The 60,948-nt window shown below is 31.2% G+C and overlaps 6 protein-coding genes across 7 annotated transcripts; 4 read left to right on the top strand and 2 right to left on the bottom strand.

Moving 5' to 3' along the window:
* Positions 1-3,093: 3,093 nt before the first annotated feature.
* Positions 3,094-6,596, bottom strand: LOC112756097 (uncharacterized). The gene is made up of 7 exons (XM_025804525.3): positions 6,282-6,596; positions 6,066-6,119; positions 5,794-5,919; positions 5,550-5,658; positions 5,362-5,403; positions 5,163-5,219; positions 3,094-4,305 (listed from the first exon to the last, which is right to left on the bottom strand). The coding sequence occupies exons 1-7, from the start codon at positions 6,443-6,445 to the stop codon at positions 3,688-3,690; spliced, it is 1,170 nt and encodes a 389-aa protein (XP_025660310.1). The 5' UTR covers positions 6,446-6,596; the 3' UTR covers positions 3,094-3,687.
* Positions 6,597-9,939: 3,343 nt separating this feature from the next.
* On the top strand, positions 9,940-13,676 carry LOC112756096 (mannose-P-dolichol utilization defect 1 protein homolog 2-like). The gene is made up of 8 exons (XM_025804524.2): positions 9,940-10,424; positions 11,230-11,383; positions 11,904-11,976; positions 12,071-12,137; positions 12,299-12,358; positions 12,793-12,853; positions 12,971-13,012; positions 13,273-13,676. The coding sequence occupies exons 1-8, from the start codon at positions 10,155-10,157 to the stop codon at positions 13,377-13,379; spliced, it is 834 nt and encodes a 277-aa protein (XP_025660309.1). The 5' UTR covers positions 9,940-10,154; the 3' UTR covers positions 13,380-13,676.
* A 782-nt stretch (positions 13,677-14,458) lies between these two features.
* Positions 14,459-20,786, top strand: LOC112756094 (transcriptional repressor ILP1-like). 2 transcript variants are annotated; one of them, XR_003179155.3, is made up of 7 exons: positions 14,459-16,223; positions 16,981-17,148; positions 17,923-18,593; positions 19,316-19,604; positions 19,836-20,125; positions 20,249-20,485; positions 20,583-20,786. XR_003179155.3 is itself a non-coding variant. In XM_025804522.3 (6 exons), exons 1-6 carry the CDS (start codon positions 15,039-15,041, stop codon positions 20,430-20,432), a joined length of 2,787 nt encoding a protein of 928 aa, XP_025660307.1. In that variant the 5' UTR covers positions 14,459-15,038; the 3' UTR covers positions 20,433-20,786. The 2 variants fall into 2 exon arrangements, 1 of the variants encoding a protein (XP_025660307.1); XM_025804522.3 differs by having other exon boundaries at positions 20,249-20,786.
* A 1,807-nt stretch (positions 20,787-22,593) lies between these two features.
* LOC112756095 (F-box protein At1g47056-like) lies at positions 22,594-25,150 on the bottom strand. The gene has a single exon (XM_025804523.3). It carries the CDS (start codon positions 24,518-24,520, stop codon positions 22,832-22,834), a length of 1,689 nt encoding a protein of 562 aa, XP_025660308.1. The 5' UTR covers positions 24,521-25,150; the 3' UTR covers positions 22,594-22,831.
* A 3,407-nt stretch (positions 25,151-28,557) lies between these two features.
* Positions 28,558-31,868, top strand: LOC112756093 (protein DCL, chloroplastic-like). Its single transcript, XM_025804521.2, has 3 exons — positions 28,558-28,897; positions 30,012-30,126; positions 31,440-31,868. Exons 1-3 carry the CDS (start codon positions 28,686-28,688, stop codon positions 31,614-31,616), a joined length of 504 nt encoding a protein of 167 aa, XP_025660306.1. The 5' UTR covers positions 28,558-28,685; the 3' UTR covers positions 31,617-31,868.
* A 24,004-nt stretch (positions 31,869-55,872) lies between these two features.
* On the top strand, positions 55,873-58,537 carry LOC112756092 (cyclin-D3-1-like). Its single transcript, XM_025804520.3, has 4 exons — positions 55,873-56,484; positions 56,703-56,889; positions 56,978-57,111; positions 57,988-58,537. Exons 1-4 carry the CDS (start codon positions 56,068-56,070, stop codon positions 58,267-58,269), a joined length of 1,020 nt encoding a protein of 339 aa, XP_025660305.1. The 5' UTR covers positions 55,873-56,067; the 3' UTR covers positions 58,270-58,537.
* Positions 58,538-60,948: the final 2,411 nt, after the last annotated feature.

Here is a 60,948-nt window from a genome sequence, read left to right as displayed (position 1 = left end):
AAAGGACCCTCTTACCGGTACTTTCGGTTACTTTTTACCCGAAAACCGGCAAGAGGGTCCTTCCGGTCACACTAGAGAATGAATAAGGACTATGTTATTATTTTTTAATGGTCAGAGGACACCAGGTCCTTTTCTAGATAGTTAGGGACTAAATATTTTAATAGTAGGGTTACACGTAGAGACTAAATATTCTTTTTAGATTTTTAGAAGTGATATTTGTTTCATTCAAATGTTCGTAATATGACAAATTAATTTTAATTTAATTTTACGTATTTTAATTTTGTTTATTTAGTTACTAATTGGAATTTTATGTGAGAAGATTTAGAATTTTCTTTATTTAAACTAAAGTTGAGTGAGTTTCTTCGATTTAATTTTTAAACCAGTGAACAAATTAGATTGAGGTATTTCTTTCTTGTTGCATCAAGAAATTGAATAAAAAATCAACTGATTCTCTTTGTATTCAATTTCTTGATGCAACAAGAAAGAAATACCTCAATATAATTTGTTCATTGGTTTAAAAATTAAATCGAAGAAACTTACTCAACTTTAGGTTAAATAAAGAAAACTCTAAATTCTCTGACATAAAATTTAAATTAGTAATTAAATAAACAAAATTAAAATACGTAAAATTAAATTAAATTAATTCGTCATATCACGAACATTTGGATAAAATAAATATCACTTCTAAAAATCTAAAAAGAATATTTAGTCTCTACGTGTAACCCTACTATTAAAATTATGGTTGATGAATTTAATTCCACTAATAAAAAAAGTAGTTTAGTTTTTTTAGAAAAAGGTGTATAAAATAATACTCTTGAACTAACTTTTTTAATACTCTTAAAACCCTAAATCCAAGACATAATAATGCTTAATCAACCCAAATAATTATCACTTTTGTGTTAAGTTTCGTTGTTAATGATTTCGTACTATCTATTAAATTTAACGTTGTTTGCTCTACGTCCACATGTAAAATATGGTAGAATGCATTAGATGCAAAACTTAAAACAATGCTTTTTTTTAATTTATTTTCCAATTTTAAGTAAAATCCCTCCCCGATTCCCTCACCATTGGAAAATAACAACACGGTTCTTATCCATTTTTTTCGTGTGATCGAAAGGACTTTTTTAACCGGAAGTACCGGAGGTAAGAGGGTCCTTTTAGTCACACGGAGAGAATGGTTAAGGACCGCGTTATTAATTTCTAATGGTAAGGGAGCGCTAGGTCAATTTTGTAAATGGTTACGGACCGGGAAGGGGTTTTACTCAATTAAAAAGAGCAACCGAACATATTGTACAAAAAGAAACAATGTTGTGTACGGGAGCAAGGGCCAAATACCAATTGTCTCTTACAGCAACTTGATGGAGACTTCAATTATATATCATCCTCTTTCATTTCATATTTCATTTTCAACATTATTAGCCCTTAAAAATGGAACACCCCATCTCAATAAGGGATAGGCCTACCCACAATGTATGTCCAGCCCCACTTACTATTCATTCATTCACCTATCTATGGTTACTTTATTTTTATTATTTTTCATTGAGGCCTTGATTGTTTGTTTAAAGTGATTCAGTAAATTTTAGCCCATGTTTAACTTGCATTTTTTTATTTTTAAAATTTTGTGAAATAGAAAAAATTAGTCAAAACCATAAAATTTTGTTTTTTTTTTCACTTTTTATATCCTAATTTTCTTTTTTTCTTTTATAAAATTTTAAAAAATAAAATATATAGACGCAAATCAAACGTACTTTTATTTTCTCTTGTAAAATTAATTAGCACTTATTTTTCTTAAAAAGCTAGTGTTTAGAACACTCTCAAATTGAACTCAGTTCTTTGATTTGGTATCAAAGAATAGCATAAGAGTTTGATTTTTGCTTCGTATATAATTCAAAATATATAATTTAACTTTTTCTTACAAATATCAAAAATCAATTCTATATCTCTGTTTTCAATTTCAAACACTTTGCTATGTACGTAAAATCTTGTGATTTGATTAAATAATAAATCAATTTTAAGGTGTTAACTCAAAATAAATTAGTTGAGGTTGAACTTGCAAGTTTTGAATTCTAATAATTTAGATGAAAAAAAAAAAGAAAAGAAAATGATATCTCAGTGGTCACAGGTTTGACAAGGACTATAAATATTGTGATCATCAATTCTTTAATAAGGATGAACTTAATTTGTAAAAAAATGGCCCTTTTTAATTTGTTATTTTATTCAATTATTGCCTGAGAGAAAATATCATCAACAGTGTGAAGACCACAATTTGAGTGCAAGTTGTTATGATAGCATCAATGTGTATGTCACACAACATAAATATGTGATGGATTGTGTTTAAAGGAAGAAGCCGCAGCAGATACCATCTGCAATTGCATTTATCTTTATCATTAATGCTCTAAAAAAAGAAAAGAAAACATAAAAGAAAGTAGTAGCGGTTTCAGTAATAGTACATAAGCTATGAGTCTATGACTAATTTAATAATGTTGCCACCAATAAACATAAACCGTTGTGTAGTGGCTGATTTTTTTAGAAACGAGTAACAGTATATCTAATCCACTAACGAAAGAATTTTAAGTGTTTTTAGAACACTGGTGTTTCATTAATTTTAACCCTTTAATAGTTTAACTCAATTATAAAATATATCAATTATATTATATGTATATTAAAATTAGTCACTAAAATCAGTTATTAGTGTAATATCTATATTAAAATATAAATATATATTAAAAATAAAATAAATTATATATATATATATTATACACAAATATATTAACGACTGATTTTAATAATTAATTTTAGTGTAAATATTTTAAAAATATACATAATATATTAATTAAAATTAATAGTTAAAATTATTAAAAGGTCTATATTAAAATTTAAGGTAACATACAATTTGAAAGTTAGATCTGTATATTTAAAAACACAATTGTTGCCCAATATTAAAATTAAAAAGTGTTGTTTAGTGACCTAATGTTGTTGTCCAAGTAACCAACCATATACTAACAAGATAGCTGTTAAACTTAAAGAGTGATCACATGAATCATGATCAAATAATTCAAGGACATTTAAGAGCTACTTCAATATCCAAAATACATGATTAACAATAATTCAATTTCGATGGGTAATCATCTCATGTCAGAAATATACACAAATTTATTTATAAAAAAAAAAAACAAAAGATCTCTATCTTGAGACAAAATTTATCTAATTTTTATCGACCAAAAAATTAAAATAGTATCAATAATGATAAAGACATAATTAACTTTTCTGTCTCCTTTACATCGTTTTAGGTACGTGTTTAGTTTTTATTCTATTTTTTATTTTTATTTTCAATATTTTTGCTATAATTTTGTGAAGTAAAAACTATAAAAAACTAAAATAAAAGAAATATAAACATAATAAAATCATATTCTCTGTTTCTACATTCACAAAATCTTACCAAAAAATAAAAAAATAATCAAAATAAAAAACAAAAACAGAAGAATTTAAATTTGATGCACTGTCACTTTAAAATAATTTTACATGCGCATCTAATTACATAATATCATATCCGTAAAATAATTACGTTTCACATTAACTGCGTGAATAGTAATCTAAAAGAACAATTACACAATTGTATAAAACGTTTTATATTGTCAGTGCATCAAAATTAAACTCAACAGAAAAAGTAAACCCGCATTTATTTGTTTACGACCTGGCGTTTTCTTTATGATCAGCATCACCACCAAGATGAAATCCACAATCTTCAATCTTGACCCTTTGGCTTGTGGTGTTGATGATCATCCTATTATTGGTTTCAAGAACTTGAGAGTTGGGATTAAAGCATGATGGAACTTCATTAGGGAGCCTTGATAGCAATGCACCAAGACTACAAGACATGTTTGGCAAAGTAGAAGGACCTGACCAAAGACTTTGTTGTTGCATTGGCCCTTGTTGTGTTCCATCTTGTAGGCTATTATTATTATTATTATTATTATTATTATTATTATTATTATTATTATTATTATTATTCCTTCCCATCATGTTGATTGCTACCATGGAAAAATAGTTTGATTTTTCTTCAAGTATTCTGCTACTACTATTATTATTATTAATTGATCCAATTTGGTTGATCACCATGTTGTAGTTTGAGAGAGGCATGTCATTATTGGAGTCCATGATTTGGAAATTGGATTTTGCAAGGTATGGATTTTGTTGTTGGATAGGTAAGTATGATGGTCTTTGAATTGCAAACACACCTGGTATGCTTTGAAGGTAGCTGAATTTTCTTTGTATGCTCATCACTATGTTCAGATCTTCAGCAATCTGAAACAACAAACCTTGGATTTAATATCATTAATCAAGATTTTGCAATTTACCCCATGTAAAAGACTTGAATATCAAAACATAACTTGGTCTTTGAAAGACATTTTATATATTCTTAATTCAATTTACTGACAGCTTAAACTTAAAAAAAGTATACAAAAAAATTAAGTGAAAATTCAGGTGCAATTGATAGTTGACAGATGTTGATTGATTTGATTAAATTTTCATCTAACGACTATCAACTATCAACTATCAATTTGACTTCTTATGCAGCACAGGCGATGAAAGTACACAACAAAAAAATCCAATTCAACGGATTACTTTTGAAGAATGTTTTGATTCTGTATATATTGTTTACTTGTTTATTAGTTTATGTTTATTGTCTAATCTGCTTTTTTGTGGTTGATTTTGGTCCTTGATGGCAATGTCGAAGGGGATTAAATTTAATCACTTGACATTAGTACTCTGTACTCCCTAAAAAGGTCGAGTTGTTCACTACCGATTTAAAAAAAAATCAACTTCACGTGAAGTTGATTGAAGTTGATTGCATCTGAGTTTTTACCTAAAAATTATAGAGCGTTTAGTTTGTGTTTTTATTCTTATTTTTGATATTTTTTATTTTAAAAATTTTATAAAAAAAATTATTGTTTTCACTGATAAAAAAAATAAAAAAATACAAACTAATCATAAGTCTTAAAATATTTTATTCTTATGATACTAAATATAACGTTATAAATAACTTATGAAAGCATAATTTCAAATCATTATTGGAGTATGATTAACTAAAAAAACCCCATATTTTCAGGACTTATTTATAAATATTTCAATCTTTTAGAGAAGGGGAAAAGGTGTAAAACCTTGTTAAATGAACCAAGTTGCACTAAGCCTTCTCTAACACCAATGACAGCAACAGTCTACAAAAAATGGTTACAAATTTTGGTCAGATCAAATCCAAGTTGAAAATAGTTTTCTGACAAATATGTTATTTACATAATAACATGATTCTAAAGCCTTTTTTTTGGACTTTTTATATTTTTGGGAAAAAAGTTTACCAACCTGAATCCCTGAATTGAACTGAAACTCCCAAGCTCTTGGTTGCTGCCAATATTAGAAGTATAAATTATAGAATATTAGATTTTAGCTTTAAATAATAGACACAGGAAAAAAAAGTGAGGTAAAAAAAAAAAAAAAAAAACTTTTTTTAGCACTTTTTTGTGTTTTGTTTTAAACAATTAACTCCTTACATGATCACTTGAAGAATTCCATGTACCAACGTAGTCAGATTCACACCCATTTTGAGTGTCACCATAAACCCATTTGTGACTATTATCTGCAGCCACTTTCCCTAATAATCTAAAAAAAAAAAAAGAAAAAAAAATATATAAAAAAAAATCATACTTTAATCCTTCTTCCTTTATATGTGAATTGTGAATTTTCTTTTCTTATGGAAAGAAAAAAATGTAGCAATTTGAGTCATTCTGTTCTTACCCTTCTCCAAAATTGTAAACTTCATGAGACATTTTGAAGAATACTTCAGCTCCAAACCTTTCATTCAAGCTCCTTCCATGTTGGCATTCATTGAAATCACAGAATCCATCTTCCCAAACAAGGATCCTAATTAACCAAAGTGACAAAAAAAAAAAACTACTATAATTAAAAATTACTATCATATCATATATAATTTATAATGTACAATAATTGTCATCATTGATTTTTGCTAAATAAAATGATACATATTTTTTGTGTTCCATTAAACTTGCCAGTTTCTTTTGTTCCCTTTGGAACGATCAAGAGCACTTCCACCAAATTCCCACCTACAACAACAAAGCAAATCAATGATCCATCCACAAGAATCTAACATTCGAGCCCGATTCAGAAATTTGACTAATCTAACTCGAATAACTATGAATTTACTCACCACTGGACCGATCTGAGTTGGTAAATTCGGCTTACATTTATAGAATTGACTTAATTACCTTGGAGGAGGAAAGTTTCTTGGTACAATTCTCCAAAAAACAGCATAAACCCATTTGGAAGAAGAAGAAGAAGAAGAATCTGAAGTAGAAGAAGTTGAAGAAGAGCATAGGTTTCTAAGAGTATGTTGCAAGAGACAATGAAGCAAGGGTAATCCACTTTCCATTGTTGGTTATTGTGAGTGAGTGAATGAGTGTGGATGGAGACTTGGAGAGTGTGAAAGAAAAAAGGAACTGCCAAAGATTAATTATAAAGACAAAAATGCTAATGACACAATAATAATAATAATAATGAGGGTGTCAATGGTGCCCACTTTGTTGTGGCTTGCAGGCACCACAAGAAGTGAAGTCATCAATGATGATCATATGTACATGATCACTCCAATATTGAAAAGAGTTGTTGTAAGTTGTAATTTTCTTTTTGGTGGGACCTCAACTACTCTCACATTTCCCTTTCTTCTTGGTCCCTTTGGTGAGAGGCATTTATGACTCTTAAAGAGAAAAAAAAAAAATTTTTTTTTCTCTTGTTACCTAGTCTTTATCGGGATGAGAACTAATCTATCATGAATTGGAGCTTTATTTAAGAATTTATTGATGTATAATGAATTGTTGTTTATGCAAGGCGAGATTTAAACCATTAACACTTACTTAAACAAACAAGTAAACTAACTACACAACTAGTTTAAATTGGTTTTTTAAAAAGATTCATTATAATTCAATGGTAATGTAGAGTTTAGGAATATATGATATTTTTATTTTTCATTCACTAAACTAACAAGAACAGCATATAGAATGTTTTCTTCTTCTTTCTATTATTCTCTATCACTTGATCCTATATATCCTATGATATACAATGTCAACAAGTTATAGTTTAGTTTGGATTTTTTTTTTCATCTGCCTGAATTATGGTTTGAAACTAACAATTATGCTATTAAAATATTTAGCTTATATTAGGATATATTAGTCTCTACTTTTACAAATAGGGGAATATTATACACAAATTCACCTGATTTTTACAAAAAAAAAAGTGTTGTTCTTATCCTGTTAGTGTTTGAACTTGCTTTCCTTGGGAGTGAGAGGAAGGAACATCGTCTTCTTGTAAGGACGGCGGCGTTGGGTACCTGCAAAAGGGACTCCAACGCTCAAGTTAGTAAGAGTGTGAATAATAGATATGATATTCAAAGTGAATAATGTACCTCTTTCATGTCAGTGAATATATTTATAGAATTGCTGTGCTACAGGCGGTTACTTAGTCGGCCTAATTATGTAATAACTGCTCTTTAGTGAGCTTCTTTAGAGAGATTTACGGAGAGATTCCTTGTGTCCATTTAGGTTGATACGTAGTTACTTGATTTTATGGATAAGTCCGTTAGGAGAGTAAAACACTTATTCTCCACATACTCCTTATATAACACGTGTGTATTTAGTTTTAACTAGATTCCGATTTATAGTTTTATCTGAGTCGAAGTATATCCAACGGACGGAACAAGTGTAATTTATTCTTAAAATTATGATTTAGATGTTTAAAATTCAGACATATATATACCCAAATAACAAGAAGGAGTATTATTAAATATTAATTAAATAATTAATAATAATGATAGATGATGATAGATGAATGAATTGAAAATGAAAAAATTATTGGTTCCTTATTGGCAGTGTCCTATATACCTGTTGTCTCTAAAGTGTGGTCTTGTTCATCAACAATTGATTTCAGCACTTTCATTTGCTTTATGTGACCTCAAAACACCATGCAATCATTTGTTGCTGTCACAACCTATTAATATCTTTTCTGGTTTGTATCATGTTATTATTTTACATTAGTACAAGCTTAAAAGCTAACTTTAATTTTTGGTTGCAACCTCTACCAATAATGTTCATTGTATTTCAAGGACCATCTCACTTCACCTCACTCATTAACAAAAGTAGATAAGATTTTATTTGTACAATGAAAAATTAAGATCACCAACCCAATCAGAGTTATTTAAGTGAAGTTGGTTCAAGTTCTAAGCAATTAAGTGCAAGATTAAAAATTTGAATATGGAAAAACTCATTTTTGAAAAAGTCTATAAAAAAAATAATTATTTTATTAGTTTTTATAATTTTACTAAATTTTAAATTACACCGTTACAGTTTAAAAATTTATAATTAAATTCTTATATTAGATAAAAATTTATGATTACATCTTTACTAGTTGTTATTTTTCGAAAAATATGTAATAATCTTAGAATATTTATATTTAATCTATTTGAGAATTCATTCTACATCAAACATAAAAATGAATATTCTAAAAAATTTATTTTTTTAACAAAAAATAATTAGAAAATATCTAATTTAAACATTTCTATTTAATACAAAGATTCAACTGCAAATTTTAAACTATAAAAAGATACATAGTGATTAAAATTTTAGATTCTTTTACCATTTTTTTGTGTGCAAAAAAAAAACAAATAATAGTAATAACATGTCTGTGGAAACAAACAAAGACTACATGGTCCATGCATTTTGTTTTTGTTGTCTACAGTATCTTCCAGTCCGACAGATCAAAAACTAATTCGTCGCATATTTGAGTTTCATTTAAAGATCTGCCACTTATCAATAAATTACTGCATATGTAAAGCGTGATTCAAACCCCAAATATTTATTTAAATAAACGAATCAACTGACCACTTGATTAATCCAAATTAGTTTGGTCCATGCAGTTTTAATGTTAGGTCAACAAGCTGGACCTTTTTTATCAACAATGGAGTGAATGATGCACCCTGTTGGATGGGCAAGTAAATGGAGTGATAGATAATACTTCAAATATGGGCCCAAAGAGTATACCCCAGTTTTCAGGCAGCTTGCCCATTCAATCCTCTAATTAACTTCCATTATTTCTAAATTGGTGGATGCAATGTACCAAACTACCAATAAAGGCTTCACCAAATGCCAAAAAAAAAAAAAAAAGAGAGAGAGAGAGAAAGGAATTCATCATTGAAATGATTTCTGATTAATTAGCTTATTATATTATCATAAAACAAATAGATATGGTTCTTATTTGAACTATAATTTATATTTAATTTTATAACAATAAGATGTTAAATTTAAAATGAGTATAAAAAATAGTCACATAATTCATAATATAAATTATCTTATAGCTAATTTGATCACACTTCACATTCAAAAATATTATGCTATTCTTAATGGGACAACTAAAAAGAAATATATACTTCTACTTCTTTTTAGTGGTCTAAAGCTAAACATGCATGTTTATAACATATTCAATATTGTTCAATAATGGAATTCAACTAACATTAAAGAAGAAAGGGTTTAAGTGAGGATTTTTCAGGGTTCAATTTAATCCTTTTTTATATTTTTATGAATTTAATAAAAAACTAAATATTTTTTAATTAATATCAACTAATTTTTTAATTTTTTATCCTAAATTTTAAACTTAAACTCTAAATTCTAAATTTTAACTCTAAACACTAATTTTTCTAAAAAAAAAAGTAAAAAAAAATCATAATTAAAAATTAGATAGTGCTTTTTTTTATTAAAGATAGAGAAATTCGAACACGCAACCTCTTAAGTGAATATGGAAAGATTATTTCATTTAAGTTATAATTTATTGACAAATTTAGATAATATTAACTAATTAAATATTAGTTTTTTATACTTATTTTTTTTAGACGAAAGAATTTCGCCAAGAACATGAAAAAAATATTAACTTCAATGTTTTTTTATCTTGAAAAATTGAAAATATTAGTTTTTGACTCTTATTTAAAATTATTTAGGGTATTAGTTAATTTAGTTTTTTCTAATTATGATTTTGTTTAAAAAAAATAATAACAACAAGCAAAATTTAAAAAATAAAAGTTAAAAAAGAAGAATTGAATGGAAAATGGATCCCTGAAACTCTTCAAGTGGATTGAGATCGGAGAGATTCAGAGCGAGAGAGATACGAATCGGAAGAAACCGAAGAAGAAGACTGAGTCAGTTGTGAAAATGGAAAAATATCTGTCCGCCATTGGTATTGACGTCAGCTGCGCGCTCAATTCTCTCCGCCATGGAACCATCCCTCACAAAGACTGCCTCCTCCCTCTCATCTCCAAGCTCCTCGGCTACGCCATCGTCGCCGCTTCCACCACCGTTAAGCTCCCTCAGGTCAATTAATCCTGAATCTTAGGGATTTCTTCCATAATCGTTCTTTGATTACTTTAAGCTTAGGTTTCCTTAATTATCTGAGCTAGAAATGAGACGAATCAGGAAATGTTGTGACGAAGTGAGGAACAGATGGAGATCGAGTTTTTTTTTTTTTTTTTTTTTGTAACGGAGTTCTAACTGTTTTTGTTTGTAACTGCATGCTTGCTGCTGAGTTGGCATAACTGTCATAGAGTTCATAACTAACCTGTTGTATTTGATTCGAGTGTTTTGTTAAATATGTGTTTTCTTCGGTTTGAACTTGCCTTATCTGTCTAATTGTGTTCAGAGTTAAGCTAGGTTTCTTGATTTTGCTGAGTGTGGTAAATGATGTTGGTCTATGATTGTCAGTAATTGCTTTGTGCAAGCTTCGGGTGGTGATGGCGAGTATAGAAAAGATAGTAGAATATCATCTTAGGTGGGTTGCAATTGTTCAGAGATGGTTTGTTGAGGCTCTAGATAGGAGAGTGGATCAAATGGAGAGTAGTTTTATAGCTAGAGGTTGAGGGGCACTTAAGAAAACTCTAGAGGAAATCATTAAAACAGAATTAAATATACATAGTTTTAACACTAGAATAAATATAGAGCACTCTGGCATTGTTTGATCTATATAACTGACTTCACTTAGTGGAACAAGGCTTAGTTGCTATTGCTGTTGTTGAAGATATGATGATGATGATGATGATGCACGTTGCTAAGCTAAACTTATTTATTATGTTTTTGTTGTAAACGGAGTTGTTTTGTTTGTGCGATTCCTGTGTTCATGCAGATTATGAAGATCCTGAAGCACCAGAGTGTGAGAGGTCTTAGCATGATATCCTTCGAGCTTGAGGTTGTTGGTTATACCATAGCACTGGCTTACTGTCTCCACAAGGGGCTTCCCTTCTCTGCTTATGGGGAACTGTTGTTTCTGTTGATCCAAGGTGAACCAACGTTTTGTATATTTTTACTTATTTTTATGCTTTATATATATTTATCATCATTCTTCCATTCAACTTTAGATTATGCCATATAACTATTAGCATTGTGTTATCAGAAATGATTATTTGGTTGCTGATTAAAATCTGCATCAAGCTTTTGGGCTCATTTCCCCCACACAATGAACTTGTTTTACATGTTTATGTGGTTGATTATCCTTGTATCTCAGATTTTGTATGAAACTGTCCCTCTATGTTTCAAATGTTGGGATACCTATTTTCTTAATTTGGGGCAATGAGATTATCCCTCGTTGTTTCCAAAATATGTAATTTCACCCCATTTTGCTCATTATTTCGATTAATCTTACACCAGAAATCGATATTCTGAAATTAGTACTTGCACAAGTGTCACATGCTCTATTGATCATGCAACTTGTACAGCTCTATTTCTAGTCGGGAATAGCTGTGCTGCACTTCTGTTTCTTGAAATGATCTAACAGGCTTCCTTTGTTTATCTCTGATGCAGCTTTAATTTTGGTTGCCATAATCTACTACTATTCTCGACCTTTGCGTACCACAACATGGATCCGAGCATTAATGTATCCTACTTGCTTGCAGAAACAGAGTTTTTATACTTACATTCTGCAATACATTAGTTATAGTCAACCAATTCCTTGATTCATTGGTTTACAGATATTGTGCTGTAGCACCGACTATCTTAGCTGGTCAAATTGATCCTTTTCTCTTTGAGGCTTTGTATGTGAGTGTTCAACATGCATTTACTGATGTTACTGAAAATTTTCACCAATTAAATCTTTGATAAACTGTTCCATGGCTGTTGACATCATGGCCTTTTTCTTAATTATGAAATTATGATGACTCCATGTCCAATATTCCTGATGTGGGTATGGTCTTTTGTAGGCATCCCAGCATGCGATCTTTCTCTTTGCCAGAATCCCTCAAATATTGAAAAACTTTTCTGTAAGTGAAAACATAAGGCTCGCCTTATATGCCTCCAATACTAGAGAATGTACCTAGTTGCATTACTTACATTCATGCATATATGATTGTGATGTTTGGTTCCCCAACTTCTTTCCTATGCGGCATTGAGTAAATGGTTTCCTTCATTGTGCACTTTGCACTGCACGATGAATTGATGATTCACTTGAAGCTTTCATAAAAGGGTTTTTGGTTTGACTAATCTATATTCCCGTTCTTCCTGCATGTTGAAGAAAACTGCGTGCTTTTACTATTCCTAGGCTAGGATGTTTTCATCTCTGATGATATGATTTTCATTTTACACTTCTGCGTTTGTCATAGTATTGTTTAATCTATAATGCTTGTCAATTATCTAAGTTGAGACTTGTTTCTACATTCTTATTCCTCATATTTGTTATTTTCTTTGCTCTGAGCAGAACAGGAGTACAGGGGAGCTCAGCTTCTTAACTTCTTTGATGAATTCTGCAGGTTCAATGGGTAAGCCAGTATGTCATTTTGGAAATTTTCTTTATAGTTTGTTTATGTCATTTTGGAAATTTTCTTTATAGTTTGTTTTTGTTTGCAAATTAATGTTTATGTTTATATATGTTGCAGTTAGAGTATTCACAAGCCTCCAAGAAAATGCACCAAAAAGTGGTATCCTTGCTTCCTTTATCCCCCCCCCCCCCCCAACTAATAAATTTTTCTGTCATTATTATTGTTACTTCCATCAAAGCGATTTTTATACTGTTCGTGTTATTTTATCAAACGAACATATGAAGGTTTTTACGGTGTTACATTAGAACAAATTCATTTCAATATTTATGTTTTTGGTGGTCTTTTAATTTAACTCTTTAGCAGTACTGCATTCGTATCTTAATTATGTATTTGTGACTGTTTCCTTAATTCTTTTGAAGTTGTAATGGGTTCCGCAATTGGTGTTGCTACAAATTTCACCATCCTAAGCCAGATATTGTTCTACCAAAAGCCAAGGGTCACTGAGAAAGAGAAGAAAACGAAATAGAAGAACTATACAAAGTCATGTATACTGCTACTTCAGAGTTCCTCGTGTTCATCTTTCAACAGGTGCTACGTCCTTGAAGCCATACTCAGAATTTTATCACTGTTGAATTGACCCTTTTGAACATTTACCTTTTTTCAACTGCTGATTCTTAAGGTAGCCAACTTAGAATGGGTAACTGGGGGACTTAAATGGGTAATTTCGGAGAGTAATGTAATATTTTTTTTTGGGTATTTCAATTGATTTCATGTAATCTTTTTGTTTTGGTATTAACTTAATGCAATTTTAACATTTCAACAAGTTTTTATAAGGTATTGTATAATTAGGATCAAACAAGTGAACAACACTGATATAACTTTAAAATAATATTTCATATAATATAATATTATATGAAATATACATCTAAGCAGCATTGAAGACCCAGAACCCTAAAATTTTAAACATGGACTATTGTAAGGCATTCATGAAAGATAAAAACACAAATCACCAACTACCAGCTCAGCTGGCTGGCAACCAAAAACCTTTGATTATTAATTTTCTTCTCAATGAGTAAACTTCTCTCTTTGATAAATAAATTAAAAAAAAAAAAACTGAACCAAACACTGGTGTTACTGGCTAGTATAGCTTTGCATTTTTTTAAAAGTTTAATTATTTTTTTAGGTACATTGTTAATTAAGATTTAAGCTCTCTTTGTAAATCTATGTCAAAAAATGAAATTATGTTTATTCCATAGATTAATAAGTTATAATCTAAAGTATTTAGTTTCTAAAAAATATATGTAATGTCAGTTTAATTCTCGAAAAAATTGTAATATCAACTCAATCCATCAAATATTATAAGTAACATTACCCTGTTTTCCAAACACATTTATGGCATGAAATCAGTTCATAAAAAATGTGATACCTCTAATCTATTTGACCATTTTTTTTATGACATCAAATAACTTTGAAAACAATTTTTTATTCTTTACACTAAACAAAATAGAGTTAACTACCAAAAACAAATTCTAAAAAGAAATTTTAAAATGATAAATAACCTTTGTCAAAAATAGTCCAATCATAAATAAATTTGGAAAATGTTGTTTCATAACATTTATTTATGAATTATACCACTTTTTAATTTTTCGGACTTGATGAATTATACCACTCTATATTTGTTACGGATCCGCCCCAACGGATCCCATGACTCAGGATAGTCCCCGAATCCGGCTATCCGGGTCCGATCCACCAAATCCTTCTAGAAGGTCAGGAACCGACTTACTAAGGTTACTAACCAACTTTCGAATTTAAACGTCACCCTTATCTTAGTCAAATAAGATAAGATAAGACAGCTACCATCTTCTATAAATAGAGGATTCAGGTCTTTCCAGGTATTCATTCATTCCACACACTTTATATCTCTCAGATCTATTCTGACTTGACCGTACCCCATTGCTCCACTCAGGTGATTCGGCATCCGCCTCGACCCGCAAATTTCCGACCCATCTCTCAACCCGTACCGAGACACCTTGTATAATATTTTATATATTTTTTAAGGATTTTTATTTCAGCTCCAAAATTGTTTTGGAGTTCGATTTGGTAGTCAGTTGTGTGTATACTCATACCATATTCCCACACCGCCATTCAACCCTTTCGCCATACTTCCTCCGCCGCAACCCTCGCTATGTCCTCCGCCAGATCACGGAACTTCCGCCGCCGCGCCACCGAGCCCAACGATGACGATGCCAACGACGGCACACCTTCAACCACCGCCATGACGACCACCACCAAGCCTAAAAAGCCCCCAAAGCTCCTCAGCTTCGCCGACGACGAAGGCGACGACGCTGACGCTCCCCCCTCACGTGCCTCCTCCAAAACCCACCGCTCCGCCGCCGAAAAACCCTCCTCCCGAATCGCCAAGCCCTCCTCCTCCTCCTCCTCCCATAAAATCACCAATTTCAAGGACCGAATCGCTCACTCTTCTTCTCCGTCCGTACCCTCCAATGTCCAACCCTTAGCCGGAACTTACACCAAAGAAGCCCTTCGTGAGCTCCAGAAGAACACAAGAACCTTAGTCACTAGCAGCAGCAGTGCCTCTCGTGCTTCCGCTTCGGGTTCGGGTTCGGATCCGAAGCCTTCTTCCGAGCCTGTTATTGTCCTCAAGGGACTCGTCAAGCCGTTAGGTTCGGATGCCGATGCTGCTAGGGATTCGGATTCCGGAGGGGAGCAGGAGGACATGGAGGCAAAATTGGCCGCCGTAGGGATTGCGGCGAATGGGAAGGATTCTGTTATTCCGGATGAGAAGACAATTAGGGCGAAGAGGGAGCGCCTCCGGCAGGCTCGTCCCGCGGCGCCGGATTATATCTCGTTGGATGGGGGGAGTAATCACGGTGAGGCAGAGGGGCTGAGCGACGAGGAGCCGGAGTTTCGTGGCCGGATTGCGATGTTTGGAGAGAAGAAGAAGGATGCTGGGAAGAAGGGTGTGTTTGAGGATGCGGATGTGGATGAGAGGTTGAAAGTTAAGAAGGGTGATGACGATGTTGGTTATGGTTATGGTTATGATGAGGAGGATGAGGAGGAGAAGATGTGGGAAGAGGAGCAGGTTCGGAAAGGGTTGGGGAAGAGAATCGACGAAGGGTCAGGTAGGGTTGCCACTAATGTTCCTGTTGTGCAAGTTCAGCACCAGCAACAGCAGCACAAGTTTATTGGTCCCTCGGTTGGAACCGTGTATGGCACGGTTCCTGGGGTTTCAGTGAGCCCAAGCATTGGGGGAGCCATTGAAGCTACGCCGGCTTTGGATGTTGGGTCCATATCTCAGCAAGCTGAGAGAACGAAAAAGGCTTTGCAGGATAATGTGAAGAGGCTTAGGGTATGTATGTACTGCTTTTAACATGGCTATGCTTGGATTGATTTACTACAATATTTATGATTGGATGAATCAGATCAATATTTATGAAAGTTAGTCATGTTTCATTGTTTATATCTATTGTCTGATTAGCTTGATATGGGGAAATTTTGGATTTAGGGTATATAATCTAATTAGAAGCACGACAAGCTTAGAATATTGGATAGTGGTTCATTGAATTTCTTTATGTAGGAAATTTTTGTTACTTCTTTGTACACAATTGATGACGTGGAAGCTGCCCAAGGTGTTTTTCTAAGAGTTGAGGCATGAGCATGAATGGAGGCCCCAATCTAAGACAAGAATGTGAATTTTATCATAAACGCGAGCTAATTGACTGAATCATATTCTCTTTAATCTATTCAATCATATAATGTGCGTGAATAATGTTAAGCTCTTGGTGATGCATCCTTTTAAGCTAACATTTTGTTTTGCACTTTTGTTATTCACCACGAACGATGAAGCATACACACCAATTTGACGGTGTGTTTGCATTTCTGACATGTATTGGACACTGATGTGAGGTGCACATCACTTTAACATTTACTCTTTGAAGCATGATTGTGTTGATGTGTTTATATGGGACTAATGTCTATATGGATAAATTATAAATTATTGCATACTTTTATAGCCTTTGGATATAATCTGTTAATTGCCTTGTATATGGGAGTTGGTCTAGTATGAAATTTGCCAAACTTTCTCTTATAATGGATTTTGATGGCAGGAGTCTCATGCAAGAACAGTGTCATCACTGAATAAAACTGATGAAAATCTGTCTGCCTCCCTTTTGAATATTACTACTCTTGAAAACTCTTTGGCGCTAGCTGATGAGAAGTACAGGTATATGCAAAGGCTCCGAAATTATGTCACCAATATATGTGATTTTTTACAGGTAATCACATTTCTGTCTCCTAATTTCTTTTTTGGTTCATCCTTCACAATCAAATGTAGATGATATATATATGTATCGCAGAAAGAGATTGGTCACTGTTGGTCGTAGAGTTTTGTTTTTTTCCTTAATTTCATTTCACTAGTTCTGCCTCGTTTGCTTCTTCACTATGCCCATCTTGGTTGTATTCATGAGTACATTTGGCACATTTTTTAATTCTTTACAGGATATATTTTATGTTGGGCTCATATGATTAATTGATTATCATGTATGTCAACGAATATCTCTATCCTAACTATTATGGGCTCAGAGCAGAGTGCTTGTTTCTAATATTTGCCTCCAAATCAGCTGGTCAACCATAAAATAGTTTTTTTAGTAGTCTAGAATGTTTTTGGATATAGTTTTTTAGGGAATATTTGACTGACCTTGTTATTTTTATGTTGTGTGCATAAATATCAAATTCACCCACCTAATGTGCTTCATCTTTCTGTACAGAACCTAGCTTGAGCCAGAGTTTTTCTGGTTCTCTACCCTCTTTATTTTAGTGGGTATTTTATCATGACCTTTGTTTTATATAAGATTAAGTACTGAAATAAGTTCATGAGTTAAAAATTTACATTGCATTGATACTTCTTATAAACTTAATGAATATGTATTTTCTTTCTGCTGGATATTAAATACGTGAAACTGAATTGTCTGCTTGTTATTTATAAATGCCTTTTTGAGGGTATCACTTCTTGGGCTTTAACTAAGATTATTTGCTGCTGTTGTTTTCAGCATAAAGCATTTTACATTGAAGAACTTGAAGAGCAAATGAAGAAAATTCATGAAGATCGTGCGTCAGCTGTTTTTGAAAGAAGAGCCGCTAATAATGATGATGAAATGATGGAGATAGAAGCAGCTGTGAAGGCTGCAATGTCAGTTTTAAGCAGGAAAGGTAACAATGTTGAAGCTGCCAAAAGTGCAGCTCAGGATGCATTTGCGGCTATAAGAAAACAAAAAGATCTTCCAGTGGAGTTAGATGAATTTGGTAGAGACTTAAATCTTGAGAAACGGATGAAATTGAAAGTGAGGGCTGAGGCTCGTCAACAACGCAAGAGGTCTCGTGCATTTGATTCTAAAAAACTGTCATCCATGGAATTGGATGATAATAAAGTAGAGGGTGAATCAAGCACTGATGAGAGTGGTGACGAAAGCCAAGCATATCAGTCACAACAGGATCTGGTACTGCAGGCTGCCGATGAGATTTTCAGTGATGCCTCTGAGGAATATGGTCAACTGTCTTTGGTCAAAAGAAGATTTGAAGAATGGAAAAAAGAGTATTCCTCAAGCTATGCTGATGCTTATATTTCATTGAGTCTTCCATTGATCTTTTCTCCATATGTAAGATTGGAACTGCTGAGGTGGGACCCACTTCGTAAGGGACTAGACTTCCAAAATATGAAATGGTATTGACTTCTTTTATTACTTATCTGATTGAATGGTCAAATTCATCTCACTCGTTCTCAAAATTGGTTCTCGAAAATTTTTTTAATCAAATTTGTCCTTACAAAGGTTTTAAGTTAGTCACATTAGTTTTTCTGCTATTTCTGTTGCTAATGGTGTCAAAATTTGCTGATGTGGCATGTTAAGTGATACCACACTAATCACAACGTACCCATGGCAGTTCTAATTAACTGTTAACATGACAAGTTTATACAATTAGGTCAAATCAACCCCAAATTGAAGGGGACCTTGAGGCATTAAAATCCCTCAATTTGAGATGGATTTGATCTAATTTTATAAACTTATCATGTTAGCACCCAACTAGGATGGTTAGGTGTGTGTTGTGGCGTCACTTAACGTATTATATTAGTAAACTCTGACTCCATGAGCAAAGGAAGTGACAGAAGAATTAATGTGACCAACTTAAAATATTTAAGCACGAATTTGATTAAAAAAAAATCTTTTGGGAACTAATTTGAAGAACAAGCAATTTTTCAGGGACAAAGTTGACCATTTACTCTTATATTTTTCTTGAAGTTTTTCGGGGGTATTCTGGAGTCCCCTTTGACTTATTTCCTTAGTCACTTAATTTTGATCCCTAACTTGATTGTATTAGGATGCTATGCATCTTTTTCCTTCCATCAATCTCTAATATGTTTTCTCTCTTCCCCTTCTCTATCTACAGGTATAAATTGTTGTTCAGTTATGGCTTGTCTGGCGATGGAAAAGATTTTGTTCATGATGAAAATGATGCTGATCTTGAACTTGTCCCAAATCTAGTGGAAAAGGTTGCACTGCCTATTCTGCATTATGAAATTTCCCATTGCTGGGACATGTTTAGTCAGCAGCAAACCATAAATGCTATTGCTGCCACAAAATTAGTCGTGCAACATGTGTCACATGAAAGTGAAGCCCTTGCAGATTTGCTGGTTTCCATTCGTACACGTCTGGCCGATGCTGTTGCTAATCATATGGTATGTTCAGAAAGCTCATATTGACAAAGTAGTTAGAAAGTACATTTTCATGTATCTCATTTTCCTCAAAACTGAACTCTCTGCATATGTTCCTTGTTTACTTTCTGCCAGTCTGCATTATATATTTTTTGGGGTTAGTCTGAATGATCATTTCTTTTTAACTATTTTGGCCTTGGAGGATATATAAGATAAGCATTGGATAAATTAATTTTCATCTTGTATGCTGTGTAGGTCCCAACTTGGAGTCCATTAGTACTAGCTGCTGTTCCAGATGCTGCAGGAGTTGCAGCATATCGGTTTGGAGTGTCTGTTAGATTATTGAGAAATATTTGCTTGTGGAAGGATATATTTTCAATGTCAGTATTAGAGAAGCTTGCCCTTGACGAGCTTTTGTATGGAAAAGTTCTACCTCACTTTAGAAGCATATCGGAAAATGTTCATGACGCAATAACAAGAACAGAACGTGTCGTTGCTTCCCTATCTGGGGTCTGGGCTGGCCCAAGTGTTGTTGGAGACAGCAGGTATGTTGATATCATACGTTGTATCTAACTTTGTCACACATGCAATTGGTGTATTGTCTGTCATTGATTTTTTCTCGTCAACAATCTAAAGGTGTGTGTTTTCTCTTTTTCTACCTATTGTAGCCACAAATTGCAGCCCATGGTGGCTTATGTGCTGTCACTTGCAAGGATTTTAGAGAGAAGAAATGCAGCCGAGACTGACACAAGTCATCTAGCCCGCCGGTTAAAGAAAATACTTGTCGACCTCAACGAATATGACCACGCTAGGAACATAGCTAGAACCTTCCATCTCAAGGAGGCATTGTGAGTGAACACAGCTTGAATTCAATGTGTCTTTATACACCACTCTTGGTATACAAGGTAATCTGACCCTTAGTTGAGCCTTTCTGAAGTGAGTTTAGATAGCTTTCTGACTCTCATAGCTTGATATATGATTTTCCTATGGACCTTCTTCAAGCCTGAGGAGACATTTTTCTTTCCCTTGTACACGGAGAACCACTGTAAGATTTTCCATCATCTCCTGTGATTTACATAACATGATACTGAAATGAATTACTGTTCTATGTAAAGTATTCTTCCTTGTTCAGTTTTGGTAGATTTGGGTCATTGGGTGGAATGTTTTTAGCAAGATGTATCTATATATATCAGCATTTTCTAGTCATTGAAGTTTGTGTTCGTGCTCCATATGCTCATGGTGCTCCATATGGTGCCTCTTGGAAGTTGGAATCGTAAATTGCCTTTTTGACTAGCCATGGATGATCCTACACTTGCCCCTCACGTTCAGCTTCGATTTCCACAACTAGAAATCGATATAATAGCGGATCAATTTTTCAAACGTATACAGAAGATCGAAAACGTACCTTTGAAGAAATTTGATTTGAGGGAACGCGGGTACGATTCAAGAAATGAGAATGATTTGAATGAGACGATATGCTAAATAGGAAACTTGGGTCCCCTCAATTAGGAACGTGAATTTCGATTATATATTCAATACGTTGAAAATATGCTCTTAGAGTATATGTTAAACACTTAAAACTCTAAATAGAAGAATGAAACTTCACTCTGAATTTCTCACCCTTGATCACAAATGTAAGAGAAAATAATTCTTGATATTGAATAGAGATGACTTTGTCTCTTTACTATTAGTTAATATTTTACATTATGAAAACTGTTAATGAAATGACAAAGGTGATTAATTTATAATTTTTAAATGATTAATGTAATTGATAAAATTTTTTAGAGCCAAATTTAGAAAACTTTATTTTTCAAAAACTAATTCGATCATTGCCAAATTTATTCCTCAACAGTAATATACATGTGTATGTGTGTGACAATAAATATGACCCGGTAGACTTCTGTAATTCTGTTTATACTAAATTTATTCCGTTATAAACTACCCCCAAAATCTAATCCCGAAATCCATGGTACCGACTACCAACCACAACTTCACAATTAAATAATGTTTTGATCAGTAAGTTTCAAAAAAGAAAAAAGAAAAAGGGGGGGGGGGGGTATTCCATTATTTGGGAAGTTGGAAAATAAAGTAAAAAGAAAGCAGATACTAGATAAAGAAATAAAATGCACAAGGCAAAAATATAGTTGAATAAATCAACAGAAACTTTTATTGACCCCGCAAAAAGGAAAATCAACAAACAGTTCATGTGATTGCCGCAGTGTAGTCACCATGAAGGACCAAAACAGCCCTCGAAATAAAATAGAATTGCTGCAATATGCATGTGCACGAAGTATCCCTTTTTCCCTGTTTGGCCTTAGATTACAATATCTTATCAAGGACCTAATAAAGCTTCGGGGTAAGAAGGGGTGAATCAAAACAATAATTGAAGATTGAAGTTAGGTTGTCTCTTTGACTAACCACTAAACAGATACGGGTGCATCATTGGCTCATATCTACCCAACCACTGGATTCTAATAAAAAATGTAACCCATTTTATAACATCCGCAAGGCAAATCAACCGCATTCAATGGTGATGCAATTGTGAATCGATTTGGTGCATGATTTCTCAAATTTTTTGTCCCCAAGAAGGCAAATCAAAGCCAAATCACACGCTTATAACCATATCACAAAGGAGCATCAAAATTCAAAAACACTCTTAAAAAGTTAAAACTATGGGTAACATCAAACTGCAATTGTAATAGAACATTCTTTTTTAGCATTGCTAATGTTTTCCTATACAAACTCATCCATTGAGATAACCAACAAAAATAATTTCTTTTGCCATTCACTATGAAGCATCTGAACTATCAAACTCCGTCTCCCTAAACTAGCATGAACTATAAATGATTAAATGCTGCAGTTTTCAATCTAAAATAGAGAAAAGACTGTTTAACGATATGAACAACCCAGCAATGTATCAGTATGTGATCAATTTATCATACCATGTTTTAGCATGCAGTATTAACCTAAGAACGTGTATATGAGATGGATGATGAATATGGGGACAAGTCAATGAGTTTATCAAATCAAGTAAAGCATCAACTAGTACACCAACAGAAAGAAATCAAAAGCAATGTGATTGTCACTTCCGACTATGAAGATTCAATTCAGAAGGAGGCAGTTAACATCACACAGCATAAATTTCAGGTTTTTTAAATACAAGAAAATAAGAGAATCAAGTGATGCAAACACAAAACAATGAAAGATGGTCAGAGACTAGGGTTCTTGCTTATGCCTTTTTTATTCTGTCTCTAACCATGCCGGGCACTGGTGTTACCACCAGTCCACTTTCTCAAAGTGCAAGCTACTAAACTCCTCCCGGACAAAAGCCCTAACCTCGACTTAAATGAAGTAGATCGACCGGTACTACTCGAAGCAACACCGGCTGATGCACCTCCTCCGGCTCCTCCGGCATTATGGGCAGCCATTGGAGGAAACTCCAATCCATTGTCCTGTGCTCCACCATCACTAGCACTTGCATCTTGATGATCCGTATCGCCAGTATCCAAATTCACTGCAAGTGACACCCTAATCTGCCTCAACCAATCCCCACCCTCAGATGTAACACCCTTACACTTCTTCACCTTCACCTTCACCAAATTTGGACATCCACTAGCCAATGCCTCCATCCCATGATCCGAAACAGGGCAACCCTTGATGCAAAGTTTCTTCAAAGCCACACATTTCGCAGCAATGCAAGATATCTCAGGGTCACCAACTGTATCGCTCCCACACAAAGCCAACCTCTCTAGATTCAAGCAATTCGAAGCCAACATCTCCAAACTCAATTTCGTAGGGTTAACACCAATAAGCACCAATTCCTGCAAATTAGGGCAACCCTTAGCAACACCAATTAAACCTTCATCACCAATTCGATTAGCCTTCCAACCATCTATATGAAGCTTCCTTAGAAGCTTACATCTCTCAGAAATAGCAATTAAGCCTACATCGGTGCACTCAGGGGTTTTAACAAGGTGCAAAATCTCCAAATTCGAACAATTAGAAATTGCTTGCAAGCCAACATCACTAATCTGAAGCCTCTCGAGGTGAATTTCTACGATGCTAGGAGCACCGCTGCCGCCCGCGGAGCGCTCCGCGATGAGCTGGAATAGCTTGTCCCAATCACCAGAGCACCGGAAAAGCTTCAAGGTTCGCAGATTCTTTGCGCCGAGAATCAGCGAACTAAAGCACTGTCCGTTGTAGAGCTCCTTCAGGCAGATCGTACGAAGTGATTGCGCAGCTGTGCCTGGACCGATAGGCTCAGCCGCCGCGGCGTCCGTAATACCACGAAGGCGCTTGACGGAGAGCTCCTCGAGCGAACCGCAGTTCTCAAGGACCGCGTTCATGGCTCTGGATCCGAACATGCAAGATCCGCACGAAAGCTTCTTCAAACCCTTGCAGTTCTTCGCGAACGCCTCCATGCCTGCGTCAGTGAGCTCACGGCACGCGCGAAGCTTGAGGCGCGTGAGATTAGGGCACCGCCGCGAGATTAAGACGAGAGCATCGTCGCCGATGCTCGCGGATCTGCGGTCGCACTTCAACGCCAGCTTCGTAACGGAGTCGAACCTCGAGAACAGCGACGGTATTGCCGGCAAAAGCTCTGATTGCGCGTTCAGCGAGACGCGGTGACGGCTCTGGCCTTCGATCTGGAGCCACCGCCGGCAAACGAGCGAGCACCGGTTCCTATCCGCGGAGCTTAGCGACTGGAACACCGAAGCCAAGCACTCGTCGGGAAGATCGGAGATGTAATCAGGCTCAACGAAGTCACGGCGGCTTCCGCCGTCGTCGTCAACGGAGTTCACGGTGGAAGAGATCATCGGAGAGACCGAGGAAGAAACAGATCTGGACTTGGACGAGATTCCGGAACGGTTTCCTTGAACAGCGGCGCTCTCGCGGCGACTAGCGACGGCGGCGGCGGCCGTGGAAGCTGTGTTGCCCATCCACGGCGGTGGTTTAATAAATCAGCTGAGAAAACGGACGGTCGAGATTGATAGTAACTCAGTCACTAACACTCATATTTGGTTTCGCTCTTACGAGAGAAGAAGAAGAAGAAGAAGGCGTCTTTATTCAGTTTTCTTTTGTTGAGTGTGCTAAAATGCGGAAATGCTGTGTTTGGAGGGTTTCACAGAGTTTCAGTCGCGGATGTGAAATCGGTTTCCATTCTACTTTTTTTTATTGTTTCCATTTTTGTGTCTCCTGTTTGCTGTGATGAGATAAACTAAGCAGTAATCACTAAACATCTTTAAAATAGTTGTTAGGTGATTGGTACGTGTGTAAAAGTGTTTGTCTAAATTATTAAAAAAAAGTTAAAAATTAATATTTAATTTTAAAAATATAAAAATAAATAATTATTAAATATTCAAAAATTATCATAAAAAATAATTTAGGTAAAAATTAGACATCAAATTATAGACATAGTAGAATTCACCTAGTTGTTATTCTGTTATTTATATGCCAACAAATTTGAACAAATGGTAACTCATTATATGAGTCTGATATAAAACTCAAAATATTAAATAAATTTACTTTTATCTAATTTGAAAATTAAAATAATAATGGGAAGAGTATATACTTTTCTTTTTAAAACGGACAAAATAAAGTAGCTGCTGTGGAGACTGGTCATATGATCCACACCAGTGAGGCAGTGACAGTTAAGAATACAGTGCGGATAGCCCCACAAAACTAGCGTGGGGATGAAAATGCAAATCATATGTTTCAGCGTTTCCTATTAATTTTCAGAATTTTGTTAAGTGTGTTGTGTATGGGTAGTACAAGTGAATTCAACAATTAAGAAAAGTATTTAAGAATTTAAGAATAAGAACGCATTTAAAGAAAATTAAGGGGAAAAAACGATTCTTTGCTGATTTCTAATTTCTACGTCCATGATAATAATAAAATAAATAAAATAAACGAGTGGTGTATTATATTCCTTTTCATATGGACAATCTTGCTAAGATATGGTCAAACATTAGCTTTTTATTAAGTGAAACAATAAAAAGAAAAGAGTTAGGAAAGAAAACAAAACAAATTGAGACGAATAAGATTGATTTAACTTTTTTGAATGTGAAATGAAAGAATTAAAATTTCAAAAGATGAAATAATATGTGGAATTTTTTTCCCAACATATATAAAAAAGAAAAATTACTTAAAAGCATTTTCAATAAGAACTATACAAGTATAATTATGTTATAATAAATTAACCTCGATTAGGAATACCAAAAAATCAATTTGAATTGATTTATTAATTGTTTGTCTTTTTATTTAAATAAATATTGAGAGTTTAAATTTATGATAATTATTTTTTTTATTTCAAGCTAATAAATTTTTAAGCATATTTATTAAAAATATCACAAATAAAAATTTTGGTAGAAAATAAAAAATAATTATAATTTTTAAAAATATTATACATCAAATATATTAAAAAATATTTCATTCTTTTTAACCAATAATCTTAAGATAACATATTTTAGTTAATCCCTTAAAAAGTATATACCCAAAACATAGATTTTGGAGAACTTAAATTGGATTAAAAGGGAAAAACAGCCAAGATTTCGTTGGAAATCACGCATCAAACTTAAAACAAGTGCGTGGAATGATATTTTGGATGATTCATAAGTATGAAATTGACAAAGACATTTGAGTTTTTGAGTGTTAACGCCGGCAATAGTGCGTGTCACTTTATAAATGAACTTGCAACCGCAGCTGCTGGAGAAGACTAAAATAAGACTTGAATTTTGAATTTTCAAATTTATACAAACACATCTAGAAGTTTTAATAATACAGGAGTATTAAAAGAAAATATTATTTCTCTTTTATTATAAAAGTCATATTTTTAGACAATATAAAACGAATACATTTTCTCAAGCTCAAAATTGTACAAAGGCTTGGATTTATTAGGGGTGAGTACGGGTCGGTTTTGTTTGGGTTTATGATAAAATTATAACCGAATCGATCAAAATATAATTAGTTTGGTTTTTGATTTGAATTTGTGTTTTTTTGTATATGTACTCGAACCAAACCAAACCGATTAAGAACGGATTGGTTCGGTTCGAGTAATTGGGTACCCGATAACTTTGAAATTCATAAAAAAAAAATCAAATTTTTATCTTAAAAATTCAACAAGTACAATAAACATGTAACATCAATAGAAATAATTCAAACATGTGAAATACCAAATACGTTAAGAACTAAACTCATTAAAATCCAAACATATTAATAGTAAATAATCTTTGCCTAATAAAAAAATCTATATATATTTTTTATTTTTTTATTTAATTAATATATGATCGGATTTGTGGATTGGTTCGGATTCTGCATTTCCATAACCGATATCCAAACCAATCACTAACAAAGACTATCGGTTTGGTTCAGATTGAACTCGATTACCCATTGATTTCAGAACCAATTTAATTAGTTTGATTCGTATTCGGACGGATAATCGAGTACCCGCTATGTGTGCTCACCCTAAGATTTATGTAAGGTTAAACTCTTATATCAAACTCGCGTTTCTTATTCTTAAATAAATATGAAAATATGCGCAGAACAATTAATACAAATACCAACTCGGTCGTAATCAAACCATTAAAGCAAGTTGGGTGGAGTGGACTCAAATTTTCTTTTGTCAAACTTTTTGTGTCCACGAACTTCAATTTATGGTGAGAAAATTAAAAGTGATAGAAACTCCTAGAAGATTCAAATGGTGCTTAGCTTACCCCAAGTCCTATTACTGCCATTATATTGTCCTTCATCATAAATTCATAATAGAGACATTAATTCGTAATTTCGTATCCTAATAAAATTATGCATGCTCCTTGATTTGCTGAAAATTACATTAAAATTAACTAGTGCGGAAAATTCAAGAGGGTATAAGTTTAAATAAAGGTCATAAATCTATTTATTTATATTTACGTGGCAACAATTACACAGTGTATGTATTCCAAACAATTGTTTTATATATATATAATTCTGAATAATGCCGAATTATGAGTTTGGTCTCATTGGTTTTTCCTAACTAACAGAGCTTATCCTAAAATAATGATAGTTGGAATAATTAAAGCAATTAAACATGATTTGGATGGGAACCTAATAAAAATTATTATTTGTCTCTAACTTCTTTGATTTATGTATATTCATAAAAAAAAAGGTTCAAATGAATAAGTTTAGTTTCTTTTCTTTTCTTTTTTTAAGTTTATGGAAGTAGGAGTGGTGATATACCTAACATTATAATTTTTGAAATTTTTTAAAACTGTGAAAAGTATACAAATCGGAGGATCCGATTTCATTGCAGAGAGAGAGAGGAATACAAATCGGATCTAGAGTTTTCTGAAATTGGACCCAAAATTTTCTGTTAATACACAAATCAGACCCAAGATTTTTAGTACCTCTAATCGGATGATTCGATTTCTCTTAAACAACCATCATATTCCAGTAAATCACCATACACTCCCATAACTCACGTATACACAATTCCTTTCATCATATTAAAAATAAAAAGTTCGTTATAGTTTTCTATTTAAATCCTAATAGATAATATTATTAATAAATTCGATTCAATATCCACATCAACGAGGAAATCAAGCTAAATATTAAACTACACAACTTAACAAATAAACAATGCTTTCGATACCATATATACAACTTTCATAACTACCAGAATAACACTTACGATGAAGACAATCATAAAAAATATGTTTTATTGATAATAATTTTTATAAACTTTTTTATCGATAACACTATAAAAATATAAAATATACATTAAAAATAATTTTTTTTTTGGGTCATGGATTAAAAATAAATAGTTAAATACATGATAACTGATTTAGATATTAATTTTTAGCGTGCTAATAGAATTTTTTTTTTGGTCAGGGCGTGCTAATAGAATTTTAAAAAAAAAATTTCGTGAAACAAAATGGGCCTCCTAATTCATAGAGCCCAACCAAATTCAATTATTAACCCTCTAACACCCCCCCCAAAACCCGACCCGATTCGGATTGATAACCCGATTGCTCCAGTTTCCATTGTCATTTCTTATTTGACAGTTCTAACACACTGCTGATTGAGACTTTCACTTTCACGTATTAATCAATTAACCCGAAAATTTCAGCTATGAGAAATTCTTCTCCTTTTAATCTTCTTCGCCATTTTCTGCTTCATCGGCACCTTCGCTTCACTCTTGCGCCGCCTCAGCATCGAGCGTGGTGCACCGCCGCCACACCGACTACAAACCCGGACCCCCTGTGGAAGGAGAAGGAAGAGGAGATTTTGAGGGACATTGAGCCTGTGGTTACACTAACCAAAGATATTCTTCACTCTCCAAGGTAGTTAACTAACTATGCTTGTTATTTAGCTTTGCACTCTTTCTGTTTGTTATATTGTCTCAGTCATTGATTACTCTTTGTTCTATCTTTTGTTTTTCTCCAAGTACAAATAAGTAGTTTCTTTGTGATTAAGTTCCTTTAGAGTGCTTTGCAAGCTGCATTTTAGAGGGTAAAATGCATCATTTGAACTGTTAATAAACGGTTTCTGGTTTCATGTTTAATAAGATATAGACTGAAAGCATTGTTTTTTCTAAACGATACACACTTTATATCACTTGGGTGCTTTGTTATATCACTTTAATATTATAAAATATATAATTAACTTCCTGATAAGTAAAGTAACAAATCTTCTAAAGGAATTGTACAATTTTTGTACTCCCGTTTCAAACACCAATCAGACTTATAAACTGAACCTTTGTAGTAAGTCATTGTGATGGAAAGAGGAAGAAAAGAAAAGACAATGCATGTATAATATAATATACATGAAATTGGTTTGATTCTGTTGTAATTAATGATTTTATGCATGGAATGGCAGTAATGCAACGCCTTGTGTAGATAGAATAAAGAACGAGAACATGAAAGAGAAATTCGGAGTAACACCTATTAGCAGATGGTGGAATTTCGTCTTGAGTAGTTTGTACATGTAGAGAGAAGACCAATAGAGTATCAAGTCAGGATGGTAGATCAGATGGAAGATAAATTTGTGGTTAGGAGCAGAGAGAGAGAGAGAGAGAGAGATAAAAGGACTTTGAATGAGATAGTCAAAAGAGATCTAATTAATCTAAATATAAATGGACTTGCTGCATACATGATACCTAACACATTGTTTGATCCACATAGCCAACTCCACTTAATAGAATAAGACTTTGTTGTTGTTTTCATCTATGCAAGGAACAAGAGAACAAAAGAGACTTTGCTAGTTTGTGGAAAAACTTAATTAGACAACCATAAATAAAATGCACAAAAATAAGGATCCCGAACGTATAGTCTGATATGAATCAATAAGAGTCTTTTCATCTTTAATTGGAATTACCATGTTTACTATTTGAATATGTGGGTGGTGTCATCATGAAATGACTATGATTATATTTATGTCGTTGATTTTCTATGCTAGGTACAAGGATGGGGCACAATTGACTGTTGAAGATCAGAAAATTGTAGAGGAGATGATTCTTCCATACCATCCACATTCTGAAGATAAGATTGGAAGTGGTATAGAATCCATTATGGTAAGTTCTAGAGTTGAGTATACATGTTTGACTTGATTCATAGGTGATGATTCTGCAATCTGTGGTAGCCATGCAGCATCCTTCATGCTGTGACAAACTGATGATACCATCGCATTATCTGCTTTATATTTTGTAATCACTTTCATTTGTCCTTAATTATGTGAAATCAGCCTGAAAACTGCTCATTAAGGAATAGCAAATTAGTAATGGGGTCAATATTACAGTCTTCTAAGCAAGTAAAAAGTCCTCAAAATGCCAAGTTACTTATAACCCTATTATCTAAGTGTATATATATTCCTCTCTTTACATTTTAATTCATATTTAGAATAATTTGATAGAATCTATTGATGATGCTGGTGCTAATGCTGCTCCTTTTTTGGGGGTGGGGGTCATTTTTTTATTTATTATTGAAATGGGGCTAAAGCCCAAAAGATAACCTAACTAGAAGGGCGGGGGAGTTAATGATGTTCCTTTGGATACTTATTTCTTTCCCAATCTAAAGGAATTGGGCTTTTGACTAATGGAAAGCTATCATATGCATGAACTTAGTAGGCCAAGCCCATTTAACTTAGGCCTTTATGTAGATGACAATGACATTCTAAGAATAAAAACAAGAATGTCCAAAAAAAAAAAAGAATAAAAACAAGAAATACCAACGCCAGGCTTTTGATAGAATGGCTTCAACTTTGTCGACCAAGAATGAGAAAATAAAATCTGGATAAATATCAATACCTATTACGGGTATAAGGATAGAAATCGGAAGTCGTGGATACACTTCTGGATAATGGAATCTGCGGACAACCGATGAGGGATAGTCATAATAAGGTTTACAGATCATTTTCAGATATAATTGACAAGACATACACGAACACATACTTCACAAGCAATGCATTTATCAAATTCAAAATGGATTCGACCGTGGAAACGTTTTGATGTAATTAATTTTTATACAAATTTATCTGATAAACAATTTTGCATTAGTTACTCTCTGATTCCTCAAGTGCTAATAACTGCATTGCTTCCTCAATGTTAATGCATTTTGAAGGAGCACTTATGAATACTTAGGACACAACATTAACTATTTTCTTAATGCAACAAATAATTAAAGTTATGTCATCAGAGTAATTTTGGAAATATACATAAGTTGCTCTAAAGTCTAAAGTTGATGTTCCTTTAATCAAATTTTTAATGCATGTGCACAATTAAAACTGAACAATTATTTCTAACATGAGTATTATTTACTTGTAAATTACCTATTCTGGCTCTATCCAGTAGGCAGTAAGTGCTGACTATATGATTCTATTTACTTGTAGGTTGATCGTCATCCTCATTTCAGACAATCAAGGTGCCTTTTTGTTGTAAGAACTGATGGTGGCTGGGTTGACTTCTCGTATCACAAGTGCATTCAGGAATACATTAGAGATAAGTATCCAACTCATGCAGAAAGGTTTATTCAAGAGCATTTTAAACGTAGAAAATTAATTGTGTAATGTAATGTGATTGAACTCGATTACTTAATATCTGTGGTAATGTGACTACTTTTACAACTGCTTCATTTTTATTTTCCTTTTTGTTCTCCCTAGTGTTCAGTGACCTACTTAGTCTTATTGATTGTCAATGGTAGTTGATAACCATTGACTGGTATATCTACCTTTTTCTTTTGTGTGAAGGGAAACAGACACTGAAAATGATTGAAGTGAACTTCAGTTTGTTGAAGTTTGGAACACTTGGCATTCTAGAAATTCTTGATTGGGTAAACCTTTAGGCAGTAGTGAATGATGTGTTTGTTGATTGACCCTCTTTGACGTTAGTAACAAAGTTACTACCTTACAGTGTCCTCTGCAGCATTTTTATTTTAAAATGTTTTTCCAAAGCTCCTTCTCTTCAGGTTAGAAGTTAGAACATTGTTAACTGCATCCACTTATTTCTTTCACCACAAAAGTGGAAAATATTCTTGTCAATGTATTGTAAAAAACTCTTAAGTATAAAATACACCCACATCCACCTGAATTTTCTTTACTCTAAAACCATGCATTGACCTTTCCTTTGTACATTTGTATTTTGTGACATATAGCACTAAATAAACATAACAGTAACACCCCCCCCCCCCCCACAAAAAAAAACACAAAAAACAAAAAAAACATAGGTTTTTACTTGTTTTGGACTTGCCCCCTAAACGTAGGTTTAAAAAAGGTAAATTTCACGTGGAGAAATATATGTAGGTCACAATGAGTTTCATTGAATCTAAACTTTAGAGGAGGTCAATTGAATTTGTTCTTATTGTAATTGTTACTTATTATCAAAAGTACTTTTGCTTCTCTAATAAAAAGGTGAAAAAAAGGGGCTGAAATATGTTTGGAGGATGCTTTCACAGGGAATGTGGACTAATTCCCTCACTGTGAATGGAACCATTGAGGATGTAAATATCACAAGTCTATAAAAATTTTCCTAAAATGAGTGGTAACTTAGGAAATTTCTTTGACGAAGAATGAAGATTGTAGTTAAATGTTTAAGGGAAGTGTGCATTTCATAAGATGTTTTTATGGTTTTTAATATTTTTTTTCTATCGTAAAACAAATAATCTTCACTCTTCACCCAACTTTCCTCTTCACCGTAGTATTACCCGGTAACCTATTTGAATCCTTGGATTTTACATATCCCATTCTTTCTGGATTGTATACAGCTATATTGTTCACGGGCTATTTTAGGAGTGGTTGAGGTAAGACAAAGTCTGTTGGAGATTTTGGGGGGAGTCAAAAGGGTCAACCTCAGCAGGGGCAAGGTTGTCCCAACTAGGTTCAGAGGCACCTTTGCACAAGTCAAAGTATGGGGGAAACTGTGTTTGGACTATCTTGTAGGTGTTTAGTTGAATGTGTTTCTTGATCCCAAGACAAGAACATCTTTCTTTCAATGTATTGGTTTGCAGACAAAACTGATAAGTCAAACCTTCTGCCGTTATAACAGAATCACCATTCTCATATGGTAAAATGTGACCATATTATAGTAATTTTTTTAATACACCCATTTCCTTGAGTTGAATTTCAAGGCTTTATTTTTAATCTTTAACATGAAGTTGGAGAACTGTCTTGTACTCTTGTCTGGGAGAGGTTGATTCTTTTTAACTGCCAATTTGAAGAATTGTTTATTAAATAACTTTTTTCTTCCTTAGTTGGTACTTTGGCAGACTCTTCCTTTTTTCATTCTATTTTCACCTTAAATTGCTTCTTTTGTTGCATGAAAGTGTCATGTTTTTATAACAGCTGAGTCTTGGTTCCAAAAGGTGAGGATGATACATATATCCAACAATATATCAAACAATGTCTTACTGTCTTATTAAACAAGATTGAATTCGGTAACAAGCTCTTTTAAAATAAGAAGATTGATATATTAAAAAAGTGGGCATTAAGCTCTTCAAGGTAGTAGGAATCACATATAATAAAAAATACTAATTCAATGACGACTTTTGTTTTATCATTTTACTAATCTCTTGATTTTGAAAGATCTTTTCCCTTGAATTAGATATAAAGTCTATGTAGAATAAGCTTCACACCCATTCTAATATAATAGTAGAGAAGTATGTGTTAGTTACATAGAATATTCCTTTAAACTTTAAACTAAAAAATACAGCAACGATATTCAAAATTTCAACTGCACATCAAAACACATACTTTGTATTCTTAGTTTCTTACTACTCTTGAGGAACAGTTAATGAATCAAGCAATATAAATGGAAAATGCACTACAATAGTCCAAAGTGTAAGAGGCATGCATTTTAAAAGGACTTTGTCCTTTCATTCTTTGCATTTGGTTTAACCTTTTTGGTTTAGAAAATGATTATGCGCCAAGTAATTACAGTTATTAAGTTGAGATGTCTAGTCTTGCCAGTTACTAATGGAATTTGATAGGTAAAAAGTTCATGCAGCTGTGATGATTATGAAAAGTAAAGGAGGTTACTGCACTGCCAAAACGATGCGACATTACTAATTATTGTAGTTGATGGTTAACCTTTATTTCTCTTATTTATCTAATCACTCGTTGAGTCTTGGTAAAACTTTGATAATATTTTTTATAATTTTAATATATAATTCTACTATGTAAAATTGAGCTAAATTTAAATATCAATTAAGACAAGGATAAAGTTATTTTTATGTGACCTTCAGATCGTAAGTATAAATTGTGAACTATAGAATTAACCACTAAGATGATATCAAATTAAGTCGTAAGATGTTTGTACATTGAACTGCTTTGATGTGTTGCAGTAGCGAATGCCACTTTGACCCAAAAGACAAAAAGACATATGAATGTCACCTTTAATTTCATGTTTAAGTAGCTTAACTACTAATTAAATAATGTAGAAAACAGAATACTAATGCCTGAAGCCAGGAAAACTTTTCATTTTTTTTTCGTAAAATTGGTTTTACACAATATGCTACTTTACATTCGATGTGAGTGAAATAATAATAATAATTGTTTGATGATTGCCTTAAATTTTTTTAGTTGATAAAAATTAACCAATTATGCTGAAGAGCAATATAATATGGAATGAAAAAGATGGGGAGTGACGAAGATTTTTTTTAGGCGGGTCATTCATGTTGATAATATTAACTCATTATATAGAATTTACTTATGATTTAGAAGTGGTTGGTCATAGCAAAAAATAAACTTACACTAACTTTACATACAATAGATTTGATATATTTTGCTAAAACCAGCGGCGGAGCCACATAGTGGCAAAGGAGGCCATGATCTTTCTAATTTTAATTTTTTACATATAAATTATATATAAATTTTAGTTTAGTTCTCTTTAAAATTTTATTTTAGTCTTATTTTATTATGTAAATATTTTTTATCCCTTCTAATATTTCATCTACCTCTGCCCTGACTAAAACTTCATTTAACTGCAATTCCTAATTCAAACTAATTAGCAGTTTTAAAAGATTCCAAAAAAAAAAAAAAATCACCAAGTCTTCCTATCCATTTCCCCCTCTTTTCCATTCCTCTTCCTTTTTAAAATTTTCCAATTCTATACACAACAACTCTAAGGTTAAAACCAAAAGAGTAAAAATATAAAAGACAAGTGATGATGAGATGAGAGTTAAGAAAAGTCAAAACCCTGGCTATCATTAATTTCACATTATAGGACTCTTCATATGTACAATGAACTGTCATGTAATTTTATTTTATTTTATTTTTCATAAACTGTTGTTATGTAATTTTATGATTATGGGAAAAACATTATGATTAATGAGTGAATATGTATCGTGGACCAGCATGTGGGTAGTGACGGACCATGATTTTAACACGATCCCATGTGGGCCATTATTATTACACAACCCACATTGCAATAATGAGATTTTCCATTTGCATGGTCTTGGCTGATGTATGCATTCTTCTTTTTAAGAGTCACCTTCTCTTTGGTCTTTGCAATTGCACCACTTTGCCAATAGCCAATGTTGTGTTTCTTGTTACTATTTGCTAGCAGGGTTATGACGTTATGTTACTTTTTCATTAAAAATTATCATGTATATACTAAAAATTAATCGTTAAATAGTCATGTATATTATATATATATATATATTGTTTATATATTTTAATGTGTATTTTATTCAACATATATTCTAAATGAAAATTGATTTTTTGTTTATGTGATTTATAAATTTGAAAATTATTGTTCCTTTTTTTACCACATTCTATTTGTATATTTTGGATAATTATTACACGTAACAAATAAACTTAAAATATTTATTTATTTTTTGGTCAATTGACAATTTCTTAAACACTACCAACAACATTGAGTTAATACTTAATTTGGTCCCTGAATTTACATGCGAGTTTTAATTTAGTCTTTGAAGTTTTAGTTACCTCTATTTAGTCTCCAAAGTTTATAAACATGCCTCATATTAGTTTCTGAAATAATTTTTAGTATAAAAATATTAATGGAGCTCTATTATAGATTATCAAATGTCACGTTAAAACTTGTAAAATGATGCATGTTTGGTTTTGATATTTAAATAGTTAAAAAACGGCATTATATCACTTATTTTGTTAAGTAAAATTTTAATAAGCACCATTTAGATGTTGTTTTTGGCTTATTTGAATGCCAAAACTAAAACGACATCATTTTACAAAGTTTAGTGTGGCATCCGAATGTTCACAACAGTGTTCCGTTAATATTTGTAGGTTGAAAATTATTTCAAGGACTAACATGAATTATGTTCATGAAATTTGAGAACTAAATAAAGGCAATTGAAATTATATGAACTAAATTGAGACTTGCATGCAAATTTAGAGACCAAATTGAGTATTATCTCCAACAACATTGGTTAGGTACTAAAAGTAGTAGTGTATTGTGTAAGGCCAGTGAAGAGAAAAAAAAAAGTGGTTTGTTGCTTTAGTAGTGTGCTAGAAACCATGAATGACTAGCTTAGCTTCCAGAACTACCTCTATATATCTACCATCACCTTTTCACTTTCAATCTTTCATTCCTTACTTATTTTCATTAAGAATTATTAAAGAGTATTGTTATGGTAAATTGCACCAACAAAAAAATAAATATAAATATATGTAATGAAAGTATACCTGGTTATTTATAATTAAACATACCTAACATTAGGTATTTAATGTATGCCATGCATAGCCCTATTCCGCGCATGTTTCTCTTTATTGACCAACTTCAATTCCTAGGAGAGCGAGCCTATGCTAGATGTAAAAGAATTGATAATAATAATAATAAAGAGATGGGAAAAAAGAGAACTATATATGTATGTATGAACTTATCTAATTAATCTCTAATATGTGTAATATATTAAGACTATTATTAGTATACAATTTTTTTTATAATTTTTTAAATCAATAACTTTAACATTAGTTATGAGAGAAAGAAAAGAAGGAATAAAGTTCGTAACCTATTACAAGATTAAAAAGAAAGTTGATATAAAGGGAGGAAAATAAATGAATAAAAAAGAGAAAAATAATAAAAGAGGAGTAAAGTTTGAATGTTTGATAACTTAATTTAGACAAAAAAAAAAAGGTTTAATTGATAATATATTTTGAGAACAGTTAAAATTTCGAAGGTTTACTTGATAGATAATTTAACAAACATTTTTTAATTATTTATTATATACTCAAATTTTAGTAAAACAATCATTGTTAAATTGACCTAAATTTTTGTCAATAAAAAGAAAAAGAAATAAAGCACCTACTTAACTAGGTAGGAACATATCCGTAAATTTTATTATGAAAGGACTACATTTTAGACAAAATTTTTAATTATTTTTTATTACATAAAAGTAATTTAAGTATAATATGTAATTATTGAATTAGTTTTATCTATATATAAAAAAAATCTTATAAATTTTTTTTTGTAATTTTATTTTTAACATGATAGTTACATAAAAAAACAATATCAATAATATATTATCAAATTATAAAATATAAATAATTTATAGTATATTTAATTAAAAAGTTATCACATATTTTATTAATTAAAATTAATTTTTTTAAAATTTTTAAAAAATTTAAAATTAAATTATAAACTATTAATTACTTGAAAGGCACCGTATTCTTATTGGTCTTATAGAATAGAAGACATAAATATTAAAATAAAATGATAGTCGAAATAAGTTACAATAAAAAAAATACATTAATTTTTTTAAGAATGTAAATTAGAAGAAATGTGTATTTTTTACAAAAAAAATATCTAAAATACACAATATAATTATTAAAATATAACTATTTAAATATATATTAATAGTAAAAGAACAAATAATTTTTTTAAAAGTAGATATAAAAATAAATATATAAAAAATAATTTAAAAAATACAAAGATTTGAGTGTATAAAATTAAATTAATTAAGTAAAAAATATTAATAAATTAAATAATTAAAACATAAATTCATAAATAATATATATAAAACTACTAAATTATATAATATTTTTTATTTCTTTAAATACATAAGATATAAATTCTTAAAATTTTAAAGATTGGTGAGCCACTACCCGCCTTCCTCTGTATCCCTACTGTGCCTAGGGAAAAAATTAACCCTTTACCATGCTTATGTCTCAAACAGTACGTGCTGAATTTTACACACTACAAAAACAGTTATTTTGCTCATTTTATCGATATTATTAATTGCATGCCACATGTTGAAAGAGAGAAATTTTTTAGGGGAAAATAAAAAAAAGCATGCTCATGCACTCTGTGTCTTTTGCCTGCTGCTTCATCAATGGTTCTATTTTCTGGTGCTCTGTTGCAATTATTTATTGTAATGGAGAGATTGCAGAGACATCTCTTTATCGTACCAAAAAAGAAGAATCATCGAGTTGTCCTTGACCTGTGTTGTGCTATGTATTTGTAGTAAATGGTGTTGGAAAGTGTATGCTACCATAATTGTGACATTATTATTCATAGATTTAATTTTTATGTACGTTTATTGCTATTATGATTTCGCCAATAGGTTTTGAACAGGGCTGTTTAAGAAACGGTCCATCTTACAATTCGATTCAGGTTATTAAATTACTCTTTTATTTTAGCCTATAACAATAATAAAAAAGTTTCGTAGTTCACAAATTTAGTCCAATAAAATACATAATTCAATTATAATTTTAGTTTTTATTATCTTATTTTATCTTTATTTTTATCTTATCTTTATTTATTTTTATCTTTTATAAGTCAATACTCTATATATATTTAGTTTTATCTTCATAATTTACAAGACAATTCAATCAATCAACACTCAATAAATTTTTTTCATTTTTTTTTCTATTCTTTTACAATTTTATCACAGATTTAAAATATATTTTGTTAGGTTTGAGTTTGTCATTTTGATTCAGTTTTATTTTTAATTAGTTTAGATTTGGATCATTTTTCGAGTAAGTTCGGAGAGACTTGAGATTGTATTTTATAATGTAGATATATATTTTGAGATAAAATTAATAATAAAATACTATATTTATATATATGAATTAATATTTTTTTATATTATGAGTTATTATTTTTACTTTAAAATAATTTATTTTGTTATAAATATAATATAATATTTATGAAGTTTAATTTTTAAAATAATTTTTTAATTTATCATATAAAATTTACAAAATTATATAACTAATTTTATATTGAGTCAACCTAATTAATTTTAGATAAATTTAACATTGGATTAATTTTTAAAAAAAAATCGATAAAATATTAAAATTAGATTCGAATCTAATCAAATAAGATCGATCCAACTCATATACATTTCTAATTGTAAGTGACTTAACAGTCAAAACTCAATTTCTTGTTGTGTGTTTGATACTTTGATTTTATAGTTACAAATAATGTATATTGAAAAGTAATACATGTAATTACAAGTAATTGAATTTGAAAGTTTATGAATTGGTTTAATTTAATGTTGCATTTCTCCATTATCTTATCTCACTAAGGAAAGCAATGCTTCATCGATATTGGAAGAAGAAAACGGCCACATTCACGTCTCTTTCTAAAAATCTTCTTTGGATTTTGGCATTATTCTAAAGAAGCTTGCATGTGCGATTCTTTATGAAAAGTTCATTTATGTTTTGCATTTTAAAATTGCATCTTGATTTTTCAAGTAGAAGAAAAATTAGCAAACAAGCAATAAAACAAAGAGAATGGCAAGTGTAATTTTTACTAATTCTCTATTCAAATTAAGTTTTTATTGATTAAAATATAAATTTGAAAGACATTCAATTTTAGGAGATGAAATATTTCAAATTTTTTTAACTACTCCTATTCCAATCAACAATTTGTTATTCCATTTAATTTCAACATATTTGATATGATCATGTTGAAATAGGTTTTAACAAGATCTCAGTTTCCATTTAATTAGTGTTTTCGATTATATTTTACGTTTGATTGATTATATTCTAAATTTATAGATGTTTAATTATATATTTTAAACAATATTTATTTTACTTTGGATAATATTAATTTTATTATTTTGTTTCAAAAAATTTAGTTTATGATTATGTTTATTACATATTTATAATTGTAAAGACTTTAATATTTGTTAATTTAAAATTTATAATTTTTTTTATATCTTTAGAAATTATAAATTTATTAAAATAGTTGTGAAATTATATATATTATTTAATTTTTTTTATAATTTATATTATATAATATTTAATAGTTAAAAAAAAAAAGAAAATAGATTTGGCGGGCCAAGTCTGCCAACCCACTATTAGGCGGGACGGTGTGAAATTTTAGGACCGCTTCATTAAGCGGGGCAGAGCAGACCAGCCCGCTAAAGGGCAAATTTTTGTCGGGGGCGGAACGGGCTTCTTCGCTTGCCACCCTTAGGTATTATAATCGAACTATTTGATTACAATAAAGGTATTAATTTTGATAATAATAATAATAATAATAATAATAATAATAATAATTACCATTTGAATAAGTTAAACTATTTTTTCATTATTGGACCACATTTAATTTATAAACTAAATATAAATCAAAACTGCCAAGATTATTTAATAAACTTTTTTTTATTATCTTTAAGTGGGTTTAACAGTTTATTATCTTTATGGGCTGTTCTTATTCATGCATAGCTGGTTAGGTGCCATATATATAGCTAACAAGTTACAAATATTATTGGAATCATTAATTTTATTTAATTTTTTTTGTATTGTTGACAACTGTGTACAGAAACCAACTTGTTTGGAGCAATGATTCAATTGCCGTATACTATTTCATGAGGACTTTGTGGTGGTGTTATTTGTTTATTTATTCCGAATTTCCAATCTTTTTTTTTTCTCAAAAAATTAATTTCATTGGGTATCTAATGAGTTTGTTTGCTTTTGACTTAATTGTAGGCTATGTGGTTGTTTAGCTTGTGTATGTTATTGACCTAGCTACCAGTTGCATCATGATGATACTGTTAAGAATTGTGAAAATTTTATATGAATTTGTACTGCAATGTTTTTTTATTATTCAACCAAATATAAGATTAGATGTAAGGTGTCACATGAATTCTTGAGAAAATAAAATATGTAGGGAGCGACTCAGATAAAGATGTTTAAAACGTCTTTTTTTAAAGATGTTTCTTAATAATTAAAATTTAGTATATAAAATTAATTAAATTGTGTTATTTTTGTTAAAATTAGGTCAGACAAATTAATTTGATCGAAAAGATGGTGAATCAAATATTGAACCGGTCTAAATTTATTTTTTATAAAAAATGACTATAATACCCTTATTATAGAAAATAATTAAAATACCCCTATTATATATATATAAATTTTGAAAACTCTAAATTCTAATCCTATGACGACAAAAAGTAAATGATTAAAATTTAGGATTCTCAAAATTAATATATATAATAGAAGTATTTTAGTTATTTTCTATAATAAGAGTATTGTAATAATTTTCTATAAAAAAATAATATTAATTTAGACCAGATTTAATTCACTATTTTTTCGGTCAAATTAATTTATCTTACCTAATTTTAATAAAAATAATATGATTTAATTAATTATATATATTAAATTTTAATTATTTAAAAATATCTTAAAAAAAACGTTTTAAACGAGTTTGTGGCTCTCAAATATGTATTATAAGAATATAGATATTTTTTTTATGAATCGTTTTAACGATTTAAGAGTCAAAACGAATAATACCGTCAAGCAAAGTAGCAAGCAGTCTAGATCGTTTCATTAGATATAAAATCACCAAAAAATAATTCTAGTATTAATTAGTAATTAATATTTTCATGATACAATTATGCAACATTTTAATAGGAAGATAATTATTACAACTTCCCATATTGCCACTGTATTGTAGATATTTTTGTAATTGTACGAATCTTACCTTTACTTGTTAGTCAAAATTTTAGGTAATTTCTAGCACTAAAAATAATTAAAAAATATTTGTGTCATAGTTTAAGAACTATAGAATTTTAACTTGGGTTTTCTTTGGCTTTCTTTAATCTATTTATTTTTTTATTCTATTTTTTAATTATTACTCATTAAATAAATAATTTAAAATATAACTATAAATATTATATATATAAAATTATAAATATTAAGTTAAATAAAATAATGTTATATTATTATCTTTTTAACATTATTCAAATACAATTATTTATAGGAGTGATAATAAGTAGGGTAGGATAGGGTTTAACCCAACTCTAATTCTATTTACAGGTTGAATTTGTTACTAAAATTTAATTCTATTTTATTTATAGATTGAGAATAATCAAATCTTAATTCTACCACAGTCAATCCGTAAGTATTTCATCCTATATGCAGATTTTCACAAATATATAATATTATATAATCTAATAAATATGTAAATTAAAAATTTAATACAAACAACATAATCATTTTATAAAGAACACAATCGTCTCATAAACAATATAACCATCAAATATTTAATTTTACATAAAAAATATTTACTTAAAGGGAAAAGCTCAGTATACAAGCGATTAGGGCTTGTAACTATTACAAGTTCATTAACGTCTAATCCACTAAAACGCGTTGCAACTCCTACGTCACTTACACGCGCTATACAAAGATCCCGCGTTTGTATAACTACCAAATTTAAAAGATTTGTTTCCTTCTTTGTTTTCCTTCTTTCCAAATTTCATCGTTCTTCTTCTCGCGCGTCTTCCCCTGGTTTTTCGATCGTTCTTTTCTTCTCCTTTCTCATTGGTTTGTTCTTCGTCATTGACGTTAGTTCTTCTCTCTGTAACTCCAGCTTCGTTTTCTTTTCGATTTTCTGGTTTCTGAAATCAAAGTTTGAACTCGTTTTGAAGATAATAGATGATTCAACCTCAGATTGTCAGCTGAATCAGGGCGAAGTGGAGCACAAATAGGAAGAAAAACGAGATTAAGAATCAATTGATTACATGTAGCAAAGAGGAAAAATGAAACCCTCATAGCAAAGACTCATTTGATAGGAATTGGAATGATTTTCTGCTAAATTTTGGTCTTGTGGACAACAAGTGGCTTTCAGGTAGTGTTGGGTTAAAATCTGCAGCAGAGGTGTAAATTTAATTTTTTATCGGGTGTATTTATAGTCTGTGTTTGGGTGTATTATGCAGATCTCTATGCAGACCGTCATATATGGGTTCCAATCTATTTGGAATTCTGGATCACCACTTCATATTATAGTACCTGTAAATCAGACATTTTGAATACACCAGAGAGAGTTTAATTAATTTTGGTCTTGTGGACAACAAGTGGCTTTCAGGTAGTGTTGGGTTAAAATCTGCAGCAGAGGTGTAAATTTAATTTTTTATCGGGTGTATTTATAGTCTGTGTTTGGGTGTATTATGCAGATCTCTATGCAGACCGTCATATATGGGTTCCAATCTATTTGGAATTCTGGATCACCACTTCATATTATAGTACCTGTAAATCAGACATTTTGAATACACCAGAGAGAGTTTAATTAATTTTGGTCTTGTGGACAACAAGTGGCTTTCAGGTAGTGTTGGGTTAAAATCTGCAGCAGAGGTGTAAATTTAATTTTTTATCGGGTGTATTTATAGTCTGTGTTTGGGTGTATTATGCAGATCTCTATGCAGACCGTCATATATGGGTTCCAATCTATTTGGAATTCTGGATCACCACTTCATATTATAGTACCTGTAAATCAGACATTTTGAATACACCAGAGAGAGTTTAATTAATTTTGGTCTTGTGGACAACAAGTGGCTTTCAGGTAGTGTTGGGTTAAAATCTGCAGCAGAGGTGTAAATTTTAAGGGTAAAGTATACTTTTTGTCCCTGAAGTTTACTAAAAGTTTCAAAATTACCCCTAAGTTTCAATTTGTTTCAATTTTATCCCAAAAGTTTTCGATTTGCATCAATTTTATCCCTGAACGTTAACAGCGTTGAAATCACTAACAGACGTTAGTGACGTGGCAATAAAGGAGTTCTATGTGGCAACTATGTGTGTGAGTCATTTCTAAAACGTTTTTTAAAATAATTTTTAATTTTTTGTTTAAAAATTTATATTACAAAAATGATATGGCTAAAAATCACAACCTCAAACCCTAAAATTAACTTCTTCATTTACGTCTTCCTCTTCATCTTCTTCACTGTGTGTAAGAATAAGAAACCCTAACGAATGGCTTCCCAAGGCTCGGTATCATCACAAAAAAGCAGTCGGAGACGACGAACGCTTATATGCAACTGTGGTGAACCCCCTGTACTGAGATGGTCGAAGACACCAGAAAATCCCGGCCGGAGATTTTGGGGCTGTGTATACTTTGATGTTAGTTTTGAGTGCTTTTTATTTTGATGTCTTCATGATTTTCTTCAAGTTCTTTTTTTTTGTTTATGTTGCAGATTGGGAAGGAGTGCACATTTTTTTCCTGGGCAGATGGAGTTGCAGAGACAGAAGAGGCTGAGGTTGCAAGGTTGAAGATGAAGATTTCCACCTTGAAGACTAAATTAGTTTATGCTAAATGCAAACTGTTGGTGGCTGTTATTTTTGGTGTGTTGAGTTGGTTTATGGTGATTTTAATGGTTTATTTGTGGGTGAAGAATGGAACCCATTTGAGATTAGGGTATTAATGCGTTTGGGACAGCTGAAATTAGCAGAAGTAAGAATAGATTGACTGATTGTAATCAGTTACAAAACTGTACTCAACTCGAAAACTTGTTAATATAGTTGTCCTTGAAGTTTAATTTATGTTTCAAAAATATCTCTGAAAGGATTAAAATAGTTTGGCACTAAAATTGGCATTAAGAACCTGTTGTGGCAGAGACAAACTCAAGTAATGAGGGATAATTTCAGCAGTGCACTAAAATAAATTTGCATGAAGGAATCCATCACATTAGTCATTATCAAAATAACATAAGTTGTTAATCAACATAATCTCTAGTTAACATAAGTCATAACCAAAGTAAAAACTTAATTACATAAGTCCTAAGCAAAATAATTCAGCAACAAAGGAAGAATTGGAGTCATAAGTCATAAGTCATAATACAAAATGCCAACATTTTTCAATTTTCCAAAATAAACACCAAACACAAGATGTGACACAACTAAGACCCTGTGAGAGCACTCTGAGTCTGACTCCCTTGTGATGAGGGTTGTCCCTGTGCAGTTGAAGTAGAGTTGCTCCTAAGAATTCTAGTTGGTCTTGGTGGCTGAAATTTTTTGTGTGCATTTGGTTGGGTATTAGGCCTTGCTGCAACACTAGCCAACCTGGTACTCTTATGCACTGAGCCAGTAGATCCAGCATTTCTTGCAGTGCTGTGCTGGACTGGTGATGTTGTAGCAGTTCCAGCATTATTGTTTTGGGCTGGCGATGCTGAGGATGGGGCAGCAGTTGTTTCCTATGATGGACATGAACAAAAAACAGCAACAAGTTACAGTTATAAAGAGGTAAACAGCATAAGAAACAGTGTTATGTATAAAACTATATTTACTAGACAAGTACTCACGTTTGGCCTTCTAAGAGGGCAGCCTCGCTTGTTGTGACCCAATTTCAGACAACGAGAGCATTTTTGTTGTAACCCCAGCCTAGATGTGCTTGGGCCCTGTGGTTCTTCACCCTCCCCCTTGCTCTTTTCTTCTTAGGCCTCCCAATTGGCACTCTATGTGGTGGAGGCATCACATCTGGGTGGGTAGTTCTCTCCCACATTGTATGTCCATTACAAGGGTTAATCATGGGGGTATAACAAGCCACATAAGCAGCTTTAGTGTAACAGCTTGAAACATATTTTCGAATATCATCCTTAGCACAATTAATTGCACTAACTGCATGCGGACAAGGTAAACCTGTCATTTGAAACTTTCTACAAGTACACTCTTTCTTCAGAAGATCCACTACAAATTTGTCCCTGCCTCTTATGACTTCAAATTTTGAAATACCGGCAGCAACCGGAAACCACCACCTAAAAGCATCTATTTCCTTTTGTAACTTAAGCTTAATCCTAGGAAGAATATCATCCTTATACTTCTCAATAAGTACCCTATTTTCAGCCCATCTCTTCATCAAATAAACTCTAATATCTTCTAGCATTGTCAATATTGGTTTTTCCCTTGATTCAACAATTGCAGAGTTAAAGCTTTCACACATATTATTGACAAGAGCGTCACATTTAGGATAGAATTCAAACCTTGATTTAGTCCAATACTTTGGACGAATTCCTATCAAGTGTCGATAGGCACCCTCACTAATGGCTCGGATTTCCATCAACTCCTTTTCCCATGCTGCTAGATATGTACATTTTGCAGCTTTCCACATCCTTTTCTTAAGATTCAGCCCTGGAAATTTTTTTTTGAAGTTGGCATAAAGGTGTCTCACACAGAATCTGTGATCAACACCTGGAAGTAATTCATCAAACGTTGGCACCAGGCCCTGTTGGTGCAAAGTGCACAATTTTAATATAATGATCAAATAATTAGTTTAGTGCAGAAGCCACATGACTAACTAATTCACAACAATTTATAACTATATATAAAAGAACATTACAAGAACATTAACATATAGTGCAGCTCTCCACATGACTAGCTAATTCACAGCAATTTATAACAGCAACATATAACTAATTATATGTTGAACATTACAAGAACAGCAAGATATAGTGCAGAAGCCACATGACTAACTAATTCACAGCAATTTATAACTAATTATAAAAGAACATTACAAGAACATTAACATATAGGTACAGCAATTTATAACTAATTATAAAAGAACATTACAATTACATTAACATATAGTGCAGAAGCCACATGACTAGCTAATTCACAGCAATTTATAACTAATTATAAAAGTCAATTACAAGAACATTAACATATAGGTACAACAATTACTAACTAATTATAAAAGAACATTACAATTACATTAACATATAGTGCAGAAGCCACATGACTAGCTAATTCACAGCAATTTATAATTAATTATAAAAGTCAATTACAAGAACATTAACATATAGGTACAGCAATTACTAACTAATTATAAAAGAACATTACATATAGTGCATAAGCCACATGACTAGCTAATTATAAGAACAATAACATATAGTGCAGAAGCCATGAACGTGCTAATTATAAAAGAACATTACAAGAACAATAACATATAGTGCAGAAGCCATGAACGTGCTAATTATAAAAGAACATTACAAGAACATTAACATTAACTAATTAACTAATTATAACTAATTACACTAAAATACAGGTTAGTAAATTACCTTTTGTTGGTCAGACATGAACGTGCTACGTAATAATTTATCCGCTCCTATATCATCAATTAGGTTTGAGAGGAACCACGTCCATGAATCTTTTGTCTCAGCCTCCACGACTGCATATGCTATAGGTAGCATCTGGTCATTCGGATCCCACCCCAAAGCAACCAATAGCCATCCTCCATATGGTGTCTTCAAAAAGCAACCATCAAGCCCTATCATAGGCCTACACTTCATGAAACTCTCCTTGCAAGCCTTTAAGCAAATATAAATCCTATGAAATCGTGGACTTAAGTCAACTGTTGTATTGGGGTGCTCAGTTTGGGCTGCTGGAGGTAATTGAACATGCAGCTTCACAGATGAACAGGATTGGTGCGCAGCAACTCATGGCAATAGTCGTAAAGTCTTCTATACTGCTCCCTAAAAGTTCCATTAATGTCAACCAGTGCAATCTGCTTGGCCCGAAATGCCTTTGCTCTTGAAATCTGCACATTCCACTTCCTAAGAGTCCTACTTTGTATGGTGCCCAGCTTCAACTTCGGATTCTCTTCTACTTTTCTCCTGAAGACCTTCGCCAGCCACTTCGACTTCATCACTTTTATGTCAAATACAGTGTTACAAGAATGATGATCATTAACTATTCTTAGCTGCCAGCTATCTTCATTGGCCATCTTCACCGCATATGCAAACCATTCACAACCATCTCCACACTTAGCCCTCACCCGGACATTGTCCACCACTGGAAATTTTATGTTTCTCCCAGTATGAACAGCATATGATGTCACAGCTTCCTTGAACTCCTCTCTTGTTGCATAGAGAGTTCCAGCCTCCCACTTATACTTACTCATATCCTTCAACTCCTTGTGAACGGGAAATTTCTTCTTGCTGGCTTCATCATCCTCACTCGATACCTTCTCTAATTCATCACTGTTCAATCCTTCATCATCGCTTAAACGAGAGCTCTTTCTCTTCCCAGCAGCCACCTTTTGAGTTTTCTTTAACTTCTCGACAGCACTCTTACTTTTCTTAGACTTTCTTATATCTTGGTGCATCTCCCCAAGAGTTATATCAACATCAAATAAACCATCATCACCACAATAATCATCTTCACTATCACTAAAATGCAGATCAGAATCAGCCTCATAATCTGGGTCATCAGTGTCATCCTCTTCTTCACTATTGTCCCCATCACCAATATTCTGTAGCACTTCTTCAGCAGATAAATGGGCATCAACTAATCCCTGCATTTGGGCCTCCATATCCACCCCTCCACCTTGGGCTTCTGCTTGAATATTTTGGGCCTGTCTAATATCACTTGGCCCACTATCAGCATCCACACACTCCTCCTCAACAACTTTGCTGCCACCCCCAACATCTAAATAACCAATGTCGTAACAAAAATCATCAGGGATTGAAGCCTTATGCACCACATACAAATCAACTACCTTTTTTTCAACTCCTATATTTGCCATTTCCATTGCTTCTTCATCACCTTTCAACAACTTCAACCCTTCTAATCCTAATTCAGTATCTTTATACCACAGTACCCCAATGTTTTCAGCAATGTACCCAAGTTTTTCAACCACATCATAAGCTTCTATAACACTCCATCTATCTCTGTCACACCAGTCAACCGTTGTCACCTCACCATCAATATACTCATTTTTTCCCTTATCACTACAAAACCTACCCCTGTGATGAACTCTAACACTGAAATCATCCATCCTGCCGTTATAAAAAGATGTTCAGACCAAAGAACAGAGTAACTAATCATTAAAAAATATAGACCACCTCAAAGTTATATTTTTCACTAAAACAGAACAGAAATCCCTCAATCCCTCAATGCAATAGAATCCTAACAGCAATCAACAGTGATTAAAAAAAAACCCTAAATCCTAACCATTCAGACATGCAGTAGCAAAATTGACTAGAATGGTGGCCTACCTCGTCAGAAACCTTAATCAGAATGGCGCTATCCACGTTTGAATGGTTGATGACTGAATGCTATCCCAGACTCCTCCCTCAGTCTCGACGGCGTCACAACATGCACCGTCCTGCACGTCGCTGTGGCGGACTGTAGTTGACGGTGCGACGTCTAACCACCCACCAACCTTCCTCCTGTGACTCTGTTTCTCTGGCGATGTTCCTTATCGGCAAAGGGAAGACAAACGGGTTATGTTTGAAAAAGGATGCCAATTGCTTTACTTGGTATAACTCAGCCATGGGTATTTTGGGGGTTTCACATTTCTTGCCACATCACACACTATACTTTGCCATATCACTAACGTCTGTGAGTAATTTAAACGGCGTCAACTTAAAGGATAAAATTGATGCAAATCGAAAACTTTTGGGATAAAATTGAAACAAATTGAAACTTAGGGGTAATTTTAAAACTTTTAATAAACTTCAGGGACAAAAAATATACTTTACCCTTTAATTTTTTATCGGGTGTATTTATAGTCTGTGTTTGGGTGTATTATGCAGATATCTATGCAGACCGTCATATATGGGTTCCAATCTATTTGGAATTCTGGATCACCACTTCATATTATAGTACCTGTAAATCAGACATTTTGAATACACCAGAGAGAGTTTAATTAATTTTGGTCTTGTGGACAACAAGTGGCTTTCAGGTAGTGTTGGGTTAAAATCTGCAGCAGAGGTGTAAATTTAATTTTTTATCGGGTGTATTTATAGTCTGTGTTTGGGTGTATTATGCAGATATCTATGCAGACCGTCATATATGGGTTCCAATCTATTTGGAATTCTGGATCACCACTTCATATTATAGTACCTATAAATCAGACATTTTGAATACACCAGAGAGAGTTTAATTAATTTTGGTCTTGTGGACAACAAGTGGCTTTCAGGTAGTGTTGGGTTAAAATCTGCAGCAGAGGTGTAAATTTAATTTTTTATCGGGTGTATTTATAGTCTGTGTTTGGGTGTATTATGCAGATCTCTATGCAGACCGTCATATATGGGTTCCAATCTATTTGGATCACCACTTCATATTATAGTACCTATAAATCAGACATTTTGAATACACCAGAGAGAGTTTAATTAATTTTGGTCTTGTAGACAACAAGTGGCTTTCTGGTAGTGTTGGGTTAAAATCTACAGCAGAGGTGTAAATTTAATTTTTTATCGGGTGTATTTATAGTCTGTGTTTGGGTGTATTATGCAGATCTCTATGCAGACCGTCATATATGGGTTCTAATCTATCTGGATCACCACTTCATATTATAGTACCTGTAAATCAGACATTTTGAATACACCAGAGAGAGTTTAATTAATTTTGGTCTTGTGAACAACAAGTGGCTTTCAGGTAGTGTTGGGTTAAAATCTGCAGTAGAGGTGTAAATTTAATTTTTTATCGGATGTATTTATAGTATGTGTTTAGGTGTATTATGCAGATCTCTATGCAGACCGTCATATATGGGTTCCAATCTATCTGGATCACCACTTCATATTATAGTACTTGTAAATCAGACATTTTGAATACACCAGAGAGAGTTTAATTATGGAAAAAAAAATTACTTATAATTGGATCAAATATATTTACACCATGTGTTCAATTTCTTACAAGAGTATATAACAGTTACATTAATCAGTGACAATATCATTAGAATCTATCTGACAAAATGGACTCAATAACAATGAGGATGGCCTGGACAATCTTATTGCATCACTTCTCCTCGCTCATATTTCTGAATTTCTCACTCAACAGATGGGTTGCACACTTTAGGTCCTTGATTTGCTGTAAACAAAGCAAAATTAGAGTTAGATATATTTCTATTATGAAAAACTGATTTGATCGAAGACATATATTTGTTCTTACATTTTTTTCAGCTTGGTTTCTGCCTGCCATTTTTTCTGAAATGAAAAATACACCCATAGATATCAGTAAGATACACCCATAGATATGAGTCAGATACACCCATAGATATCAGTCAGATATCACTCAAATACACCCAAATGATTACAGAAATACACCCAAAGGATTATAGAAAATACACTCAAACGGTTACAAGAATTCACCCAAACCAAAATTCGTTGAAGTACATCTTATGCATAATTCAGAACTCTTTCTCTTTCTCCTCCTCATCTTCTGCTGCTTCTTCTTCTTCAAAAACGATTTTACCATGAAAAATCGAAAAAAAGAGAAAACAGAGAGAAAAGACGTAAATGAAGAAGAAGAAAAAGAGGAAAACGAGGAAGAAGAACGTGCAGAAACGAAAGAAAATGAGAAGAAGAAGAGTAAGAGGAAGAAGAACGTGCAGAAACGAAAGAAAAGGAGAAGAAGAAGAGTAAGAGGAAGAAGAACGTGCAGCAAGAAGAAGAAAAAGAATTTTAGAAACCATGAAAATCGAAAAAAAAAAAAACGAAGAAGAAGAAGAAGAAGAAGAAGAAGAAGAAGAAGAAGAAGAAGAAGAAGAAGAAGAAGAAGAAGAAGAAGAGGAAGAGGAAGAGGAAGAGGAAGAGGAAGAGGAAGAAGACGAAGACGAAGAAGAAGAGAAGAAGAAGAAGAAGAAGACGAAGACGAAGAGGAACCGTTTGAGTGGGGCGCGTGTAATTACGCTCCATTCAAAATGAGTTAATGCGCGTGTTAATGAAGTTTGGGCTGATAACTTGTAAAACTTGTACGGCCTTTTTACTTGTATGTGTAGCAGGCCCCATACTTAAATTAATAAAAAAATGTAAATAAAATAGTGTGGTAATATAATATTATATTTATATATCACTAAAATAAAATTGATTTTTATATAAATAAAAATATTAAATTATTAATTAATTATCGTAATTGAATAATAAAAAAATTTTGTACTAAATGAAAAATTTTTAATTTAACACTCATTTATAATATATTTTTATAATATATACATATATAATATACAAATTGATCGAATAGAATTAAGACTCAATTAATATTCTACCTGACTCATAATTAAATTTACTTGGTATCTACAATCAATCGAATTAATAACTCTACCCGACTAAATTGGATACCATGTATGCTGTGATCCTAATTATTTAGGACTTGAGGTGAATACTATATATATAGGCTTAGTTAAGGGAGAAAGAGAACTTCCATGGCCAACCGACCGACATACTATATTTTTAGGTTGTTAAGAAGAGTTTAATTAAAGTATGATCCACTAATTAACAACCTTATATTTGTAAGATTTTATCCTAGTAACTGATTGAGTTAAATACCTTTATTGACTTAATAATATATAATTGAATATGCATATAAAATATTTTTATAATATAATGATCATGATACAATAATTATTAAATACTAAATCATATGTAAATTAATTATTAAATATTACGTAATTTTTCTAATGTCGGCCCCAATGAAACATCTTAGAAAGAAAGGTCGAAGAGACACCGTTTTTCAAAACGAGGACTTGAAGGAGTAGTAGTAGTCATCACTCATCACATATATAATTTCATTTAAAGAAAATAATAATCAGATTACTTGAAAAAGTTAATTATGTAAAATATAATTTTATTTTTTTATATCTATATTTACCATCTAATAGTGGTTACTATTATGTTGTATTATTTTACAAAATACAAAGATATTGATTATTTATAAAATAAAGTTTAAAGAGATTAATCTGTAATTTTGTAACATAAACCTCAAATTAAAGTTAGTGCGTTAAATACTATATATATATGATATATCACACCAAAATATCAACTCTTTGAATTTTTTGAATAATTTTAATACAAATAAAGTCAAGAAATAAGTCAGTCCACATAATTTTGACTTTTAAGGGAAACTTATTCGTTTTTATATGATTTAGCTAACCATAATATTTTATAAGAAGAGTAAAGTATCGTTTTTGTCCTCAACGTTTGGGGTAAATCTCAAAGTTGTTTCTAACGTTTCAATCGTCCTATTTAAATCATAATGTTTCAAAATTGACTCAATGTTGTCCTGCCGTTAGAAATCTGTTAACGGAATTGACGGCGTGATAAAATTGAGACAATTTTAAAACGTTAGGAACTTAAATAGAACGAAAACATTAGGGACAAAAAACGATACATAGAAATAAATTTTAATTTTATCCTTCACCAATATCAATCTTTTACGATACATAGTTATTCAATTATTTTTTAATCACATTTAAATAAATTACACTGAATTACATTACTTTGATTCTAAATAAATTAATTTTTTTATAATTTTACTTTTAAAGATTTTTACTCATCATGAAATAATGTTTGTAAAATGATTAGAATTACATTACTTTATTGTATATATATCATTTTTTCTTCCACAATTTATGTACTAGTCATTTTACAAATATTTTATAATGAGTAAAAATTTTTAAGAGTAAAATTATAAAAAATAAATTTATTTAGAATAAAATTAATGTGATTAAATATAATTTACTTAGATGTGATTAAAAAATAATTGAATAACCATGTACCGTAAAAAATTTTTTATATTATTGAAGGATAAAATTAAAATTTATTTATATGTATTATTTTTGTCCCCAACGTGTTCGTCCTATTTAAGTTCCTAATATTTTAAAATCGTCTTAATTTTGTCCTGCCGTCAATTCAGTTAATCGATTTCTAACGGCACATTGAGTCAATTTTAAAACGTTAGAGACTTAAATAGAACGATATAAACGCCAGGGACAACTTTAAGACTTATCCCAAACGTTGAAGACAAAAACGATACTTTACTCTTATAAAAATATTAGTTGAAATTGGTAACAGTAACAACTACAAACTTATGATATATATAATATCTCCATTGTATTAATAATTCATCCAATAAACTTTAATATACTTTTTATATGGGCACCTTATATTTTTTATCTATTTATTATTATAAAAATTATTTTGCAAAATAGATGATTAAGTATTTAAAAACAAATATCATGCGCTATGAACAAAATAAAAAGTACAATGTTTTTTAAAAATTAATTTATTGTTAAAAACAAATAATAAAATATTTTAAATAATAAATTTTAAACTATAAATCTTACATCTAAACAATTAATATAAAATATAATAAGTAGTAAATTAAAATAATTTATTTAATTAATAAATAATACAACATTTTTTATTTAATAAAAATGTTTAAAGATGACTCCCATTTCAATGTCTAGGACACAGACAAAGACACCTACTCAAAGTAAACAAAAAAAAAGTGTTTTATATATTGGCAAGATCTTTATTACAAACAAGGACAATAACAAAGTTTAAATTTATAAACTCATATAAACTATGATCACTCACAATAGTTTAGACAATTGCTTAATTATTAATAAAATAAAAAAAATATATGATTGAAAATATAAATACACATTATTATCACACTTATGTCTTTTATTTTTAATTATTTAAAGAAACAAATAATTTTTTACTAAATTAAAATATAACTAAGTCTCTGACTTTTGTTAATAAGAGACACATAAAATTTTTTATCTGACAACTGTTTACAAATATAAAAAATCTATTTATAATTAAATTTGTTGAAAAACTTATTTGTTTTAATATAAAAGGTGAGAAATCTGTTTGTGATTTTTTTATTTGTATATTGGGGTAAAGTATTAAATTCATTCCCTGTGTGTATGGGCGTAATTCTGTTTTGATTCTTAAAATTTAAATTGTCCTATTTGAATCTAAAAAAAATTTATTTAGTTTCAATGTAGTTTCACTATGAGGTCAAAGTTAAATAATTAATGGAATGTCCTACATAACAACAGGACAAAAACAAGATCGATAATCTAGAGAATAAGTACAAGCTCCAAAGGCACAAAATCAACTGTTGATGTATCAATACATTTATTTATCATTTTCTTTAGTTCTATAGAAAATATTTCATTTAAATTGTACGAAAAATGATAAATAAATGTATTGATGCATCCACGGTTGATTTTGTGTCTCTGGAGCTTGTACCTGTTATCCAGATTATCGATCTTGTTCTTGTACTACTATCATGTGGGACATTTCGTTAATTATTTAACTTTGATTTTAAGGTGGGACTATATTAAAACTAAATGAAACTTTTTTGGATTTAAATAAGACATTTTAAACCTTGATTACGCCCAAATATAAAGAACTAATTTAGTATTTTATCCTGTATATTGTATAAGAATTTAGTTGACATATGTTTTAAGAATAAAACATATGATAAATTTATTATTAATAAAAAATTTTAATTTTTTTATTTAATGAAGATAAAATAAATATATTAAAAACTTAAATTTTTTATATTTTTAATAAAAATGTTTTTATTAGTGGCAAAAATTTATCATGTATCATAAGTGCACATGTTAGCTAAGTCTATTGTATAATATATTAAAAATGTTATTTATACACCAAAATTAGTCACTAAAATTAGCCACTAATATATTTGTGTATAAATACATGTGTAGTTTAATTTATTTTCAATGTATATTTATATTTTAACATATATTTTATACTGATAACTGATTTTGGTGGCTGATTTTGGTGTACACGTAGTATTATTCATAATATATATAGTATTTTGTGTTTTGTTATTAAATTGTAAGAATAACAGCTAATAAAATCTGCCACTATAACAGTGGTGGTTTTGGGAAACTCCACACACCAATAAATAACATTCTATAGACTCACTCTTTCTCTGCTCTCTCATTATTTTCTTTTCTTTCTTTCTTTCTTTTCATCCTTCAATCACTCCCTTAGTTTCTCTTCTTCTTTTTGAATAAGCATATTTCACAATCATGCTTTTCCTTTTCTCATTCCTATAATGTACCAAAGAAGAACAAGACATGGCACATCATCATCATCATCAACACCACACAGATTCTTTGTACTGCTCAGAACAACATTATTTTGATGATGAGGAACATGATCATGTGTTTCTAGAACAAGACATGTTTTGTGATGATTCAGAGTTGAAAACTCTTGTTTCAAAAGAACAAGAACAAGAGAAGAAACTCAGCATCATTCTTTGCATTGATGAGTGGGAAAGAAGAGAAGCAGTTGAATGGATTCTTAGAGTGAATGCATATTTCTCATTCTCTGCTCTCACAGCTTCTCTTGCTGTTAACTACCTTCACAGATTCCTCTTCACCTTCACCATGAAGAAGCAGCAGCCATGGTTGACTCATCTTGCTGCAGTTGCTTGCATCTCTCTTGCTGCTAAAATGGAAGAGACCCAAGTTCCTCTTCCTCTTGATTTACAAGTATGATTAATTCTATAGAAAACATTTCAAATGTACCGAAGAGTACGGTGCACCAATTATTCTAATCGTTAATCTTAATTAATATGATCAACGATTAAAATAATTGGAGCACCGGTATTCTCGATGCACTTGAAATGTTTCCAATTCTATATATTAAGTGATAAAATAATAATATATTTTTATTAATAATGAAATTTAATTTATGAAAATATGTGTAGGTGGAGGACAGCAAATATGTGTTTGAGGCAAAAACAATAAAGAAAATGGAGATTTTGGTACTTTCAACTCTTGAGTGGAAGATGAATCCACCAACACCTCTCTCTTTCATTGATTACATCACAAGAAGACTTAAATGTTTTCACTTCCTCAACACATGTCAGTCTCTTCTTCTTTCTCTCTTACCAGGTAATAATTAATTAATCTCTTTCTTTAACTTCTATATATACATTTCTTCAACTTCTCTTATTTATTTATTTATTTATTTTTAATGCAGATTCCAGGCTTATTGGCTATCTTCCTTCTGTGTTGGCAACTGCTACAATGATGCATGTAGTTAACAACAATGTGGAGCCTTATCTTGCATCTGAATACCAAAATCAGTTCTTGGGTATTCTTGAAATCAACAAGGTTTGCATCTCTTAATCATCAAGTTCTTAATCATAGACTACTCTGTCTTATGCTGTTAAATTTTAGAGTGATACTACACTTTTGATATTTTTAATTAAATTCTTTATTTTATAAAGTAATTATAATCATTTACATAATACAAGTAAATACAGTAAGAATATATATTTATTTTTTCTCTATATTCTCTCATTTTTGTGTATTTTTACATGTAGTGAAAAGTAAAAAAATACAAAAATAAAAAAATAATTGCAGGAAATATTGACTACAAACCCTATTAAATGCTCATGACAAATGAGTTTTATACTTTTATTTATATATACAGATATAGATTATTTGTGCTAGAAGTGTATAATAAAGTAATTAAACACTACAATAATTTTGATCCCACCTATTATTACCAAATAATCTCTTTTTCTTTCTATATATATGTTAATATGCTGTCCCTCTTTACTATTAGGCTAAAAGTTATATATAGTTTTTAATAAAAATTTAATATATTTCCTTATAATTTCTTTAAAAGTTAAAACCACATCTAAAATAAAGGATTATTTACACTCATTACACATATCATAATATAAGATAGAAAAATTTTCAAGTATACTCGGTATACTAGTATTTCAGTGATTTTTAACTGTCGAACTTAATTGTAGAAAATATATATAATATATATAATTAAGATTAACGATTAAAATTTACTGAAACACCGATATACTTGAAAAGTAAAGTTGGCCAAATAAAACCCAAATGTACAACAATATCTTGCAAAACTTGTATGAAACAAATTGTAATGTTACTACCTCATTGTAAATGTTACTTTAATAACTTAGTTTTATTGCTTAAATAAATTAAACCTAGAGTTTGATATATATGTTGCAGGAGAAGTTAGAAGAATGCTACAATCTCATATTGGAGGTTGTATCAGAGTCAGGATTCAACTACAAAGAATCCAAAAAACGCAATTTTGGATCAATTATTATTCCTAGTAGCCCAAGTGGTGTAATTGATGTGTCATTTAGCTTTGATCATCATGATAGCTCTAATGATTCATGGGAAGTAGTATCTGCTAATGATTCTGTTTCATCAACACCAAACAGCATCAACAAGAAGAGGCCTAGGACTCAAGAACACACTGCTTCCTTTGAACAATTCAAGCAATGATTTTCTCAGCCCTTAATTAATTAATTAATTTCAATCTTCTTTGTGAGAACATCATGTCTATGTATATATATAGTCCTATCTTTATTTGGATTCAATAATAAACATTTATGTTGTGATGGGGCTATATATAAGGCAAAGGTTCAATTTTGTGGACTTAATTTCCACTTAAACCTGAGATTATAGGTGTGTGAATTGAAGGGTTTGGTGCTAATTAAGATTTATATATAGTACATAAATCAAAATAGAACATTAGCATATCATTTAATCATTGAAGATTATTCATTTCTCTTCCTTTATCCAAACAATGACTCAAAAGTATATATGCCAAAAAAGAATGAAGGAAACAAAAGAAGAGTACTATTATTTATACATCTAACTAAAAGTCTTATAAAAAATTGTTGTTTAAATGAGACAGCTATTTTCTAGTGTTAAAGAATATACTATTGGAAACATTTCAAATACACCAGAAATATCGGTGTACCAGTTATTTTTAACCGTTGATCTAACTTATAAAAAATATATATAATATATATTAATTAAAATCACCGATTAAAACAACTGTTACACCAGTGTTCCCCGGTGCACTTAAAATGTTTCCTATACTATTATAAACTTGGTTAGAATTTAGTAAGCACATGACATGATATGTGTATTTGTTAACAAAAATGAACAATAATGATTTTCTTCAGGGGAGCTTTTCATGGGGACCATGGCCCCAAATATTTTATATAAAAATGAATAATGCTTATTCAAATATAATATTTGGTTGCAGATCTTTACTGCAAAGTTATCTATGTGTATTTGAGATTCACATAACTTATTCATTTGGAATTTTTTTTATGCTAAATTTAAGATAATGGGTTTTGAACTTTGGTCTTTTTACCTAATTGAAGTCTTACAAATTGAAGAAAAAAATTAATACATTGGATTGGACTATAATAGACTTTGATAATTGTCTAATTTTTTATAACAATCTAATTTAATATTATTTTAAGTTTTATTAATTTTTTTTAGACACAATTAAGATATTATGTTAAATAAATCTTGGTGTTATAATATTCAAAGTTTCGATCTTTTAAGTTTCAAATTAAATTCCAAACAATTATAATTTCATGTATCATTGAAAAATTAGGTAATTTTTTATCCATTTATTTTAATATTATTTTATACTTTTTTAGTTTCTTAATTGAATTTACGATCAGAAAAAAAAATTAAATATCCAATAAGTATATATTATAATTTTTAATATTTATCGTTATAATGAAAATTTCTTTTACATATTTAATATTTTATATATTCTAATTTTTCTATAACTATAATAATAAAAAAATCAAAGAATTATGTCCTTTTAAAAGGAACACTAATATTTAAGAAGGAAAAAATATATATTCTACAATATTATCTATTGATAATTTCACTACTCTAATAAATCATAAAAAAAAGTAATTTGATACAATCTTTAAAGATTCAAACAGTCATATCTAATGAATTTGATCTTAATTTTTTGAAATAAAACTTTAGGAATAACTAGTTTTAATTTTGACAATATCACCCTAAAGAAAACAAATGAAATTAAAAATTATTTTATTAAATGAGATTCATATAGTAAACATTTAAACAATTATTTCTTATCTAGTACAAATTATCCAAAATGATTTTAATATGTTTGGTTTAATATTTTTTTCATAATTAAAATTAAAATACAACATATTATTTTTTATTTTTTAAATTACATATTTGCCCCCTCAAAATTTCTCTTCAAGTTCCACCACTGATTTTCATTATGAATTTTGTCCAAAACTCTAGCAACATTATTTTATTCTAATTATATGCCATTGTTTAAATAATAATAATAACCTATCACAATATCAAGAGGCACCATATGTTAATAAAACTCAGAGGGTAAATTTTCATCTTTCTTAAACTAGTCTAATATTTGAGATGACACATTAAGAGCATGTGAAGTGAAAACTTTTAGAATTTATATATTAATTTGAATGAAATTAAGCATGTTGTTAAAATATATAATAATTATTTAAAATATAATTTTGTTGGGTAGGTTGGTGTGGTGGCAGGGCAGGGCACACCTTGAGCAAAGACAAGAACACAAATACAAATACAAAGGGGAGGACAAAGGGTCTATGCCTTGGTTTTAGCTAAAAATGAAAAGACATGGGAGAAGAAAAACCTTTTCTTTCTCCAAACCAAGAACACATAAAAAGAAATGAACAAAAATTAAAAGAATAATTGTATCACAGCTGGATAGCTCATTGCATAGTTGCTTTCTTTACCTCTGCCTTTTATGACACAAAATAATGAAAAATAATATATAATTTTATATATAATTTAAATTTTTTTTAAATATACCAAAAATATTAGTATTCTAAAATTGTAAAAGTTGATTTTATTTAATATATTATATATTTTTTTATAATTAAGTTTAACGGTTAAAACTACTGAAATATCAGTGCTGAATATAAGCTCATTTTTTTGGATATGAGAAATATGTGTGTGTTGTGCATTATTCTGGAAAATGTGGGTGTTAAACATAGATGTAGGAACAGTTTTTTCTGAAACAGAAATGAAAAAATCGGACCATTCGATTTCTTTGTAAAAAAAAATTAAGCTTACTAATCGAACAGTCTGATTAGTGTGGAAGAGAAAATTTAAATTTTGGTG

The sequence above is a fragment of the Arachis hypogaea genome, chromosome 6 (genome assembly GCF_003086295.3).
Source record: "Arachis hypogaea cultivar Tifrunner chromosome 6, arahy.Tifrunner.gnm2.J5K5, whole genome shotgun sequence".
NCBI lineage: Eukaryota > Viridiplantae > Streptophyta > Magnoliopsida > Fabales > Fabaceae > Arachis > Arachis hypogaea.
This window is presented reverse-complemented; position numbering and strand designations above follow the sequence as displayed.

Excerpts from the sequence above, each read along its gene's own strand:
- LOC112756097 (XM_025804525.3), bottom strand. The coding sequence starts at position 6,445 with ATGGAAAGTGGATTACCCTTGCTTCATTGTCTCTTGCAACATACTCTT. Across the intron at positions 6,120-6,281 it reads AGAAACTTTCCTCCTCCAAG|GTGGGAATTTGGTGGAAGTG; the intron begins GTAATTAAGTCA and ends TTGTTGTTGTAG. Across the intron at positions 5,404-5,549 it reads GGAATTCTTCAAGTGATCAT|CAACCAAGAGCTTGGGAGTT; the intron begins GTAAGGAGTTAA and ends TAATATTGGCAG.
- LOC112756096 (XM_025804524.2), top strand. The coding sequence starts at position 10,155 with ATGGAAAATGGATCCCTGAAACTCTTCAAGTGGATTGAGATCGGAGAG. Across the intron at positions 12,138-12,298 it reads TTCTCTTTGAGGCTTTGTAT|GCATCCCAGCATGCGATCTT; the intron begins GTGAGTGTTCAA and ends GGTCTTTTGTAG. Across the intron at positions 13,013-13,272 it reads AGAAAATGCACCAAAAAGTG|TTGTAATGGGTTCCGCAATT; the intron begins GTATCCTTGCTT and ends ATTCTTTTGAAG.
- LOC112756094 (XM_025804522.3), top strand. The coding sequence starts at position 15,039 with ATGTCCTCCGCCAGATCACGGAACTTCCGCCGCCGCGCCACCGAGCCC. Across the intron at positions 17,149-17,922 it reads ATATATGTGATTTTTTACAG|CATAAAGCATTTTACATTGA; the intron begins GTAATCACATTT and ends TGTTGTTTTCAG. Across the intron at positions 20,126-20,248 it reads AGTGTTGTTGGAGACAGCAG|CCACAAATTGCAGCCCATGG; the intron begins GTATGTTGATAT and ends TACCTATTGTAG.
- LOC112756095 (XM_025804523.3), bottom strand. The coding sequence starts at position 24,520 with ATGGGCAACACAGCTTCCACGGCCGCCGCCGCCGTCGCTAGTCGCCGC.
- LOC112756093 (XM_025804521.2), top strand. The coding sequence starts at position 28,686 with ATGAGAAATTCTTCTCCTTTTAATCTTCTTCGCCATTTTCTGCTTCAT. Across the intron at positions 28,898-30,011 it reads GATATTCTTCACTCTCCAAG|GTACAAGGATGGGGCACAAT; the intron begins GTAGTTAACTAA and ends TTTCTATGCTAG. Across the intron at positions 30,127-31,439 it reads GTGGTATAGAATCCATTATG|GTTGATCGTCATCCTCATTT; the intron begins GTAAGTTCTAGA and ends ATTTACTTGTAG.
- LOC112756092 (XM_025804520.3), top strand. The coding sequence starts at position 56,068 with ATGGCACATCATCATCATCATCAACACCACACAGATTCTTTGTACTGC. Across the intron at positions 56,485-56,702 it reads CTCTTCCTCTTGATTTACAA|GTGGAGGACAGCAAATATGT; the intron begins GTATGATTAATT and ends AAATATGTGTAG. Across the intron at positions 56,890-56,977 it reads TCTTCTTTCTCTCTTACCAG|ATTCCAGGCTTATTGGCTAT; the intron begins GTAATAATTAAT and ends TTTTTAATGCAG.